The sequence below is a fragment of the Accipiter gentilis genome, chromosome 12 (genome assembly GCF_929443795.1).
Source record: "Accipiter gentilis chromosome 12, bAccGen1.1, whole genome shotgun sequence".
NCBI classification, from domain to species: domain Eukaryota; kingdom Metazoa; phylum Chordata; class Aves; order Accipitriformes; family Accipitridae; genus Astur; species Astur gentilis.
In genome coordinates, this window is record NC_064891.1 from 26832413 (window position 1) to 26904501 (window position 72089).

The 72089-nt window shown below is 42.8% G+C and overlaps 1 protein-coding gene across 1 annotated transcript; it reads right to left on the bottom strand.

The window, feature by feature from the left end:
* Positions 1-769: 769 nt before the first annotated feature.
* RASGEF1B (RasGEF domain family member 1B) lies at positions 770-27353 on the bottom strand. The gene is made up of 14 exons (XM_049815262.1): positions 27245-27353; positions 20778-20960; positions 18893-19015; positions 17763-17900; positions 13137-13349; positions 12964-13038; positions 11584-11679; positions 10875-10977; positions 10063-10142; positions 8626-8721; positions 6550-6645; positions 5195-5318; positions 4452-4524; positions 770-3237 (listed from the first exon to the last, which is right to left on the bottom strand). Exons 2-14 carry the CDS (start codon positions 20952-20954, stop codon positions 3213-3215), a joined length of 1419 nt encoding a protein of 472 aa, XP_049671219.1. The 5' UTR covers positions 20955-20960; positions 27245-27353; the 3' UTR covers positions 770-3212.
* Between the last annotated feature and the right edge of the window lie 44736 nt (positions 27354-72089).

Here is a 72089-nt window from a genome sequence, read left to right on the forward strand (position 1 = left end):
GCTGAGAGAAAAAGCAGACACTGGTGCACTACCAAAGGATTGTTCTTTTCCAGCAGACATAGTGCAAGAAGCCCACAAGGGGTCCTGCTGCACACAACTAGTACTAGGAAAGCCACCCAGGGACAGGGAGAATTCCCCAGAAGACCAGAAGTCTTGGAAAATGAGTGACATTTTGCCTGTTATCCAAAAAAGTTCTTTTTAGTGCTAGATCAAGTACCAGTTTCAGCTGTCAAGAGCAGGCTGTCCAGGAAGGCTGAAGAAAAAAAATAAAAATCCAACCCCCCCAAAAACACATGGAGGCATAGCTTCTTGCTTGCTCTTTTAGAGATGACAGTTGTAAATAGGCTTTTCCACATTATTGCATGCGACTGACTGTTCTTTTCAAGATGAGGCCATGAAGCTGTACCCAAGTAGGAGAAAAGGGAAATATTTGGATGATAAGGACAGGTATTCTTGTGGGCTTAGCCAGACATCTAGATTCTTTTGGACAAGTTGGTTCATATGGGTCCATAAGACCCAGTTTTTGTCTCTGCACCACAAGAAGAAAGTGCACCACAAAGAAATAAGTAATGTTTGAGCCATTTATACAGGAGAGTTTGATGTTGCTTCTGTCCCCATTAAGCACTGAGCATCTGTCAGCACTGAGCTGGGATTTTCAGTCCTGGCTGAACACTCAACTTGTAGAGTTAATGAGTTCTTGTCACTCCTCATTTCAGGGAGTTTGTGATGTTTCCTTCAGGAGCTGGTTAGCCATAGAAGAGTTGGTCATTTTCTCTCTCATTTGCTACAGATAGGTGTGAATGGCTGTTTCCAAGCCAACAGTTTAACAGTCTGACAGTAGGCTCAGGGTGTTCAAAATTAAAGCTCAGCACAGTGGCTGCACCGAGTGATGGAGCAGAGGGTACAGTGCACAGTGAGACTTGTATCGCTCTAACATCAAGCATCGAGTTCATTAATGCCTACAGGAGCAGCCTCTGGCTTGCCCAGGGCTAGGGAGTTTGCATTCCCCTTTCAAGCAGCAGTCACAGGCTCCTGCACCTGCTGCCCAGCTAGCGTGCCAAGGCAGCAGCCACCTCCTCCGTAGCAATCACTCTGGTATGTGCTGCCTATTCTTGGCGAGAAGCTGGCCCACAAGACAACACACGGAGCCCGCACTCTGGACCGAGGCTGCATAATGCTATTTTTCCTTTTATTTACAAAGGCTTCATTCCAACTGCATAAATAACATCCATTTCTAAACCAGGCTAGTAGTCAACCAGTGAAGGAGGGAAGGAGAGAAGTTATTTTTACAGGTAAGCTAACCCTTTGTTCAACCCTCTGGCTTTCCCTAGAACTAAAAATGTAAAAAAGCAGGTTAACAAGAATAGCAAACATTGCATCATGGAAGCTCATTTATGTACCTTATTATCATATCATCTTACTTCCAGAAGATGTGGAAGAGGAATGCACAATTCTCCCCAGCTTTTTGCATAAACTAAGTCCTGCCTATAAGCCTCAACAATGGTGGAAGGATGTAGAAGGGAAGATGGGAAAGACCTCACCTGATGAAAGCTGGGAGGTAAGTTTATGAACTGCAGAAGCAGTCTCTTCCTTTCAAAGTTAGCCTCTTCGTTCTCCTCCACCCTAACTCAGTGAATGGGAGAGGAGAGGAATCCTCCTCCACTGTCAGGGCTCAAGGCCCTGGTGCTGGTGCTCATGGAATACGTAACTTGGTGACTTCTAGCACCTTGGACCAACAAACAGGCTGTAGTTAAGGACAGTATCCCCGTTGATGAAGGTTAGTTCAGCATGTTCTTACAGAATTAAAAAATTAAATACTTCCCTGAAAAGGCACGGACAGAACATAAAAACCAGCTTACCTGAAAACTGAAAAGATGCAGTGCAACAAACAGATATATTTGTTCTTACTTCTTTTCTTTTTTAAATAACAGTGGCAGGATAATTGCAAATACCTTTTTTTGTCAGGTATGTGGTTTTGCTTAGTGATTTTGTATCCAGGGTATTCTACAGCTACAGTTTCTTTTTTTCCCCCATCAGATTCTTCCTAGGATAAATAGAGTGACTAAGTACTCAGAGCTACTACAAACTTATTAGATGTGTAACACAGTGAACTACTTTATAACCATAATCCATAAAGCAAACACACAGGGAGACTGTTTTGTTCACAGCTGTACTTGAAAAGAAGCCTCATCTTTTTTTCTTTTGGGCATCTTGCTATTTCAAAGTGGATTGTGTTCTCCATTGTTACCCTTTAAAAAAAAGCAATTATAAAAATGACTTAATAAAAACATATTTTTTGCATTTCAACACAGTTTGTACAACAGTTTCTCAAAGACTATTCTAGAAAAGTCAGCTTGATCAACCTAGTATAAGAAGGTGGTCAAGTATGGAAAATTAGAGTAACAAAACTCTATAGTAAAAATAACAGTGTCTGTAGCATGTAGTGGTTAGTTGTAAACAACTGAAAGAAAAAAACCTCCCTAGAAGTTGTAAAATAGTCCAAGCTACATAGCTACTGTATTTTTGTAGCAGGTGTGTTTGCTACCACAGCCTTGATTTTTATTATTTTACATTTTTTAAATAACTTACAATAATAGTGAGTTTGCCTACCAGCAGCCAACTCAAAAACATAATGGAAAAAGAAAAAAACCACAGCCACTGTTACAGTGGTGGGGAGAAACTTTCCCCAGCAGCCAATTTGTTGTGTCCAGTCCTTTTCCTTCTTAGTAATCCCGATCAGACAAAGTTCCTGGCTATATTCAGCTTCTTAGGAATAGAAGTTCTCCAATGCAGACTTGGGTTTCACTGAAAGGAATGGTGATGGTTTTTTCCCCCCCTCCATAATCTACTAGCAACCCTGCAAAGTCCTTGTAGCAGCAAGCTGCAGCAAAAGGAAGGGGAAAAATATTCCATCCAGGTGTGAAATGATTCATAGGCAGCATCTGAGCTCTTCAAAGGATTATGTCAGCACTGTCCTCAGTCAATACTTACGCCTGAATAACAGCCGAATGGGCTGTGTTTTTATCTCAGCTGTCAGATGTGAGAAGCTGCCTGTTTGTTCTTGAGTTAACTTTTTTCATCTTTGCTGAGACAATATCACAACTGACTGCATGGACATCACTTTGAATACCACTTGGTTTTAAGAAAAATAAACCAAGCCATGCCCCTTGGTAATCCACATAAAGTAGCAGAAACAGCAGCCATCTTGTGCACTAGACTCTGCCCAGAAGCGCTGACCTGAGAGGAAGAGGGAAACGTAAATAAGTAAAGACAATCATTAGCATGATGTAAATCTTCTCAGACAGCTTCAGAGTGCCTCAGATAAGGATCCTGTGACACTGGCGTTCACGTTATCACAGATTTTCAAGTTCAGACTCTTTGTCTGTCCATTTTGCCACCCTGTGCAATGTGGAGTGTATGTGCACTGGTGTGAGTAACTCTCCCTTTCTGTCCTCTCCCCAAAATAACTGGGATTTATCAGATGGAATTGTTATATCCCCTTGTGATATCCCAGGAAAAACTAACACGGCCTGAGGAGAGTCCTTAGGGTTGTGGTATACAGCTGTCTCTCTGCAGTGCTGCAGAGTGGATCACAAGAGCTGGGATGTTATATCCATGGGTACCTTTAGGTGTTAATGTACCAGCTGCCTGCAACAGTGACAAGAACACATAACTAATGGTCAGTTCCTTGGGATATCAGTAGTTTTAAGACTAGAGTGGATGGTGTAGGGGTGAAAACACAGGCTATTCATACACCTGCTTAATTCTGTGTCTCCATCTATGCACCTGATTAGCTTTGTCTGCTGCCATGAATCCAACTTAAAAAAACAAACCAAAAACGTTGATTGGCAAAGCACAAGCTAAAACACTGCCATAATGGTTCATGTATCCTTCCACAATTAGTAAAATGAAAGAGTTGGTGAGGCTATGTTCAACCAGCAGTAGAAGAAAAGCCAAAAATAGGATATTGCTAAAATTTGTTTTTCCCAGCCTGGACTCTAAATTGTTACCTGTTTCATGAATGTCTTTGCCCCAGAGTGATCTTCGTGCAAGCCTCATTCCTGTCTGAAAGGCTAGGTGCATAAAGGGATGCAATAGCTGCAAAAACATCTGCTTGGAAACCAGAGTGCTCTGTATGGTACTTGTGAGGAAGTAGAGATTTCTCTGAAGTTTAAAAAAATATTTTTCCTACACTGAATAACACAAGAAATTAAGACACAAAATTACTTATTCTAATTCCCATCCCCTAAGGGACAGAAGGCTTGAGGGGGGTTAAGATAAAGACTGGTTGTTTTCTTTTTTCTAAGAGTCCCAGATTGGAGGGGGGATTCACAATGATGCTGTGCCCCATCTGTTGAAATGTGTAGCATGCCATTTGATTATAGCTGTTTGATGCTTGCTCTGTATCCCATTCTCTTTATTTATTGATGTGGGTAACCTCTGACACAAACCTTAGCGTCTTCCATCTGTCCTTTTCAATGTGATTCTCGGGACCTTCACTTTCATAGGAAGCCAAGTAAAGTGCTGCAATCAGAAACAAATAGAATGTTAGGCCTACTGGCATTTTAAAATTTGCTCTCCCTGGAAAGCAGACTGAAGTTAAATGAAGCAGGTTTGTATTATCCATCCCTCAGATTAGGGTTCTAGAATCCCATTAGGAAGCATAGCGTTGCTTATAATTACATCCAGACAATACTAACAAACAGTGCATGAGAACAAAGACTACCCTGGGGCGGGGGGTGGGGGTGGGGTGGGGGATGTGGGGGGTAACAACTAGCAAAAGCACAAGAGTGGAAGAAAACACTCAAAAGAAAGAACTAAGCCCAGGGACATGGTGCTTTGTAAGCAATCAGCGAAGAACCTGTTTCCTTTCTCAGGCAGCACCCCTTAGTGTAAAGCATCCTGAAAGTCCATATAAATACACTTCAGATGATATTTACAGGGACCGCATATCCAATTAGTTTTTAATTCCATTTCAGAGAAAAGGATAATGTCAATTCTCACAGACCATGTGCACATAAAATGAAATATCTTATTTTCTCTCATTTGTAAGGGAGAAGCGTTTTTTACTTGCCAGACAGAGAAGTCTCAGGACAAAGTCTTTCTTTCCTGCGAGGAAGCAACAACTTAACATGGGAAGAGACTAAGCAGTAGCCAGCGACACCACACCTGCAGGAAGTCCAGAGCTCCTTACCATCATCACTGAAGACTGGGACAGTGAGCAAGTACTGCAGAATCTTCCGATCCCTTTCAAAAGGACACTCCACTTGCTTCCACATCATAAATTCACTGACTTGTTTTGCCAATTCCCAAAATTTCTGTCAGAATAGAAGACAAAACAGAAGAGGTGCTACATATTAACCAGTACAATTTAACCTGAACCATTTTTTCGAAAGAGAGAAGGAGCTTCGTTTCAAGTCCAAGGCTTGGATTCTCCCAGGCTTTTAAGCTAGAATTGAACATGATCCGACTCAACTCAGCTTCTAACTTTTGCATTTCTGTTTCAAACTGGGATGCCTTCCCACTCCTCCACCATGGTAAAATTGTTGTAATATATGAATATAAATAGCAGATCATGATCTGCACCTAGTTTCTTTTCAAGGAGCTGATAACTTTCCTTATGCCCAACTTTTCACTTCGATGACGCTCATGCTTGTCTGTTTCACAGTGAAATATTTAGTAATTTTCACATCAAAAGTCTGTAGATGCTTAATACTGACATTTCAAAATCCAGATAATCCATTTTAGTTAGTTAATCTGAAATGCTCAATTTTCTTGCTGGAAATTTATGCCATTCCCTAGGTAGTGTGTTGATGTCATTCATTGACAAACTCTTTCAGTTAAGGTTTAACATGCCTCAAGTGCACATGGAATCCTTAAGTAAATGGACATTCCAGGTAATCACATAGTCTAGCTTTAGAACCAGGCTAATTAAAGCCAATGACTACAAGTGAAATGCACTGTAATTTCATGCAAATGACCCAGGCTTCTTGAAAGCACCAGAAAACAAATCATTGGCTAATCCACACTTGCAGATAACAAGCGTGAAATCGGAGGCAGAAGAACTACTGAAAGACAAGGGTCTCAAAACTCCTTCACTGCTGCTCTATCATATGTTTCTTCAGAGACAATCTGTGACTTACAGGTACAAAAATACTGCATATATATCTTGACAAAGGATGAACTTGGCTTTCACATGTGGAATTCAAAAAGAAGGTCTAAACTACTAATTTGAATGATTTTGTTGTTAAGTATAATAAACCTGTGAGTTGAAATGTTTAGATGAATTTGAGCACTGGGAAAAAGTTCTGACTTTTTTCCCCACTAAAAAATTGTGAATATTGAAAGGGTTTCTATGAACATCCCATCTTCAATAAAACTGCTTTTTTTCTGACTACCTCCCAGCTCCTGTGCGAATTAAGAGATACACTCAAATTCCAGTCTAATTTTGCTCTCCCAGAATCCACTGGAAGCTGAATCATGATCTGCTTCAGTTTTATGTTACAGGGGCTGACCCTGTATCAATACCCCACTCAGTGCTCTACTTACTTCAAAATTGACATGACCATTTGGAAGACGATTGGCACAACCCTCATTGAGGAAGTAAATATCTTTGATCAAGAGGCTGAAGAAAGGTATTACAATCTAAAGAAAGAACAACATTATTCTCAGTCTGGTCCTGAATCAAAACATAAATGCTCTACAGAGAAAAATAAAAGGAAGTCAGGTGTACAAAAGGTAAGCAAAATACCAAAGGACTAAGATCTGTATAATACCTCTCTCTCTTTCATGACACAGAAACGGTGCATGCACTACATTTTAAAATACATGATGTTTCTCTATAAAGAAGTCTTCCCTTGGATGGTAAGCTAATCCCCATAGTTTTATTTCCACCTTTGTGCCAAACTGCTTCCAATAATACCTTGGGCTCTTCTTGGCATGTAGCTCCCATAATTAAAGTACCTGTTGGCACTCCACTGCTTGTCAACTGTGGCTATAAAGCATGTTTAGAACAACAATATGCCTAACTAATTTAATTTCTAAGTCACGTCCCTCTTATTTTCACTTTCTCATTCTTCCTTGTAGATTCCAGAACATAAGAGCTCAGAGGTGCCTACTTACACATAATTCCTGAAGGGTAACTCAGTGCAGCTCTCTCTTTTGACAGGGACTTGCTTGGTAAATGAGGGGAGATGCACATTAAAACACAGCATGGAAAATCTGGGGCTAGCAGCGCAAATGGCTTTTGAACTACAATTCCCTGAGCTCATGCAAGAAAATGAACCTCATCACTGACTGGCTCAAAATGAAGCATTGCCTGCCAACTAAACAAATCAAAGTATTTTTCTTTGGAGAATGCAGGATCATTCTTAAAATGATTGTATTTTAATTTGCATCTTACAAAAATTTTCACAGCTGCACATCCTTGTTGCAACTGGGGATAAGACAAATATCACTTATCACTATTTCCATGGAAGACTTCACTGCACCATTTCAATATCTGTAAGTTCTTTCTCTGAAGTCTTAAAACTCACTTTTCTCTGAAAAGAAGCATCTTACATTTAAACTTCTGGTACTTTGAATGATATGTGAACAGACCCTTAGGACTCAGGAAAAAAATCCCTGTTTTTATCTACACATGTATAACAACAATATAGACCAGCAGACTGCACATGGATTTGCTTCATCCTGCCCCATAGTTTATATGAGCACCAAGATCACGTTTATTAAACACAGCATGAAGTCCTAATAATATTATAAGCAGTTGATGAGCAGCTGCTTCTAAGCCGGGAGCAACTAGGAAGCTATTTGGTTCCTTTCCACAAGAAACACAATTGAGATTCTGCATTAAAGTGTGACGAAATCCAGTTTATTTCTCAAAAGTTATTTTATTTTAAAGAGTAAAGAAAGATGCCACCTCTGTTAATGCATAGTTCATAGCCACTCTTGAATCTGGAAGGTGGATTTCAACCCACTGCCTTACACAAATACCTGATTCATCTCACCATTTCTACTAAAAAACTCCAGGGTATATTTAAAGCTCATCTAAAGACTGTACCCAGGAAGGGGACTCCACAGAATCTAGACAGAAGCTCTGTCTAGATTTGCATTTTAGAGTACCTTTTCTGAGTAAAATTTTAAAGCTTTTTCCAGCCTAAACCATAAACCACTTAAAATTTAGCACAAGTAGCAGCTATAAGAACAAATTGCTAGCAACGTCCTTTCAGTCCTTAGCCTTTTCATCTGTATTACTGGTTTGTGAGATAAAGTTCTCTGTCAAAAAAGAAATGAGCTTAGGCAATGTACTTATTTTATTTATATAATCAAAACAATCAATTACGTTTGCAGCTTTCAGCCAGCACCAAACTGAACTGGCAGCCCTAAGATGGCCATTTTCATTGCGCCACCTGGTTCCTCAAATATTCCATTTACTTTCTTGGTAGCTTACAGGTAATATTTAGACATTCCCAGTAAAGAGGGATTCAGCTTTGAGGCTTTTTATTCTTTTTAAAAGCCCAGCAGGGGTAGAGTTGCTGAGAATCAGAATACCAAGACAAAAGCTTACTGTGCAACTTAACAAGCACATTTCATTTTTGCCCACTGCCAAGTCATTTGTAAACATACCTTCTCTCTGTTGCTATGAGCTGTCAAGGACCTTTGAGCGGCTCCACGCAGAGCAGTTCGGTAATTATAAAAATTGCTAGAAGGGTCCATCTGATGCTACAAGGCATGAAAAAAACGTAAATAATGAGCCAGTGTCATCACCACACAAAATTCTTTTTCACTTGAGCAACTGTTTTAGAAAGCAAGAGGTCTGCTGAACAGCACCACAAATATGGCCTTTCAGAGGACTGCATATCTCTTTATCTGTTCATTCGATCAGAAGAGAACCTTGTTTTAAAAAATGTTCACTCAACACAACAAGGGATCCAATACAAGTCAGGGGCACGAGAGCAAAGGCAGGCTTCGTGGACCTTCTTTCTCCCTCCACAAAGAAGCTAGCTCAGCTTCAATTCAAAAGCCAAAATCATGAAACGAAGACAACAACAGGTCTTGGCACTAACATTCTGCTCTTGCTAGTATGCGGGTTTCTCAGACCTGTTTCGGCTGGAACGGCAAAGTAAGATCAGACACCTAAAGCTGTTAGTGCCCCCACCTCATTGCTCCAAGAGTGACTGTTGCACTTCAATGACTAGGATGACCGCATGGCTCACAAAGCACATCCTTAACCAGCAAAGTCCAGCCTGCATAATAAGGTCGAATGAAATAGGGCTGTAATCTTAAGAGCAACTTCCTGAGCTGTGCAGCCACCCTTGACACAACAAAGGCTATTTCCCACCCAAGGGCGGGGGAAGGAAGTGTGAGGTGGCTACAGCCATCCAGTTTTAATCTATTGTCATAACACACGTCAAATCTCCTGATGATGTTAATAAATATTTCATGCTTGTGTCACGTACAAAACTTTACTTTTCTTTATCTTACTAGTAAATAACCTGAATCCTCCAATTACCATTTACAGCAGGATAATTAACTTGTTGGTAAATAATCTGTTGGGCAAATCACAAACTCACACACTGCTGCACCTGCATGATCTTTGACAAAGGTCTCCAGCACCTACATGATCTTTGACAAAGGTCTCCACTACCTCAGGGTAATTGGCAATCAATCTGTTCAAGACAAATTTCTCTGAAAGCGCAAGGCAGCTGCCTTACAGCTGAACTTGATTTTCAAAGGCAAAACTGCATTAGGTCAATCCACACCATCCCTCTCAAATACATTTCCCTTTCAAGAGGTTACCCACATTTTTATTTTTTTTAAAACAATTCTTAGGGGGGGGGGGGGGTGGGGTTGGAAATTCAAATAAAAATTACTTCAATTTCCTTCTTCCAAATCAAAAGAGCACAAGTCAGCTGAACAATTCTTATTACATCTTCTATAATTTCCATTAAGGCACAAGCACACTAAATTAAACATGTCACAATGAAGCCAAACTCGCATTTTAGAGTGGGTAAAAGTAAAATGCTGTTAACAGCCACATGACCAAATATTGGCCAAACTTACCTCAAGAATATAAAATTTGGCTGTCTTCACTTTTGCCCAAGTTTTCTTTAACCGAGACACAGGACTCATGTTCATGCCAGCTTGATATGAGAGACACAAATTGTTGGAGTATTTGGAAAAAAAGTCTTTAAAGTAGCCAAGGCTAATAAGTATTTCTAAAGCAAAGGAGCTATTAACAATAACAAATATTTGCAATGGAGCTACTCAGAAATCAGACTCATCATTTTCTTGAAATTCCAACATTAAAAACAACTTTGGAAACAAAATCAACATCTCTTACACAATGAAGTCTCTAAAAAAAATGCTCTGACATTATTTAATGTGGTTTTGATAAAATATGACTATACAGTAGAAAAGTGCAAATGAGTTTTCTCAACACCATCTCTTACATATTTCATTGAAAACTACACATATCTATGAAGTTTTCACATTTCACATTAAAGAAACATTCCCAATATTTTCCTATGAGATATAAAAAAGGTGTGGAATTTTTAAACCACTAGGATATTTATGGTGTGACTGAAATGATGGAAGAGTTTCTATTCCAATTTAGCACTTAAGTTGGTTTCAAAAAGTGAGGATTTAGATCTCTCAACAGTTGCAATGAAAACTTTGTTTTTCTGTAATTTACACTATGGCAGCAAATAATTTCTTACACACATAAGACTACAACAACATCGAGCAATTCTCCACCACTTCCCCTCCCAACTTGACACTGCTGAGCTGCTAAGCAGCAGACTTTTTTTATGAAGGACCACGCTTCCTTTTTCTGGATTCAAACAGGGACAAAATGTCTCACGACATATACTCACAAATAATAGCCATTAAGGAGTTAAAGTTGCCAATGTTAAAACATTCCCGTGCCACGTCAATGAAATATTCTATCACTCTTGCTCTGTGCTTCTTCTTCACAGGCTGCAAGAGATGCCATTGGAGTGTTACGCTCAGCAGGAAACAGAGCACTCCGACCCATCCCCAAAAGAAACAACACCCCCGTTAAAAGTCTTTTCTACACGTACCACAACTTCACACTATGGTTTACATATAGAGGAAGCCGCGCTATTGTGTTCAAAAACCCTCAGGACAGCAAAGACAACCCAGATACCGGGCAGGTAGAGAGCAAGGATAACAGGTAAAGAGGCTCTGCCAAGAAGAAGGGTAGGAAGAACAACAGAGGAGAGAAGGTGGTCAGCACAGAAGAGAGAAAAGATGCCTCCATTCCCAAGGGGCATTCACAGGAGAGAAGGGCAGGCCGGACGCATTCCTGTGCCAAGACGGGCTAACCCAGCATAACATCACCACTGTGTCACCTTAACAAGGCTGAGGCACGAGTACGATGCTGAAAACACGGCACTTCAGCCCTGCGCTGACTTCATACATGTGAAAAAGTACAGAGCTGAGAGAATGAAGAAGCAAAGGGCACTCTGAAGGGGCACCAAACCTGAAAAGGCTTCACAGTTTTAGACAACTAGTCTGAAAAAAACCCAAACAACCTCTTGGCAGGAAAAAGTCCTTGCTCACCATGCAGATTTCTGTTGCCACCAAGTAACTGAGCCTGTTAAACCATTCCACGTAGGCTTCCAGATTCCGGGTCTTCTTTTGATCTCTGTAGCAGCTCTGCAGACAGAAGAAAAATAACAACCTTTAGTGTCATCTTAAATCTTTTCCCTGAGACACACCTTTTGGCTTTCTGCCCTGCCATCCCCAAACACTGTCAAGTAACCAGGAATAACTCAATTACCCAAAATGACAAAAAGTGTAGAGGGAAAGCAGCAGTGATAGTATTTGAACATGTATAACTTCTTCCTGAGCTGCTGGCTCAGTAAAGCACTCAAGCAGGCATGCGGATTCCATCACCTGCTGTAAGTCCTACCAGGATGCTTTAAGAACTTAGGATAGACTTATGCAAACAATCAAAGCTAAGTAGCTGCTTAAAGCTTCCTTGAATATGAGCACTGTTTCAGTCCTCACTCCTGTCCCATTGCTATGCCCTCTGCAAGTGCAGAAGGAACACAGAGGCCAGCCCACTCCAAAGGCAGAATTGTTGATGACAAATTAACATACGGCACCCTAACTTTGGGAGACCAGCTCCACCATTTTGACTGGGTTCTCCCTTTCCTAACCAGTGCTATTTGTTCTGCAGTGTCTTGGAACGACTCCCACACCACATCTCAGGGCTGCCTAAAAAGGGGTAGACAGCAGTTTTAGTGATCTCTACCTACAAAATCATTTTCAGACACTGTCTGACTGAACATCAAATTGTAAACTTGAGTCATTCTTTCTGTTTATCAGTTTTAGGGAGGACAGTAATTCAAGTTTTAACTGCCTAACTTTAGCACAGTTTATTTACAGAGCATAAGTCATCTTGAAAGCAGCACTCAAGGAGATGACAACTCTGGCACGGTTAGCTAAAAACCAGTCTTTGCCCCTCATCCCACATGGATCTAGAGCTCACTGCTCCCTTTCTGTGATGTGTGCTCTACCTGCAAACTGCCCTACTTGCCAGTTTGCTGCAAGGAGTTCAGTTTACTAAAAAGGAAGAACAGATGTTGAAAATGAGTAATGCAAAAGTTGAAATTAAACTCAGTTTTTTCCAACTGTAGACTGCATAGGTAGCCTGGAAAGAACATTCACAGGATTAAGTTCTCCCTTAGCTTAAATCAGAAAAAACAGCAAATGTGTTAATTTAAGTCAATTTGTTGGCTGAGTTCTGGAGCTCCAGGTGTTGTCCTCCAGGAAGAAAAAGCATCAGCAAAATTTTTAAGAGGAATACTAAAGCATTTTCACCACAAAGCTTGTTTCTGCTGATATTGCTGGACCTCACTTCCAGCTCGTGGGACACCTGAGCTCCAGGATGTTAAATGCCACATTTGAGAGCCGCTCCAGATCTGGTCCAATTACCTTGTCATTATCGAAAGGATCCTTCTGCACAAACGCCTGGACAAATTCTTCTGGTCCAATATAATTGAGCCTCTCCTAAATAAAGCACACAAGCAGCCAAGTCATATCCTATGTTAACCTGCATTTCAAAAAGAGGGGAAGGATGAAATCATACTCAAAGTATAACAACTCACAAGCTCTATGTGTGTCAGCTGCTGAGCTAACACATAGGGATCATTGCAGACTGTGATTATGTCCCTCTGGATGGACTGGGGCTTGGTCTTTAGAACCGTGGGGCAGTCTGTGGACGTGGCATTAATTTTTGCAAGTACCTCCTCATACTGGCTAACAGTGGCGAGCTTCCGAATCAGGTTCTGGAGGAGCTGCTGTATGTTCTTCCAATACATCTGTCATGACATGAAACAATCGGGAGACATTTTCAAAATGTGAGAAGATAGTATTAAAGTCTGCATGACACCGAAACAGACAGACGCTGGTGCCTGTATTTGTTGTCAACTTAAGATACGGTCTACTATGCGAGTTTCTAATACTGGCATTTCATCAGACCAGAAAGAATCCAGATTTAAACACTGATTGTCTCACAGATTCACTAGTGACCCGGTTAGCTCAAGGTACAGCAGGAAACACATGCACAATCTACTCCATGAAAAGTACCACCAATCACCGGACAAAATACAAGAAATGAAAATACTCTTATCTTCTCCTGCTTAAGACCACAGAAAAAACAATATATGGTCATTCAATGATGAAAAAAGGGCCTGCTTCTCTATGGAGTAAATCAAGACCAGTTTCACTGCAATGAGAGTTAAAACTTGCAGTAAATCTGAGAAAAAGGAGAAGACACTGAAACCTTACAACCTTACCTTACAAGGCCTTTCCATGTGGCAGTTTAAGTTAACAGGAGTGACAAATTTAAGTAGGAGCAGGATTTGACTCTTAAGTAGATAGATCTATGTAACTGACCCCAAGGTGGTTGCTTTTCCAAATTCCAGATACCATCCTAAAGCCATTAAAGCAAAACCTAAGTATCTGAAAAAAGGAGCACCCAAACCCTATAGGCAGCACAGTATACTGTGATCAGTCCAAGGCAGGAATGTTTCCTGTATTCTAATGAATTTGTCATTCCCTCCAAAGCTGCCATTTGCATGGATTTCCAAATATACTCAAATAAAACAAGCACTACCTCAGGTCAGATTAATTCTTGAAGTCAGTTGTGTTCAACCAAGGCTGAATTTGTCTTGTAACTTGGTAAAGAACTGCTTTCTGCTTAGATGTATTTTGATTTTCTAGACAAATACACACAGCATAATTTTTCACCTAGGTAGGTGGGCAAAGAACAGGGAGATCCTAAGCTTTTAAAGAAAAGGATCTACATTTTCCTCGGGAAGATGCAGAAGTATTACTTCAAGTGCTGCACTTCCATAAACAGGTGTTAGGTGACACACAGACACACAGACTTGCATCACTGACCCATTCTCTTCCAAATTCACTGAAATTTCATGTAAGAGAGCTTTAGGAAGCATTTTCTTGCCCAGCTGGTAATCAACTGAGAATGAAAAAACATCAAAAGTACACAGGATGAATTCTGGCTACTTATGGAAATCACATAATAATCAGTGGCTTACGCTTCAAAGCAAAAAAATAAACCCTGCCTGAATTTCTGGTTCATGTCAACCCAGAACTGACAACAAAAATCAGGGAGAAAATGGGTGAAGATACAAAGCTGAAAGACCTAATTCTGGTCAGTCTGCTTCTGTAGCTGGAAAACCCCAGAGAAAAGCAAGCTGGCACAGATACCTTCCAAACCAGAACAAGAAATCAGGGTTATTAGCCCACATCTGATCTAACAGCAGTTCAACATAACAAACATCCCTCTGTCCAGTGATGAGGTAAAACCCTCCCAGCACAAAAGGCAGAAGGAAATGCCAGTTTCCTCTCACACCTCCTAGAGGTACCTGAGCCCAAAAAAACCAAAATCCCTCTGCTCTTTTGAGCCTCAGTCTCCCCTTGAGCAAAGAGGCAGTCACCTCGAGGCATTCTGTGCGAGGATAAGTACGTACTGCACTTTGCACCCACGCCAGGTATTTGCTGCTGGATCATTACTTAATCTCATGCATTTTTTTCATATCACATATAGAGATAGATATATATATTTAACAACACACCAATGAACTCACAGAATAAGTCTTTTATCAATTAGCTATTAATTTGATTGTAGTATAGCTACCAGTCAGCCTAAACATATGGTCTTCCTCTAAATTAAGTTTACCCTTTCCACTTTGTCCCACAGTCTCATTTTTGATTCTATATTCACACTGACAATGCTAATATTTATTTCTATGGAAAAACCTCTGAGGATTGGACAGCATGGGAGCAAGTGATGGGACACTTCACCTCAAGTTCACCCCTTTGTGTCTGTCCTGCATGGATAGTGACTGGAAATACCATTACTACCTGCTAGATATGGAATATTGTATGTTAAATGAGTTTCCACAGTCAATCTCACTGTATGATATCATGGTGGGAAAAAAAAAAAAAGAGGGGTGAGTGCCACACATGAAAAGACATCAGGATATAGGACGTGGCTTTGGTCTGACTGCGTACACTCATCAAGTGTTTCACAGAAAAAGCCACTGATAAATGTTTATAGGGAACTAATCGGGAAATGGGAGGCAATGGCTGATGTGGAAGGTTTCAGAAGATATACCTTGAAACAAAGGTCACTTAAGTGGTAAAATGGACTAGAACAATCTAGAAATATCTCACGAGCATGATGACCTCTCAGGACACAGAGATGGAAAAAATGGAAGGCATGGAATTAAATTGAGGGAGAAGAGGAAACAAAATAAACCCACGAAGGTTTTTCCAAAGATGGAGCAAAATGTTAGCATGGTGAATGGTTTTACTTGAACTCATACTGATAGATCTTAACAGTACTGGAGCACAATAATTCAGGAAGTGGAATAAGAAGCTACAAGTAGAAGAGCTGTAGTGAACAGGAATGGGAAACACTGCTTCATTTATATCCTTCAAGGTAATGACTCACACAAATCCAAGCAATCTGTAGAAAAGCAAGGTCAAGGAATTTGCCATTTACTGTTCCAAGCAGTTCACAATAATTCAGATCAATTTACTACAGTGCTTGCTTTCCCTTTGTCTTTCTAAAGGAAGCCTCAGAGTAAAAAAAAGCTCAAAGCTAGAACTAGAAAAGATCTATAGCTCACTGCCAAAGATTGCTCCCTAGCACTCATTTTCTAGCAGTTTATACATATGCCTTTCCTCTCAATAGACTATTTCAGAAACTATTTCCATTGAATTTCCAGAAACTTCACTGTAGACAACCCTTCCCTGTCGCTATTTCACTCTTGTATCCACCAGCTCAACTTCCCCCAGGCTAAACAGCATGCTCTCTCCTTTTGTGCCAGTAGATATGTTTCAAGTAGGTATGAGTCCTCAATCTTTTTACTTTTCCTTGAACTGAACTTCAGTTCCCTATCTTCCTATTAAGAGTACCCAGAAACAAGGCAACAGTGCAGAAGCACTGTACAGGGAAAGGTGCCTCCAGGCACCCCCCCGCAGTGAAGACAAACCTATTGCCTCTCTACAGTCCAAAGCCCTCTGTAGCTATCTTGCTGCGACTCTAAGCTTGCCCATCAAATTTGGTATCTTTTTCATCTGTATTCCATACTGCATCTCACCCTCTTGTCCCATCTTTTGGCCCTCCCCACTTTCACAACATCAAAATGTATTTCAGCTTCCAAATTCAGTTTAGGTTTGTTCTCTTCCATCCTTGTTTACAGACTCTCAAGATCTTTCCAGGCCTTTGGCAGCACTTGAAATTCCTCCCAGTAGAGCTTACCTACATGACTGTTAACATGCCATTTGCTGCCTCGGCCATATCATTATTCAAAAGCTTACATAAGGAACACCAGCCCCTGAGGAACACTAGAAACGCAATGCCATTTAGCGACCGCGCTTTGCGTTTATAGTTCTTCTAAATGCCAGTCCAGTGGCTTTTGTGATCTTAGCATGATGCCAGTTACACATGATTTGAGTACTGAAACCTTGTTAACTGCCTTTCCCCTAAGTGAATACAAGGCTTGGCTTCTGGCTGGGTTTATTTCGGTACTTAGAAGACAAGCATCAGTTAAGCATCAAAACATTTCGTAATACCTCCATGAAACTTCAATTCCATCTGAGAACTGGGACTTAGAAAAAGGTCAAATGATTTCCTTGTGCACTCCATCCAGAACAGATGAATGAATATGACAGAATTCCTCTGAGTCCATTTCCAATGCTTTAAGCTCAAGACAGTTCTTCCTGGTCCACTTTTCCTTTAGAAACTTTTACCCACACCTGCTATAACTCTTCCATTGACCTACAGGTCAGAGGCCCAATTCCAACACACCTTACTCGCACAAATCGAAGAAATTATCAACATTGGCAGGGATTTCTCAGATATGCAAGGCTTCCCAGTGTCTTCTCTAGCTTCTTTCAAGCAGAATCACTAAAATCAAAAATACTAACACCCACCAAGTTGTGTCTGTCTGCACAATATGCAATTATATTATGGATTTTTAGGGATGGACTGAACCTTGCCTGTGCTTTGAAAAGGATCTGCTTATGCTGTGTGGTTTCTTCCTAGGCCTAGGTACCAGACAGAACTTTTTGCCTACCAGCACCTTTATAATAAGTTAGCTTAGCCACCTAGAGCCATACCATGTTGTTAACAAACCTGCAATATCAAAGCATTAAAGGAATGCCTTTCTATCCAATAACTTTGTGCACAGACAACTTACCTCATCACCACTGGCTATTCTTTGCGCCAACTCCTTTAAGTTCCTCATCATTCTTTCATCTCGGAAATCATAAGGAAACGTCTCCGTCCATTCAGTCAACAACTGTAGGATTTTGGGTGCAATTTTTCGTATCCGGTTCTGTTTGAAAATGGTAAGGAAGAATGTTACATGTAACAGCAATACAGCGCATATCTAACCCAAAGGAAATAGAATTCCCTTCTGTAGGATACTGTGGAGCATAAGGGTACGAAGCTCAGTTAAATTTTTAAGCTTAATTTAATTCAGCATTGCATTATGAGGCCAGAGCCACTACCCATTGAAGCCAATGAAGAGACTCTTACTGGCTTAACTGACCTGGAAGTTAGGCCCCAGGTAGCTGGAAATCTTAGAATGATTCCCCTCATTATCAGGAGTGTCTCAGTGCAAGACATTTATTAGTGTTTCCATAACTTATGGCTAACTATCAACAATGAAAGTGACAAGCTCCAGTTCTGCCAAGACTTGTGCATGCACTGTACCTTATAATGAGAAAGCAGTGGAATTATTCAACTATCCTAATTTAATTTGTGTCATTTTCTGCCAGGATGGAGGTTCTATCCAAATGTCCACATCCTGCCCCCTTTCAACTCTAGACATGACACACAAAACCCCGTGCATTCCCAAGCAAAGGGGCCGGCAATCTAAGCCACTCTGCAAAGACTGTAGCAGGAGCATAGCTTAAGCATGTGAGACAGGTCAGTGTAATTCCCATTGAAGTGCTTAATTCATCGTTACATCTTTCCAACGTTTTGGCATTATACATCAAGATGTTCAGAACCCTGAAACAAAAGCAACCACTGCAGGGCTGGTGCAGGATATGTTATTAACAGCAAGCTCTTTTGTTTCAGGCCCATGTATTGGTAAAACAAACAGTGCAGCAGCAGCAACAGTCTTCATGGAGGACAGGCTGAGCAGTCGGGCAATTTCCCATGAATGTCAGTGAATAAAGGGTCAAATTCTAGTTGCCTGTATCAGGTTTTCCATCTGTTTAATCCTACTGAGGACTCTCTCGAGTAGGAACATTTTGCTGTGGGCAGGGCAGAGACATTTGACTGGAATTAACAGGAATCCCTGACAGTGAGGAATCTTACCTTGTCCAAGCCAGGCTCACTTAGTCTCTGCTGCTCGATGCACAGATGGCAGACTTTGGCCATGAGCTCATACGGATGCATGAACAGGCGTGAACTGAGAAGGAAGGTGAAGATGTATGTCCTCTGCAAACAAGGGGAAGACAGAGAAAGGGAAAAATTACCACCAGTTTTATATTTTCTCAAAATCCGCTCCTGACAAATCAGTTCCTAATACTTTACTATCCACACAAGAAAACTGCATGTGGCTATACCAAGAGCTATGACTACAGCAGTAAGCATTTGATTTAACACTTGTCATTGCTCCAGAATCAGTGTTATAAATTTGTGCTTAAGCCAAGTTATGCAAGATTTAACCAAGACAAAGCAGGGCAGGGCTGGTTTAGCTCTCCTATTGCACATAGCCTTATTATAAGCTCAGTACCTGAAATTACTCAGAATAAAATTTCAGCTCATCTTCTCTTGCTCTACAGTAAACCTTTGCGTGAGCCATTAGCAGATTACATAACTCTTTCTAGCCCAGCAATGGAATAAAATTCATGCTGCAAGTCCAAGCTACTTAGAATACAAGAGAGAAGTCTTGTCTGCTTCCACATTGCTAGTGAAAGTAAATAGTCTTCAGAAAAAGAACAAAAAAAAGATGCCAGTTGACCAGATTGTTGAGCCGACTCAATTTTGTCACATACACCACCTTTACTACACTGGGTTTGCCTGTCTGACCTCAGTAAACTGCACAGTATGACCTGTACTTCCTTTAAGTATCCCCAAATACTGTTCATTTCTTACAGTATTGCTCGTCTCCTGGGTGAAAGTGGAGGGAACTACATAGCTTAATTTTACAGAATAAAAATTAGTAACTCATTCTGAGGTTACAAGAAGAGACTCCTTATTTTGCTTTAATTTTCCATATATCATGATTTGAACTCATTGTGAGATAGATACTCAAAATATCCACCCCACTGCCCACATTGCCAGTAAAGTATCTATGGCACCCACAAGAAAGATTCTACAATGTTCTGGTTTCGGGGGCTTGGAATAAATCATCATGTTTGACCAATCGCTGTCTAAATTGCTACATGTTTAAAATTTTACATTAAGCATTAATGGATAAGCACTAGCTTAAACACAGTCCTGTGCTGCTGTTAAATCTGACCCAAGTTAAAAAACATCCTCTCTTGGAAATGTGACTAGATCTACGACAATAACAGAAACTGAATATAAGTGGAGTTATGTCTTCAGCAGGAGCCTTTCAGCAAGCAGAGATGCAGTTTCATCATCCCTCGGTCATCCCCAAATGCCCCCCTGACCTTTTGATATCATTCTTCTTTTCTAAGAACTATATAAAATGTCTCAATGCACGAATGTGTTTAGACAGTCCAAAAATTCTCAGATGACAAATGTCCTGTTCTTACATCCAGCCTCTGCTGATTCCCAACAGTATAGTAGTAGCTCAACACTTCCATTGCTAATTGCAAGACACATCTGGACCTCACATGGACAATGGGAACTATGCATTAAAAAATATATTCATCCTGTCACGCTGGTGGTCATGCCTTTCTCCTCAGCTTGCCTGACAGATTTTTAAGGATCAATGGTACATACAATCCATCAAACAGTAAGCCACACTAGGTACTTACTTTATAAATGAGTCACCAGGGTTGCGCACGTCACAACAGGAGTAATAAAGAATTAGACTTCCTAGGTTAAGTGAGTTACTGCATGCTGCACTCACATGAAGCATGTTTATCCTATCATTGCTAATTAGTCACTTGTACCCCTTCCTTAGCAATTGCATGTGACACATTCTGCTTTTGCTGCACATACGAAAGTTCCCCTTTACGAGATGCATAAGGCCTAGCCATATAATTTGCCGAGTGTATAGACTTACATCAGGATAGTAATCTACATTGGGTACCAAGTGCTGGATCAGAGCTTCCAGAGACCCAGACAGGAGGTTGTTCTCATGGTAATAGAGCCCTCCACAGTTGTCCTCTTTTGACTGATACAGGTTCCTGTTGTAGCCACTGCTGTCAAACACAGCTGCAAAGGGAGGCGTCTGTGGCATCCTTTCCTGAGGAGACACACAAGAGAGATATGGAATAATTACCAGAAGGTGCAACGTAAGAGACTTTCTGTGCTCCAGAGATAGTACTGCACTAGGAAGAAAACCCAGTGTCACACCCCGGGTTGCTTGCACGCAGCAGTAAAGATTGTAATGTCTTCCAGCCCGTGCAGATTTTTCAGGCAAGGGCCAACGCAGGCTCTCATCACTGCCTGCCTATCCCAGTTGCCAGGTGCTTCTTTTATATCTTGCTGTTTCTTCACTAAATGATGGTAAGAGGTCAACGTTAAGAGTTAGAAGGAGCGTACGAGAATCCTGAAAGCTTCTGGGGACACGGCGTAATGTTCGTTGACAACTTTGGGCAAATCCTGACAGTAGCTACCCAAGAGCAGCACGCTGATGGCGAAGCGTGTTCAGGCTGTCACGGGCCGACCCGGCCCCAGTCAGTGCAGAGGAAGAGACTGAAGTGAAGCCCTGAAGATGTTATGTGTGAGGACAGTCTCCTTATGTGACACGACAGCCAGGTAACTGCAATCAAAAGCTCCAATTTCCCAGCTCCACCCTGGTAAGTCGGTGCTGGGTTTTTCCAATTACACTGTGACAGGTGTGACCCAGGCTAAAGCCTGACACTTCAGTGCATCTGTCTCCACCTACTCTCTGAGTGGCTCCACAGAAATTTGGAAAAATATGCCTGTGTCTAGGTGCTTAACAATGTTGTCCAAGCTCACCAATGATAACAAAGATGCGAGCAGTGCCAGAGATCTGTTAAACCCTCTCTCCAAATTCTGCGACAATGTGAAAAATCCAGCCCTGTGTTTTCCAGCTTCAGATTTTCTTAATACTTAAGGAGTAACAAAGCAATTGGTCATCGGTCTGCATCTCAGTGCCTGTGGAATAAAAATGTCTTGCCAAGGAAGTGCCAGTGCTGCAGGCTGTTCCAGAGTAGTGGGTGGGCAGTGAGGGGGCTATGACTACCCAAGAGCTCTTTCCGTGACACAGTATGTGAAAAGGCCAAAAGATAAAAATCTCTCTAATTACTTGAGAGTTGAATTATACCCTCCTTCCCTCTCCTCCCCCCTCCTCTGCCTTCTGGGAGCAGCAGTTCTCATCAGTTTAAGGAACCTGGGTTTTATAGCCTTGACTGTGAGCTAAGTTTGTGCCTGATTTAACCACAAATACATGCTCGTTTTAACTCTACTACAGCAGTTACTGGGCTGTAAGTGCTAATGGGGCAGCCACATTCAGGGAGCAGACAGATCAAATGCAAAAAGGTATCCCACACTGCTTCCCATCCTTCCCAAAACTGGGAGGCAAGGGAGATCAAATTGAGAAGATAATATCCACAGGCTGTTGTGCTCATGTGTGACAGAGCACGTGTGTGTGCCTGAGAAAAGCATTAATGCCTCTGAGCCATCACTGTAAGTGCAGATGCCATTGCTTTTCTTTTCATTGTATCAAATCCTGTTTGGGAAAAGGCTCTTTAAAGCCACAGACCTCAGCGAACACCAGTCTGTGAAGGCACCCCATTTTGAGAACAACTAGTGATGCGACAGCCTGGAGATAAATAGCGTGCTGCCATCTGTGTGTCCTGCAATTCACAATAAAGCACTTTTCAGAGTGACCTCAGTGGAGATGAGAAGCTATTAAGTTACTAGCCAGATTCCTGGGGACCTGAAGCACCACGCAGACAGCCACAGGCTTGCTGCTGCTGGCAGCATGTCCGGACCATGGAGGCATTCAAACCAGTGCAAGACTGAGGGATTCAGTAAGTAAACAGTAAGAGAAAGCCAAAAACTGTTGCAAAGACAGAGAGGGATGGTGAAGAGAGCCTCCTGGCCTACATGACTTGTCCTAATCCCGCTTTGCAAGATGCCAAAATGTATCTGCATCAAAATGTTCCTTCAGACAAAATTAAATCTGAGACACACAGAGCCTCCTAGCGCCTCATCAAGAGGAAAGAAAAAAGTCATCAGGTCATTAATAGATACACTGATTCAAAACAATAAAATAAAATTCCCAAAAGTCTGGCCCTGAAATGTACATATTGGGTCATGTGTTCTAACCATTTCTGGAAGCTGCTTGACAGAGATGGTTCAGTTCTGCTTCAGTTGTTGAGACATCAAGTTGTACTAGCTAAGAGATGTCCTGCATGCTCCGCATTCAGACACTGAGGATTTCACTTGTAAGTGAACAAGACACAGGACACGTTCTCTGTGTGATGAAAAGGGATGATATCAAAGTGTGACAGAGATAAATATAGCATAGCCAACAGGATGATTCATACAACACATGTGCTTTTCCAGCAGGACTCCTTTATTGCCTTGACCTTGACTCTTCTGCTGTATTTTATATGGAGGTGGAGACACAAAGCAGCATGTTTAGTTCTAATTAGCTGAGGAGCTAAATAACACCAAACCCTGCCTTCAGAATAACTTGAGTGGAACTGAAATTTGGTCACAAGCAGAATCTGGTCCACAAAGCCTTGGCATATAGAGCAGAGGTATCTTGAGACCTAAAAATATTGATAAACCACAGCAATACATCTGACAAGCAGGAGTTAGAAAAAGAGACAGGAAATATGATTCTAGTGAAAAACATCCCGAGAGTTAAAAGTGGAACTTTTTAACTGGGCTTTGGAATCATTTGGCTATCATTAACATGGAAAACATTTCCCTCTCCTCTTTTTCTTTTTTTTTTTTTTTTCATAAGAAGGAAAAGAGTGGGGTTTTTTTGTTGTTTTTTGTTAAAGATCTAACTTGAAGGAAAGAGCAATGAAATAATTTCCTGGCTCTGTCAGTGATGTTCTCCTGAGACAGAGAGAAGAAGTTGATAACTCTCTGCATTGTGGAAAGAGGAATAAAACATTTTTTCTGCATTTAGTATGATTACGGAGAACATGAGATCTTGGGCATTAAGGTCCAAATTCTGACTCTGAGTAGCCTCTGACAAGAAAGAAGTCTCAACCTTCCCAGTAACAGTAGTGTAAATAAAAAGCCAGAACCAAAGACAACGTGCTCAAAACCTCACCATTTCCTGCAAGAGCTGAACTCCAGTTTGGCAAAACTAAAGGAATCAGACGTAGCTTCCAGGCTGCAAAGTGCTTGTCCAAACCATTATGTTCAGTAACAGAAAAAACCCACCCGTTTTCTACTAGCAGCTGTGGAAGGTTGCATTGTTGTTTGGTTTTCTCCTTTTCATTTACATTAAAGAGCTCAGTCTGCACATCAGGTGTATAAAACAAAACCAACAGTATGGATGGCTTGTATCCTTTATAGAAGCACCCACTGAGGGGTTCAGTAGTAGCCACAAAAGGTGCCTTTAAAGCCACTGCCAAACATTTTCAGCTCTTCTGTGATGTACAGGTATCTCCCATACTACATCCCTCAACCAGAGGAATGGTGACTGAATTTGTTATGAGTCCCAAGGCACACCTCTTCATAGAAGATGCAAACCTCAGGTGTGCAACTACATCCCCTCAGAGGTACCTCACATACAGTCAGAAATCCCAAACCACATTTAGCAGGTAATTACCATCCCCCATTGTTCTTAAAGATGCCATTATAAAATTGAGGTATGGCAAAACAAGACTGCTGGGGAAAGGACTATGAATCTTAACAGCTTGCACCAACCTGGGAAAGTCTGAGCAAGTCAGAATGAGCCTCGACTTTAAGGAAATAAGGACTAGGTGCTTGCCAGCAACATCCAGCTTTCTCTTAAGTGTTTCTGAAAAGCGTGGAGTATTTTAGACAATGATACATGCTACCCAAAACAAAAGCATACCACACACAGAAGCTGCTGGTTGCATTCCATACAGCTGGGTGTGTTTGCTTTGCTTACAAAGCATTTGTTTTTCGCACTGAAAGGAAAAGTGAAATTCTACAGCTCAAGCTATTGAGCGGGTAAGAAACCTTAAAAACTCCCAGACTAGTGTTTCATATGCCTTACTTGCAGAAACTAAGATCACAGAACTACCCCAGCTCAAGCCTTCTTGCTTCCATTCTTCCACGAAGAATTTGCCATACAATTCTGGCAGTGCGACTTCAGCATGAACTTTGACTGGCAGTTCCTTCCTACATATTGTCCTTCCTAGAAATACTTCTTATGAACTGTATCCTGTAAGAGGCAGAGTACAGAATGGTACTTCATACTCACATAGCAGATGGAAAGGGGAGTGACATGGACTTTTTCCTGGCTTAAACAGAGAGCAAAACTAAGAGCAACTCGGAAGGAATCCACCACAGAGTAACAGGAGGACTAAAATTATCCACAGGTGATACTGCTGGACATAACAGTATAAATACATCTTGCACACAGCAAAGACCAGTGAATTGCAGTCTGTGGCAGGGCAAGCAAAGACCTGAGGCATAACAAACCTGACTGAGCCCTGAGATACTTCTTCATTTTCACTAAAACAGCAGAGGATGAACAATTTTGTAAAGTTCTCAAAATATTACTCAGGCAAGAATAGACTGCAAAGGAAAAAGAAAAACCCCAGTAAGCAAAGAACAGATCAGGAACTGAATTTCAATGAAAGGCATTTGCCTCCTGAATGTGCAAAGAAACTCTTTCTTGGATCTATAAATAGATTCAGCTGATGACGTGGGAAGGTCAGATGCAGCACTGCTGACTGATCACTCAGGTATGAGAACTTTGGCACAGTAATTAAGCAGATCCTGAATCACTCGAAACTAAAGTCCTTGGTTCTGCAAAAGCGAGATGGATATGAATGCATTTGTGTGTATGCTTGGGAGCATTAGGAAAAGTGCAGGGGGGTTAAGAATGCCTTGAATTTCTAAAAAGCTGCAAGGGTGGAAAAAGGGAAGAAACCAAACAAGTTCCTCTTGATGCCAATGTGCTGTAAATTCATGTCCCTTGCTTAAGACCCAAGAACCAACCCCCCTTCTACCCTTTTCCCATGCTTTTCTTTTGTGGGGCAGGAAGAGTGGTGCGGATCTAATGATGCTGACGACGGCCATAGCCACAGCATTGCTGCTGTGCCAGACAAACACATGCAGGCAAACTACATCACGGCAAAAATCCCAATTGCAGGAAAATTAGCCAAGCCAAGGGAGAGAGAGGACAGGACATATGTTCCTCCCAACCAAAAGGCATGAAACAATTTGTCTGTATTGCTGGACACACAAAAGCAGCAGCCTTGAGACACAGAACGTGAAAAGAAGACCACACATATAACATATTAGCTTTCTCAACACACTTGTATCTTACCATGATCAAAACACAATTGAGATTTCTATCTGTAGGTTAAAACTGAGGACGCCACAATTATTAAAAAAGACGCTATACGAAGAGTGCTCCATCACTGACTGATTAATCTTTTTATTAAGTTCATTTGTAAGTTATTTTTTAATTTATGGACAAGTTCTTCATCTGGATGATGTCCTTTTAATGTTTTAATTCAATTTTTAGTTCAAAATAAGTCTGTCCTCCCATAAATGCATTTTTTTTAACCTTGTAAATCTCTTTGATAATGCCACATCTTCTTTTTTTTTCCGGTTTCAGAGGAGAAGTTTAAAACATGAGCCATACAAGATAAATACTTAAGTGACACGATGTATTAGCACAGCAGTGATTATATGTCACAAGCCACCAGAGATTCTAGAAAAGTTCAGTCCATTGCAGGCTCCATAGTGATTCCTGTAAAGCTGGAGTGATTTACAGAATGAAATGGAAAAGGAGGCACAAAGGTCTCAGACTAGGCAAAGCACGCAATGAAATACCATCTATTTGAAACAACAAACAGCACTCTTTTCTACCAAAATTTAGGAGCAGACAGCTGAACTGCAAACCAAGAAGTTTTGATAGCTAATACTGGGATCATATTAAGAAACAACTTCCCCCCTCCAGGATCTTATTTCCTTTAGAAAAATTCATAAATGGACTGTCCTCCAAGCACTTTGTTCAAAACCAAACCAATGCACAAGCTGCGCATCATTTTCTCTGTCCTACATGTTAAATTTTGTCCAAAATCAAATACCATCAGGAAAGGCAGACAGCCTACTGGCTGGCCAGCACAAAGAGTTAAATTGGCTGGAACTGCTGATGGCAAAATCGAAAGCTTTGAAATAAGAGTACAAGTATATTAAATTCAAAGAAAGCACAAGCACACTACTAAACCCTTATGCTTTTTTAACTTACTGAAGCAGGGTGGGGTTTTTAGAAGTACACGGCATTCCCCTAATTGCACCCAGTGAAGTACAGAAGAGTTTTGCCATTGGTTCTATTGGGAACAGAGGGGTCTTAAATATTAGAGTCATAAAAGGCTAAAATCCCACCTTTCTATTCAGTCAGCTGCAGACTGGCTCGGTCAGGGCTCCCACCCACCAGCAAGATGCAGAGCTCTACAGACCCGAGAAGGCTACCGTCCCCGACTTCTGCGCTACTGAGCAGACGGCTGAGCTGCTGCTCATCAATCAGCTGATGAATTGCTGCAGTCTGCAATCAGGAGTTTTAAGGCAAGTGAACAGCAGCGATGATTTACTTCAAAACATCACGCTGTAAAGCGAGTGATTCAGCAGCTGATTCACAGTGGCTCAGCTGTCCAGGAACGGGGTGTGGGGTGGGCGGACAGCTGGGACCTGCGATGTCATCCACGCTATGCCATCCCCACGAGTGAATCAGAACCCTGGCACCCTATCATTTCCGTAGCACGCTTTGTGCCTCCTGCGTACTTCATACTGAAGAAACAGAAAATTTATGTTGTCAGTAGAGACAGGAGTGTAGTTTCCCCTGCCCTATCATCAGAAGAGTATTACTGATTTCAATGTGGTATTAGACTTCCACTAACCTGGGGGAATATCATCCATTTTATGTGACCTCTGTAATCCTAACCCACCTCAGGTGACCGAGGCCAAAAGATACACCTTCTCTATCTGCACAGTTAGTAGCTAAGCGTAGGTTGGAACTAGTTCACAGTGATAACCAGCTTCATCAAGAACTGTTCACACATCCATCCACAGTCAACAGAAAAAGCATCATTTCAGTGCTTAGACCTGGCAGCTGGGAGCTTGGATCTGCTTCTGACTCCGCTACAAGCTCCTCACATGGCTTTAGTCAAGTCACTCAGTTTCTCATTACTGCATTCCTCTGCTTGACAGTACGTAGAGGCATTAGTGTGGGGTTATTTCACTAAGTTCCAAGATATTTCTTTGAACGGGGTACAGAAGGTGTATCATACCATATTAATGCCAGAAGCACAGTACTAGCCTTAAGCATGAAGCTCTCTTGACATGGTTCCTTCTTCAACCTCATCAAAGCAAGACATCTGCCAAATCCAAAAGCTGTTGCTCTTTGCAGACATCCATGCTTGGCCTTTTGGTGAAACCTACAATATGCTTCAGAAGAAAGCACCATTCCCTTTTATAATCGGATAGTCAAGTTACAATTTACAACAGCAAGCTGTAATAGTGTTAAAGAACAGGACTTAATTTCATTTAACTGGTTCTACCTAAAACCTCATCACCAAATGTTTCTTTTCCATTTAGATGATGCAGAAAAAATGCTGGTTTAAGGCAAACAGTTCACATAATCTGTTTTTCCATTTACTAAGACCTTATGTTTCCATGAACAGTACAGAATTTTCCCTGACACAGACATGCAGCAGGTTGAAAGTATATTTAGAGTTTCTGCAGTAGAAATACTTCAGTTAAAAAACCCACAAATAAACCATCTTCCAATGTTTAGGTTGAAGATAAAAAGGGATGGTCCCACTTTGACAATTAAGAAAGCAAATACAGCTCTGTATCCAGATCAGTTATACTTGCCTTGTACCCATTTACACCTGGGCTGAATATCAGCCAGTGGTTTCTAGACCAGAGCTGGGTCTGAGGTATAGGGGACTTGTAAAACAGTTGGCTCCAATCAGCTTGCCTGGCTCCTTGGGAAATCAAGAAGAACAGTCTAACCAAACTGACTGAAAAGTTTTTTTCCCTTCTCTAGGCAGGGCCATAGCAGAAATCTCCTCCACTCACACGCTGCACCTGCTGGTTTGTGTCAGCCTTTAAGACCCCGCAGCAGTTCCCAAGCTTGACTGAAGGTGGACCCTTGGGCTCTGCAATCGATAGGTCGATCTCCTTGCCTTGAAACAATTACACCTATTAAGTCAACACACAGTAGGTATGGTATTGAGCAAACGTATAGCAGCTTGGGTTGTGAAAAGATCATTGTAAACACGGGCTAATAGTGTCTGAGTCCCTGCAGGATGTTTCAAGGAGGATCAACTCGCAGCCCTGATGGGCAGGTACTGTCAGGTCAGAACGCTGCTTTCATGCGGGAAGCACCTGGCCTTGTATCAATGAGAGCAATTATCTCAGAAAACATCCCACTCCCCAATCTGACTCAAGCATATTTATCCTCTGTCTTATTGCTTATGAACCTAAACGTCTCATTGTGCTGGCTGATGCAGACTCACAGCTTCCCAGATTCATCTCTCTACTGGCGCGTAACCTGGTATTTCTGGTCCTATTTCCAGATGTGACAAGATGCAAGCAGAGTACCTGACCCCCCCTGGGAGGGGCAGGTGACCTGGGGAACATTTTACTCTGGCGAGAAGATGCATTTTAATGAATCAAAACCAAAATAGTCAGAATATGTGGATCTGAGTCATACGGTGCTATTCTAGAGCCACCTAGGAAGACTGAGCTGTATTGTTTCCACGATCCTGCTCATTTTCTAATTAAAAATACAGCCATACTGAATACCATCCGTTCACATTCCTCACTGTAGTGATTTAGGTTTTTTAATACTACTTCTCACAGCTTCTATAATAGAGGAGAAATTAGCAATAGCTTTCAGCTAGAGGTAGAGGCTTTGCCTCCTGTTTGTAAATTATGTATTGTCCTTGCTGTAGCTGCAAAAAGCACTCTGGAAATTTTGTTTGCAAGCTCATTTTCTAGCAAAGTGTTTATTAGATGATGTGACTCGGTCCCACAAACCCACGCCAAGCAAAAGGCACTAGTCAGTGCTTGCAGTGTATACCTGTGTATCTACTACCATCTGGGAAAAGATGTATGAAAGGAAAAAAAAAAAAAAAAAAAAAAAATAGAGTATGAGCAATCAGAAATTCTGCCTCTTTCATTGAAACACAGGCATCCTATTCCAACTGACAGCTTCTTCCTGTACTGCCCAACGATCTACTGAACAGTAGAACAGTGCTGAAATGACTGAAGAAAAGGAAGACACATTGAGACAAAGGCAAAATTAGCTTTTCATTTAGAAACACTGCATACAGAGACAAGGAAATAAATGGTTAGGATCACCTCTATCTCCAAAAGTCGAGGGCTGTCTTCTGAAGACTATGCTTTAAATTAAATCTCCCATAACAGCTACCCTGCTCAGCGTTGGAGCTTTGACACTAATCTCTCCGAATGGGTGAGAAGGATCACAGTTAATGGAAGGAGTTCTACAAACTGAGCCGGGACACAGTTGCAAAGAACGACACACCCACATCAAGGATGTGCAAGAGTGAAGTGAGCACCACAAGCTTGACCTTTGCCAAGTCATTTGACTGAGCTCCCACCACGTTTTCTAAGCATAATGACACTCCAGTTAAAATCAGTACGAGCTGGCTGACTGCACTGTGTAGAAAGAAATGTTTCTAAACCCTCTGATTTAGACAGGAAATCTTTGGAGCGTGAACCATCCAATACTTCTTATACCTGCTCTCTTTGTACAAGACACCTAGAGCTTGATATTCAGAAAAAGCTGAGAGCCACAATGCATCCCTGTCATCAGGATCATTCAGCATCTTTGGCCCCAAACATCACCTAACCCTTTCAGAGATGATAATTTCAGAAGCACTTGAGAGTACCAGTTCTACTAGGTTTTAATCATTTAGCTTTGTAGCACTTTTCCAAGGGTAACACCAATGCCCAAGTAGTCATGTAGTCAAAGGGAGCCAAGAAAGATCCCACCCACACAATTCCATCGGCTCTAGTAGGTGTCATAATGCCAGACCCTTACAGCAATGTAGCACAAACTGACAATATGATCCACACACAGCTCCTTCCTATCTTAACCCCAAGAAAAACTCACTTTCTAACCACTCTGAGTTACAAAAATAAACTCCCATGTTTTCAGTTCACATTCCTTCACTGATGGGGTTCCAGTGTTGAACTATGCCTGTCACTTCTGACACTGTGTGACAGCAGCTCACCCTGCAGACCGCAAACAGGTACAGTGACTCACAGGATTCCCCAAGGACTGTTTAGGTAACTCATACAACTGGAGCACAGTGTCCCCAAAGAACTCAACAGAAAGAAACTATGAAGAATGTGAACCACTGGGGATTCATTGTACCATATAAAAAAGCACTTTACTCATTGTGTGGCACCACTGTGAGCTTAACCCCTGATAAACCAGTACATTTTTTTCCTCTTTTACAAAGAATTAACAAAACCTACAGTGGCTTGTTTCAGTCCTGCCTGTTTAAAAGAGTGATATCCCCATCACTAATCCAAATTCAGATTTGGATTTTACCTATTAGGTCTATTGGGTTTTACCTATTAGGTCTCTCCAGCACAGCTCACCAGTTAGCTACTTGTCTTGAGTATATTTAGCATTGATTTTCAGCTGATTACCAGCTTTTCTCCAAGACTTCTGATTTGGAAGCTGTAAGATAAGCCTGAGGGACCCATCCCTCAAACGCTGTTCTCAACTTTCAAAATAAACAGACAGACTAGAGATCCAGTCCTGCCTGCCCAAGTCCCCATTTCCCACAGATGGCACATTATCTCAGCTCACAGCGGCTGTAATCTCACTGAGAACAACCCCCTCAACACGCTTTGCTTAGACAGATAGCTGTCTGTCTGAGGTACAGAGCACCTCTTTGTTCACAGCTCTTGATTTTTCAGTCTATTCTTCCCCTTTGAGAGGAGTCAGCCCTCCTCTGCTCTATTCAGGGAACTCCTCTGAAAGTTTTCCTCATCCCTCAGCGCTGTATTTTAGCTTTACACACATACAGACTGGGAGGCACTGCTTGCTGTTAGGGATGCCTTAGTTTATAGCCTGGCCTAAGCACAACACAGTACACCTAGCTGATGAGCAACACATTGGTCCCGGGTCATTTAACAGCCGCTTCTCTCCTTCTGCCCCTGAAACTGCTCCCACCTCACTCAGCACAGGGGCCTGAAGTTTTACCACAGTCACACACAGCAGATGCCCAGCCAAAGAGAAGCCAGCCCATAAGCACGCTTCAGTGACACTACACACCCCCCCCTGTCCTGCCCACACACCCATTTTATGCAGCCCTACAACCACAGTCTGGCAAATTAGTACTTCTTCATCCCTCCCATCCGAAAAAGCAGCCATCAATTGAACCGATGGGCTTAAGGAAAGAAGTGGAAAGCTTCTCCGAGGATTATAGCCACCAAAATATCCCATCGTGCGGTTTTAGGACTCTGTTCCGTCTTAATACAGGGAAGGGTACAAGGAGAAGGACCCAACGACCGCACCGCCAAGTGCTTTTTCTGCTGGGTTAAAGTCTACCTCCCCTCCCCAGTATCCTGATGCCCCAGAAACGAGCAGCTCTGCCCGTACAGAACTGGGTAGCTAACAAGGAGATAAACACCAGGAGGAAAGAGACCATCCTGACGGGGCTAGCAAGACGACGGACGGATGGACAAGATAGACGGACGGACGCACACTCGAGCACCGCAGGCACCCCGGACCGTACCTGGAAGTGGCCGCAGGCGCTCACCGGCCCCAGCCGCTGCTTTACCGCCCGCAGGCCGTACGCATCGCGGACGGGATGGCACGGCACGGCACGGCTCCGCTCCCCGCACAGCCGCTTCTCTCGCCAGGACTTCCCGGGCGGGAGGTGGTGGTGGTGGTGGTGGTGGTGGTGGTGGTGATGATGCTGATGGTGGTGGTGGTGGTGGTGGTGGTGGTGCTGCTCCTGCTGCTCCTGCTCCGGCTGCTGCTGCTCCGGCTGCTCCTGCTCCGGCTGCCGCTGCTCCGACTGCCGCCGCTGCTGCTGCTCCCCCGCCCCGCCCCGCCCCGCCCCGCCCCGCCCCCTCCCTCGGGCCTCGGGAAGGGCGGGGCCGCCCGCGCTGCGGCGCTGGTGCTGGCGGAGGCGGAGCGTTGGGCACGACCACGGCCGCGGGCGCGGAGCCGGCTCCCGGGATGCCCGTTGGAGCGGCTTGGCCAAGCCCGCTGCCACCGGCGGGCGGAGGTCGCGGGCGCTGGTTTCGACCCTGGGACTGAGCCCGCGTGTGGCTCGACTGGGCTGAGATGGCCCGAGAGCAGCCGCTGCCCAGCCGGCCTCGCGTCTGGCCGCTGGCAGCGGTCGCTTACGGATGGGCAAGAACGGGACGCGCACACGCAGTATTTCCTCCAAGCAGTCTCCCAGCTTGTATTTTCAGCTGGGAAATTCAGGGGGTTTCCTGAGCCCGGTGCTGTTTGTTTGTTCGGTGACCCCCCGCACACCTCTCTTTTCAGTACTGTCCAGTTCCCCCTGCAGCCCATCCACAACAGTCTTCGAAAAGGACTTGCACAGATCCACTACAACTCGTCGGAGAGCCAACAACTTTCATTTCTCTTGAACTCAGCAGCTGACTAGCTTCCATCTGATGTCCCCTTGGTCTTGCATGGAGTGACAAACACTTTGCTCTTACTCACTCTCTGCAGAGCACTCGGAGTTTTCTCCATTTCTTGTACAGCATTCTCAGTCAGCGCTTTTCCGGGCTGAAAAGTCCAAGTCTACCCACTCACTCCACAAACAGGATCCAAATCTCTGATGATCCTTGTTATCCTTCACCAACCTTTTTGCAGTACCTCTAAACTTTCTGAGATGAGGGAAACAGAGCTGCACACGCACAATTCAAGGTGCAGCTGAACCTCGGATTTGGGGAGCAGTATGCCAACTTTCCCCGCTTTCCATCCCCTCCTAGCAATTCCCAATCTATGCTCAATTTCCTATTTTGGCTGTGACCGGGCACCAAGCTGGAGCCACCCCTCAGAACACCCAACCAAGATCTTCCAACCAAGTGGCAGCAGCCAGGTCAGAGTCCATACTTTACACATGAAGCTAGCTACATGCATCAGATCTTTCACTAATTGAAGAAAAACTGTCCCCGGTAGTTAAATGCGCCTCTGGCAACTATTTCTGCACAACAAGCATAAAAGGAGCATGTAAACCTGAGTTCCTTTGGCCAGGATGATTTTGGAGGCAGTCACACAATCCTGCCTACCTGCATTTCAATTTCTTTAAATTCAGCCTCTTTGAAATAAATACTTTAAAAAGCTATTTTTAAAATAATTGAGCTGGTGAGATAACTAACAGTAAAGGGACCCCAGCACAAAGGGCCTTTGCCTGCAAAACTCCCTTCTGGAACTGGGATTTACAGGTGCATGTGATCTCACTGTGGATTCTAGAAATTACTTGCAAGTCTTCGAGTTCTGGATTCACACAAAAGCCCGCTCTGTCCCTTTGCACAGTGTCACGTATAATGTGAAGTATAATGAAATGACATTGCAATGCTATTTCTGAAGGAAGATGACACAATGTCAAGTCAGAGGTCACAGCACCTACACACATATCCTGGTCCTTTTCCCACTTTGGTGTGTCAGAGGTTGGTGCTACCTATCTTCCTCAGGCTCTGCTCTGCGATGTTTCTACCTCTGTTTCCTCTCTGTGACAGGTTTGCAATAAACTATTTAACTTTCTTGATTCCTGTTTACCTCTACAGTTCTCTTCATCAGACAGCTCTTGTTGCCATACCTATTAGAAATCTACTAGAAAAGAATTTAGACTTGTCCTGGGTTTGGCTGGGATCGAGTTAATTTTCATAAGAAGCTGGGAGGGGGCAGAGCCAGGACAGCTTACCTGAACTAGCTAAGGGGATATTCAATACTACGGTAAAAAGCAATGCTTGGTATGGAGCTGGGGGAGCTTGGGCAGGGAAAGGAGTGAGGGAGGAGCTGCGTGGTGCTTAGTTACCAGCTGGGCCGAAACCATGACAGTCCTTTTTGGTGCCCAGCATTGAGATAGTGACAGATCTGACTAGACCGTGTTAAAACAAATTTGTTACACACATTTCTTATATTAAATAGTTGCCGGTCACAATGTTGGTTCATTTGTTCATATGGTGGTGTTATGTAAGTTCTTATATGCACTATGTATTCCCTGCAGTGATGTTTATCACCTCTGGGAGAGGGATCAAGACTATCAGTTTGCTGTATTGGGTAATGTCAACTTATGATATGATTACATCACTGGTCATGAGGTTAAGCTGGTAGTTGTATGTGGCACTGTTATCATGCCTTTGCCTCAGGCGCCTTCTCTCCAAATTTGTTAGTAATTGCACCCTATCTATGGGGGAGATGGGGGGGATACTTTCTCCAGCTCTTTCACCTCCCCTTTCTCCTTCAGGCTAATTACAACAGCTTTTGAGAATTTTGAATATCCTTGGGCTGTTCAAGACAGCATGCTCTTATTGCTCTGTCTGCTGAACGTGTTTCAGGTCTTGTTTAGGGTTATACATAATTTTTTTAAGAATACCACCCGGAGATCTGCCCCAAGGCTGGGTAGTCCTGGGTGTCATGGCATGTGGGAGAATATGGACAGATATCTATAGAACTTCTCACCTCCAGTGGTTTGGAACTTCACTCCCGAACAACTGCAGGACCCTGATGAAGTGATAGAATATTTGAAAGGAAAATGCTGTGGCTATTCCGAAGAGGCACAACTTACCACACTGTGCTGGGCCCTGGCCAGTATCTACCAAACACTGCTTGATATTAGGCAGCACCCTCAGGGGGAAGGGAGGGAAAACAGGCCTACAGGCAATTCAACTATTCCAACCCTCATGACAAGCACTGCAGCTACCCCAACCCCGGTGACAGGCACTGCAGCTGAACCAGAAAACCAACCTGTGCCATTATCAGTCACCCCTATACAGAAGAAGAAATACACAAAAAATCAGTTTGCTTAGTGAGGGATGAAGGCGAACCAGGGTCATCATGAGAACAGGAGAAAGAGGCAGAACCAGAGATAATCACCCGATCCCTATCCCGGAGTGAGCTGCAAGATAAGCAAAAGGATTTCAGCTGCCGTCCATGCGAGCACATTATCACCTGGCTGCTCTGATGCTGGGATAACAGGGCCAGTAGTTCGGAATTAGAGGGTAGGGAAGCCAAAGAGCTGGGATCCCTGTTGAGGGAAGTGGGTATTGACAAAGCGATTTGAAGAAAGACACAAGCCCTCAGCCTCTGGAGGCAACTCCTGTCAGGCATGAAGCACAGTTACCCCTTCAAGGAAGATGTTAACATGTCACCCAGGCAAGTGGACCACCATGGAGAGATCTACCCAGTGCCTGAAGGAATTAGCCATGCTGGAGGTGATTTACAATGATCTGGGTAACGAGCAGTTACCCACAGATCCAGATGAAGTCCAATGCATGCAACCCATGTGGCAGACATTTCTATGAAGTGCACCAGCATTGTATGCCAACTCATTGGCAGTAATGTCCTGGAAAGAAGGCAAGGAACAAACGGCGGATGAAGTGGCTGGCCAACTCTGGCAATATGAAGGAAGTCTCTCTTCTTCCCTACAGGTCTGAGTCTCAGCTGTGGAGAAACTGCCAGACGTGCTAGCTGAGAAACTGTGCCAAGAGTTCCAGTGATTCAAGGATAAGTTATGCCCCACACCTGTATGGGCCTGTATCTCAGCTATTAGGAGTAACCGTTCCCCTGCTCAAGAGAAAGGAGATAGAAGGTACACACCACATGAGGAAGTGGGATGGAAAACCTACCTTGACCCTAGAGGCATGGGTACGTGAGTTGCAAGGAAAAACAATCACAGAAGAGGATTCCTCCAGGAAAATTGCTGCTCCAGTTTCCAGCGGGCAGCCCCCTAGACAGAGTAGAAGGGCTGATCTCACTTCTGATCCTCTTGAAGGGACTTGTGATTCACGTTTGTGAAAAGTGAGTAACAAATACTATGACCAGGATTAGAGGGGCCCTGCCTCCGGCCAGTTGAAGGAGAGGGACAACTGGGTTTATTGGACTGTGTGGATTCGATGGCCTGGCACATCAGACCCACGGGAGTATAAGGCTGTAGTAGACACCAGTGCACAGTGTACCCTAATGCCATCAAGCTATAAAGGGGCAGAACCCATCTGTATTTCTGGTGTGACAGGGGCATCCCAACAGCTAATTGTATTGGAGGCTGAAATAAGCCCAACTGGGGATGAATGGCAAGAATGCCCCACTGTGACTGCCCCAGGGGCTCTGTGCACCCTTGGCATAGGTTACCTCAGGAAAGGATATTTCAAGGGCCCAAAAGGGTACTGGTGGGCTTTTGGTATAGCTGTCTTGGAGATGGAGGAAATTAAACAGCTGTCCACCTTGCCCGGTCTCTTGGAGGACCCTTCTGTTGTGGGGTTGCTGTGGGTTGAAAACAAACAGGTGCCAATTGCTACCACAACAGTGCATCAGCAGCAATATCACACCAACCGAGACTCGCTCACCTTTTAATAGTCCTGTATGGCCAGAGCAGAAGTCTAATGGAGAGTGGAGACTAACAGTTGACTATCGTGGCCTGAACGAAGTCATGCCACCACTGAGTGCTGCCATGCCGGACATGCTAGAACTTCAATATGAACTGGAGTCAAAGGCAGCCAAGTGATACACCACGACTTACATTGCTAATGCATTTTTCTCAATCCCTTTGGCAGCTGAGTGCCACCTACAGTTTGCTTTCACTTGAAGGGGTGTCCAGTACACCTGGAATCAACTGCCCCAGGGGTGGAAACACAGCCCCACCATTTGCCATGGACTAATCCAGACTCCTCTGGAACAGGGTGAAGCTCTGGAACACCTGCAATACGTTGATGACATCATCGTATAGGGCAACACAGCAGAAGAAGATTCTGAGAAAGGGAAGAAAATAATCAAGTTCTTCTGAAGGCCAGTTTTGCCATAAACCAAAGTAAGGTCAAGGGACCTGCACAGGAGATCCAGTTTTTAGGAATGAAAAGGCAAGATGGATGTTGTCAGATCCCAATGGATGTGATCAACAAAATAGCAGCTATGTCTCCAACGACTAGCAAAAAGGAAGCACAAGCTTTCTTAGGCATCATGGGTTTTTGAGGGATGCATATTCCAAATTACAGTCTGATTGTAAGCCCTCTCTATCAAGTGACTCAGAAGAAGAAGGATTTTAAATGGGGCCCTGAGCAAAGACAAGCCTTTGAACAAATTAAATGGGATATTGTTCATGCAGTAGCCCTTGGGCCAGTCCGGGCAGGACAAGATATTAAAAATGTGCTGTACACCACAGCCAGGGAGCATGGCCCTACCTGGAGTCTCTGGCAGAAAGCACCAGGGGAGACCCGACGTCGACCATGAGGGTTTTGAAGTCAGGGATACAGAGGATCTGAGGCCTGCTATACTCCAGCTGAAAAAGACATATTGGCAGCATATTGGCAGTTGCCTCAGAAGTGGTTGGTACTGAAGCACAGCTCCTCTTAGCACCCGGACTGCTGGTGCTAGGCTGGATGTTCAAAGGGATGGTCTCCTCTACACCTCATGCAACTGATGCTACATGGAGTAAGTGTGTCGCACTGATCAGACAATGGGCTCACACAGGAAATGCCAGATGCCCAGGAATTTTGGAAGTGATTATGGACTGGCCAGAAGACAAAGATTTCAGAATATCACCAGAGGAGGAGGTGACACGTGCTAAAGAGGCCCCACTGGACAATAAACTGCCACAAAATGGGAAGCAATGTACTCTGTTCACTGATGGGTGCTGCCACATTGTAGGAAACCATCGGAGGTGGAAGGCTGCTGTATGGAGTCCTATACGACAAGTCACAGAAACCGCTGAAGGTGAAGGGGAGTCGAGTCAGTTTGCAGAGGTGAAAGCCATCCAACTGGCTTTAGACATTCCTAAATGAGAAAAACAGCCAATACTTTATCTCTATACTGATTCATGGATGGTGGCAAACGCTCTGTGGGGGTGGTTGCAGCAGTCAAAGCAGAGCAACTGGCAGCACAGAGGTAAACCCATCTGCGCTGCCCAGCTAGAGAAGCTGGTTGTAAAAGTATGTCATGTAGACACCCATCTACCTAAGAGTCAGGCCACTGAAGAACATCAAAACAACCAGAAGGTGGATCAGGCTGCTAAGATTGAAGTGACTCAGGTGGATTTGGATCAGCAATGTAAGGGTGAATAATTTATAGCTCAGTGGGCCCATGATACCTCAGGCCATCAGGGAAGAGATGCAACATATAATATAGATGGACTTGTGATTGAGGGGTGGACCTGACCATGGTCAGTATCGCACAGGTTATCCCTGAATGTGAAACATGCACTGCAATCAAGCAAGCCAAGCGGTTAAAGCTTCTCTGGTATGGAGGATGATGGCTGAAATATAAATATGGGAGAGCCCGGCAGATTGACTATATCACACTCCCACAAATCTGCCAAGGCAAGCACCATGTGCTTACAATGGTGGAAGCAACCACCGGATGGCTGGAAATGTATCCCGTGCCCCATGCCACCACCCAGAACACTGTCCTGGGCCTTGAAAAGCAAGTCTTATGGCAACATGGCACTCTAGAAAAAATTTATTCAGACAATGGGACTAATTTCTGAAACAACCTCATAGACACCTGGGCCAAAAAGCATGGCATTAAGTGGGTATATCACATTCTCTATCATGCACCAGCCTCTGGGAAAATCGAACAATACAATGGACTGCTAAATACTACATTGAGAGCAATGGGTGGTGGGACCTTTAAACATTGGGATACACATTTAGCAAAAGCCACCTGGTTAGTTAACACTAGAGGATCTGTCAATCAAGGTGGCCCTGCCCAATCAGAACTTCCATGTACTGTAGAAGGGGATAAAGTCCCCACAGTGCACATGAAGAATATGTTAGCGAGGACAGCCTGGGTTAGTCCTGCCTTAGGCAAAGGCAAGCCCATCCACGGGATTGCTTTTGCTCAGGGACCTGGGTGCACTTGGTGAGCGATGAAGAAGGATGGGAAGGTTCAGTGTGTACCTCAAGGGGATTTGATTTTTGGTGAGAATAGCCAGTGAATTAAATTGTATGATGTTAATTGCTAAATAATCCTGCCACTGTGTGTCATCACTACTATAGTTGCTATATGCCATATCAATGGTATTACAGTAAGAGTCACCCAAATCAATGAAGGATGGACTTTGAGGAAACCGAGTGAAGTGCAGTGGTGATGGAACTTGAACTGGCTTCAGCAACTGGCGCCCAGCAACCTTCTCAAGTTCAACATCGTCAGCCCACAGACTGTGGGCATGGGCCATGACAAATATACCAGCCATAAGTTCCGGATGCGGCATGCAACAATCCAACACCACACACCATCTCTCCTGCCCTGAGAGACTGTTACAACAGATGGAGCCCCAAAGTCATGGATTAAATGACCTCAACAGACATGTTAGAGGTTAGAGGGATGGTCTATAAACTAAGGGAATGATATCTCTGTGTGTGTATATATATATATGTATCTATATCTATACCAAAGACAGGGAAAGTGGTGGTGATTAATTGAAAAGCGTAGGATCTGGGCATGTCCTGGGTGTGGCTGGGATAGTTAATTTTCACAAGAAGCTGGGAGGGGGTCACAGACAGGACAGCTGACCCGAACTAGCCAGGGGGGATATTTGATACCATATGACATCATGCTCAGTATATAACTGGGGGAGCTGGCTGGCGGGGAGGAGCGAGTGAGCAGCCATGTGATGCTTAGTTGCCAGCTGGGTTTAAACCATGACAAGACTTCATCCAGTAAAGGGTTTTCCTTTTGCCCCTCTCAGATTTGAGGACAAACATTTGTTTTTCCCTCCCCTAGTCTCCTTTATGCTCAGACACGATCTTTGATTAAAGGAGAAATATTTTACTGAAGTAACTGCATGTACAGACACATTTATCCTGGTTTGTTTTGGTGCACGCTGACGAGAGTGAAGGCAGCCTGGATGCTCCCTGGCAGAGAGGACTACCCTAGAGGAGTGATGGGTGGTGCAGCAAATGACACATTGTGCATGAATCAGCAGCACTGCGCTGCTGCAAGACTGGCAAATGCTACAGCTCAGTGGGCTGTAGTCAAGTATTGTGCTACGCAAGGAAGGTCATTTGTCTGCTGTGCTTGGCATTGCTCAGGCCTCATTTGCAGTAGTGCAAGCAGTTATGAATAACTGGGCAAGAGTTGAGAGGAGATCAAAAATTGTAAGGAGATAAGAAGTACAGTTACGAGTCAACATTTCAAATGCAGAACATGCCCAGTCTGTATTGCTCAGACGCTTTGCTTATTTATTCTTCCCATTTTTGATACGGTAGTGCTCACAACAACAATGCAGATTAAGAGAATTAAGCACAAACAAAACCAAAGAAAACTAGATGGGGGCTGATTAAACCAGTTAGACCGGTGCTTGCTAAAAAAGTTCTGTGCAGGCAATGCTCTCCTAAAATCTAGGCCTGGGTCCCATGGCTGGATTTGCTGGCATGAAACCCAGCATCTAGGCTGGGCTTTAACATGTTACCCTCCACCATGGTAGAAATACAGACTACAGACTTGGACTGCAGACTGGGCCTCTGCTTTGCCTGGGTATTTGAGTTATGGAGAATTCCATCCACAGCCCCACCTTGTCTCCATTATTAGTAGAAAACCATATTTTTCATCTAAATGTGAAAACCGAATGTGTTACTTCAAAACAAACTGGATTTTAGAAGAGAAGAGATTTTGGTATCTAATAGACACTGGAAAACTCTGGGCCCATGTACGCAAACAAACTACAGTTCTGGCTAATTTTAATGGGGCTCCTGGGCTTTCATACCCACTCCAGAAAAGCCAAGCCAAAACAGCAATGCCAATATAAACTGCTGAAGAAGCAGGAGTTTAACTCCCAAAATTTCAATGCTTACATAGAATGAAAATGTATTTTTTTCAATATATTTCTGTTTAGTTTCCTGGTGACTAGTAGCTGAGCTGATAAGCGTCAAATCAAGATATTCACACTATCCAGTGTTCCTCCGAGACATAAGAATTAGAAGTTATAAAGAATGGGGGGGAAAAGCATATTTAATGGCATCAGATGACTTGATGAAATGAGGCTTTAGAAAAATCACCAAGCCTGGGAATACTGAGAATAGAGTTGTTAACTCTATGCAACTTCCGTTGTGGACTAACTTCCGTTATGTGGTTGAAAATCTGTCTATCGATAAAACAACCTACCCCCCTGCCCATCTCTGGGTTTACCGTGATGCCATGGCTGTGCTATGTGCTTCAGCCAAATAGTCATCATTTCCAAGTGATAAACCAGAAACCACTTCCCTCAGTTTACCCAGTAATCTTGTACTGGTTATATCATGCAAGCACGGTCTGTAACACAGTTAAGTGATGCTGAATTTTTAGCATAAAGAGAGAACATTCTCTGCTGTTTCAGCAAGTAACTGTCTGGACAGTTCTCTGTCACAGTAATGTGAAACTAATTGGCTAAACTAGCTGCTCTCTGCCTCCCCTAACTCCAAAGCATCATCAAAGAAGAATAATTAAGAGAAAACAGCCAATACTTCTTGCTGTGCAAATACATCAAAACCCTTACCCTGTAGTTTGTAGCACTTCCCTGCACAAAGCAGAAAGACATCAGGTTTCATTTAAGCCCTATGTTTATTAATTTTGAACTTGAACTAGGATCATATTAAAAACAGATTACAAATCACTTAAGAACTATTAATGCTTGCCAAAACTAACCTGTGGTTTTAAATAAGAGGAAAGTCACAGTAAATGAAAAGTAGCATTTGACTCACTGTGGAGAAGTCATGTTACGTAAAAAGTGCACGATGTATTTGGCATTTCAAAAAGTACTCAGCAGAATCCCATACGCAAAGAGTACTCTTGATATAAGTGGATGGAAGGAAAGGATTTAGAGTTTGAAGTCAATTGTCTGAAATTCAAAAGTAAGCATTAGTCTGGCAATATTAGCACACATTTAAACCTGTGCACAGAACCCCTGCTGAAATCATTGAGGCAGCTGCACAGGTAGAATTATTTGGAGAACCAGATACTAAAACTATTGACCACTTCGAATTTTTAAAAAACTGCTTCAAATTCAAGTCACACTGTAAACATTTAGATTAGAGCGAGCAGTCCAGCAGATCACTTAAACCTTGTCTTGGCTTCAAGTTTGAATTAAGTGCATACTTCAGTGATTTGACAGAGGGATTCAAGCACAGTCTTCAATGTTTAGATGGAGTGGTGTGACAGTGCAACTGTTGTGTGTGGAGATTAAGAGATGTACAAGCACTCAGGGCACTTGACTGGTAAGCAGACAGTGCTTCCTGTAACAGGTATTTTGTAATGAGACTTTGATTTTAGCTGTTTACAACTTTGTCAGAATTTAAGCAATTGGAGCTAAAAGTGCTGATGGCAGGTGTCTGCTTCAGGTTAGGGCAAAATTCAGATAAAATTATTTATGCTTTTCTGAAAAGGTGGTGGACAAAAATCTACTGTTATTGCTCATGTTCCTGTGTTGGCAACAGCTTTTTTATTTGTTACTGAAAGGAAAACATTCTGTGACAAAGCCTTGGACAGGGACTGGAAAACTGAAAGAATCCTTACAGTCCCTGTAATTTGCCTTTAATGTTTTGCCTTTATTGGAAGAACTGCCCAAATTCAGACAAGCTCTTAATTTCTGAAAGCTCTCTGTCTGTCCTACACGCACATGTGAAGAATTTGTCAGCATAATTCTTACAGACCTTGTTGTGACCGCCAACATCAGTCCCAGGCTTCAGGAGCTGAGCTGGACTTGCACCAAAGTGACCCTGTTCTGTGCAGTGGGCACCAGAGCTGAGAAGATGGAGAGAGTCTTCTGTATTCTCAGTGCCCTCCATGTTAACACCAAGACAGTGTGAAAAGGAGGAAGAAAATTGACAAAAAAGTGGAAGGATCAAATACTATATTTTGGGGAGAAACAAGATGGGGTAAGGACATCGAGTATTGGGATGGTATTGTTAGGGAGGAATCTTACAGAGGAATTAAAACTGCAGGTGACATCTCCCAAATGGAGGTATCTCCACTGGAGCTCAATGCCATTTGCAAAGGGGGTAAGCACTGCCCAGATGCAAAAGAATCAAATTCTATATCATCTGGCTGGCCAGTGGGAGGAACATGCGACTCCTGAATCCAACTCCATGAACCAGTGCTTCAAAGACAGAGAAGTCTGAGAGGAGGACTCCGTTCAGTCATTTCACATACCTGAGCTTGACATGGTACTTCTGTCATTTAAGAGGGTGACGATCAATGTGTAAAAACGGACATCAAATCTTTAAAGCCGTTGACCCTTGAGAATGACAAGGCTAAGTGCTGACATTGGTGGGGAACGGAAGGAAAAGACAGTCATCCTTGAAGAGTATTATTTTCTCTCCCAAATGACAAAGAAAGCCAATGTGAAGCATTGCTCACATGTCCTGAGGCTGTCCCTTGTAAGGTATCACACAGGCGTGCTTTCTTTCCTGTGAAACCTGTGTGAGGCAAGCAGTGAAGATGAAAATACCAATGGCTTGTCACAGCGTTGGTCTAAAGAGGACAACCAGCTTCACTTTCTCTTTCATTGAATCCAACCGTGGATTATCTTGACCTTTCCCCAGGTCTGGCCAGTGTGAGAGTGAGGTATCTGTTAATTAAACCAGATAAGGCTGTCATTGTGTTGCAAAAGCATCTTCAAGCTCTTAAAGACAAGCAGCAACTCTTTCATTTAGGACAGTTAATAGGTTGCTTCTTATTTGAGAGTCTCACCGAAACCTTCAGTGTTAATGCAGTGTGGAACTAATAGCCATGATGAAAAGTGTCAGGATTTGGTCTACCTTAAAAATTTATTTATGCAAGGAGCAAATGGCTCTGTCTCCTTTTGAGTGAACGTAACTTTGCCAGTTCTATTGGGGTGCTTTACAAGTTCAAAACCATCAAAAGAAGTGCAGGTCAATGCATGATGTTTCACTAGTTCCTGATGTCCCTTATGAGCTGGAAGATAGAGGAAGTGGGTAAAGTCAGTCCCAACTCAGTATGGCATAATCCCGATTTTTATCTCTAAAAGTTGTTGATGCACTGCAACCACTTGCATTATTGATGGCCTCTATTTAACTGTCCCCAAAGGAATAAACTGTCTAGAGTGAAATAATTGTTTCCTGTTTATTTACGTAAAACTTCCCCAAAGCGTCTTAACTAATAAATCTTCACAGCTACCTGCAAATCTGAAAAATATTCTGCCTTGTCTTAAAGACAAAGAAACGGAGGCATTTTCAAAGGCAGATGATGTAGCACATGAACAGCTATCACCAAGAACAGAACCAAATCCTGATCCCCAAGTCCTCTGCGGCTTGGGAGGTCAGAACCTTGTGGATTGGGAAGTATGCCTAACCACAAAGCAGACTATCCAGACATACCTTGCACAATTACTATCTTTAACTATGGGTGAAAGCTTTCATTTAGGACCTTGTCTGATGATATACACGTGACGTAGGAATATAGGAGAAACGGAGGTACTGATGAATGTGATCTGGCTTCTGCTCCTGGTGGATAACTGCAAACGCTTCAGACTATGTCAATGCCACATGCCTTAAGCTTTAAAAGTACCAAACCTCTCGTTTAGCAGCATTATTCCAAAGCTGGGCGTTGGGATCTTTATTTCTGTTTAGTTATTGATTTACTGTTGCTGTTGCTGGAGGCTTCTCCCTCAGCCCCTCAAGAAAAAGAAACATTTACAACTTGTCCTGCCTCCCCACCCTTTCTTCTTTCAGCCTGCCATCCTCTCAAATGCTACCTGACTGACTGCAGCAATCATCCTGTGAATGGTAAGTAATTTCCCTATTGACAGTCTCCCATTTACTCTGACATCTGCCAGCACTCCCTGACACTTGAATAAGCATTAAGACATTAACAGTCTGGCACAGGTTTAAGGGTTTGAATAATAATGTTCTGTGGACTCACTACACTCACGCAGGCAGCCAAAAAACCCCTTGTGCACTAAACGTTGCCATCCTTGGGGCTGGGAAAGGCTGCTGGAGGGGTGACTGCAGTGACAGATTACCTTCGCGGATGAACTGCCACCTTTTGCTATTCCAGACAACAAGGCCTGATCTCTGGCCAGTGAAGCTTTTAACATCTTTCCCTGTACCGCAGTTGGGATCTGGGCTACAAGAAACAGACTCACTGGTCTGGGAAAATAACAGGAAAGAGCGAACAGAAACAAAGGGAGTCTTCAGAAAAAAAAAGAAAACCCACAAACCCAAACGCAAAGCCCCACATTAAAACAAATAAACCACCTCCTCCCAAAGCCAAAACCAATCCTTCTGAATTCTGTAATGTTCATAAACCCTCCCTGAACTGCTGAACTGGAATTGGAGAGCTTTGAACTGTCTTTGGAGCGGAGAGTCTTGTACTGCAAGTATCACGAGGACAAAACAGTCTCCATTTTAATGGATTACCAAAATGAGAAAATGATCCTCCTACATTTGCTTAAGTTTATACAAGCACTTGGTTTATTTCTCTTGCCAGTCTGGGACTCTGGTATAATGAGTGATCTGTACCTTGAAAGACATTCTCTTCTGTTACTTCCAACCATACCAGCCACGTCAGACCACGGCATTGAGGAAATTCATCCTTTTAACCTGCAGCAGTGGTGGCTCTTAGACAAACCTCAAAGCACTGGTTATAGTAAGAAGCTTCTGTACCAGATGACTTGCAGGAAACCTGGTATGCCTCCCAGATGTTTAATAAACTCAAAATCTTTGGCTAGAGTTCTGTCATCTCTGCCTGCAACCAGTGCACACAGGATTCAAAGACTTCACAAACCACAGCTTTTGTTTTGAAGTATGGATAGAGCATGCACACACATTTCTCTGTGCTTGCTATTTTCTGAAGGAAGCGGGTGTATTTTCCACCAGTATGTGCTGCAAAATAGGCTTATAGTTCAACAGAAAAGAGAAGGAAAATGAAGACATGTCATGAAAACTAAGAGAATAATACCTTTAGTACTTTTAATGTGTTAGTTCAGTTGCAGGTCAGTGAAGAAAAAGGAAGATTCATTACAAATGAAAGTAGTTTGACAGCCTCTGTGAAAGGAATTTGGTGAGTGACCTCTGTCACGTTCCAAGAAATGGACCCACATTTTCAAAACTGTCACCACAACATCCAGCAGCTGCATGGGGACTGGCTTTCCTATTCGGCAAGTATTTGTAAGATGTCAAAAATCCCTCCCAAACCAGAACGCAAATTTAGAATCACCCCCAAAAATGCATGTTCATGAAACAACAATTCCAAACATATTTCAGACTGAAAATTTTATTTATATTAGTTTTTAAAAGCTTAAATTTCGAATTAAAATTTTATATTACTTAAAACCTCATTTAATAAATTAACCAAGGTGTGAAAACAAAGATTGGCTTGAAAGAATTTTTTTTTTTAATTCAGAAACAGCTAAATAGAAAATCGCAAATCTTTTTCAATTCTTCCCCCAGAATAAGATTATCAGACTATTTTTGCAAAACTACCCCTTTTCCTAACAGTTTTCAGCTTTGCAAATTTGTCTAGTCAAGAGGGGATAAAAGTGTCACTGGAAAATTTCCTACTCTCTCCATTTAACCGAAAGGTTGCCTGCTGTGTCCCCAGCAGCACCCATTCCAGTTTCCACCGGAGAGGAGGATTACAAAACTCTGCAGAATAAAAACTTCCTGGAGCCGCAACCCACCCCTCCAATGAAGGAGCTACTACACCCGAAGCAAGAAAAATAGCTGGCGCTCAGCCTTCAACCCCTTTTTTAGCATGGTGTATGTGTCCCAGAAAGCTTGGAACAACAGTTCCTGAGCTCATAGACTGCAGAAGGTACTGTCCACCAGGCAGGACATACAAGGCAGAAAACAAATTAAGGAAAACAAACCTTCCCCAGCTACAGGTAGAAGCCCTGGCTATGTATCTGTCTATTTGGATAGGCATCTCTCCCTGCACAAATCTGCTAAAACTTTCCTTCCCTGAAAAAAAATAATGGCGGGGTAGAGGATAGAAACTGTTACTATTGATGTTTTTTTCTGCTGTTATTCTCTGTAACTGCAAAGACTTGCCATTGAGTCAATACTTTTGATGGGCAGAAATTGAACACACAAGAGTCTCAAAGGAAACACTGCAGGCTTAGTAGCTTATATTGACACCATTTCCCTCTTCAGCGTTTCATTCTATTAAGCAAGTAACCTTCATTTGAAAACTGTTGAAACGTTACTTCATGCAACATAAACGGCTTCAAAACAGCCATTTTTGAAACAGAATAAATAGTGAACACTTCGACTCTTGCCTAAATATGGTTTGGCAGATGTACTTTTACACCCATGATAGACTGCAATTCTTGTCTGCTGTGTCAGTTCACTGGCTTTCAATGGCAGTTTGCTTCCCCGCCCCCCCCCCCCCCCCCCCCTTATAGCATAACAGAAAGGAAAGGCACTCTGCCAGAAACCAAGATTCAGAATCTGCAAACCGTTACACACACACTCAACATTTTAGGAGCTGACCTGAGAGAGGCTCATTAAACATTTACACAGGACTTCAGAAGGAACGTGTGAGTACAGGTATGTAGGACACAGGCTGAAAGGAAGGATGTTTACGCTAAAGAGTGCAATTTTTTCCTCAGATTTACAATAGTGTTTAAATATTATTGCTTTATTGTCATCTACTTAGCAGAGCTGTACTACTTTATCAGAGCATAACCGCAGCCAACTAAGATGTTTCTCATCATCTCTGACTTTAATGTTGGGATTAACACTACTGCACGACAGGCAATTAGAAGAAATCCATCAGAAGATTCATATTAAAAAAACGAGAGGCTTTGAATCTAATTTTGGGGTTTTTTGTTTGTTTGTTTTTAAAATTAATTCCTGCCTCTTTCTTGTACCTAAACAATGATGCAGCCACAGTATCAGAATTCAGAAACAGAGCAATAGTTAAATGCAGAAGTTATTTGAAAGGATCTGAAAACAAGTCTCTGGAAATCAGCATTGCCACTATTTCCAGTCTTCTGGATTGTTGGGGTAACACTGTACTCACCTTACATACTGCAACAAAAGCCAGAATTGTCCTGTCATTTTTCAGAAATTCATTTCAATTAGCTACAAAGATTTTCTCAGAAATGTTATAGTATGAAAATATTTACTTCCTTGCATCAAAATAAAATTTATAAAGCAAAAAATCTAAGGTTTCCTTCGTTTGGTTTTACCTAAGTTTCATGGCTATAGGAAGGAGCATGTATATATGACCAAAATGTACTTTTAAGGCTCAAAAAGGCATGTAAAAGTAACCCTATTTTTACATCAAGGTATTTCAGCTCATCTGTCAATTGTTTGGGAGAAAGAAGAGGCAGAGGGGGAGGTTCGAGATATTATCCCTGGCACCCTCAAAACTATCACAACCTATGTAGTAGGTCTTGTTTCAGGCACAGGAAAGCACAGCTGGCAAAACACATTTACTCTGGTTTGTTTTGGATCACGTGGGTGATGTCTATTTCATATTTCAAAGTAAATGAAATATTTTCACAAAATAATTTCCATTTTCTTCCAGCTAGAGAATTTCAATATAACATTGACTTTTACCCATTAGCCAAGTAGTCAACTACATATCAGCATAGCTCTCATTTCTGAAGAATGAGTATGAATTATTGTATTGATCAAGAGCCTGGCCTATACCTTCCTTATTCCAGCACAGAGGAGAATTTCCCTAGATTCAGATTAAGAAATATGTACAGATCGCTGAGGATAATCTATGTAAGAAAGTACTTCCTCCTGCAAAATTAATAACCATTCTTTGAGGACAGGATTAATTTAACAGTAGGCTTAGATGCAATTCACAATGCCAAATGAGCAGGTGGCATTCTACATAGTCATGCAGAAGTTTCTGCCTCTCTTGGCAAACACAAGTGTTTGATGTGATCAAAGCCAAAAGGGTTTTTGCTTTTGCTGAGCAGTCAACACTGGCTCCCATATCCAAGGTCTCCTTCCCTTTTCTTCTTCTGCGTACAGGCAGGCACATACGAGCCTTGTTTTGTGTTACTTGCTCACACGGATAGAGGTTATCCTTAAAAGCATTCTGACTAAGGTAGCACAAAGCTCTAAGAAGGTTCTGACTTCTTAAGAAATACCCTCAAATATGCTTTGGGTAAGAGAAGGATGGAGGGCATTTGGATAAACAAGGGTGGACTGGCTAAAAAAGAAGTCCAACCACAAAAGCAACAACAAAACTCCAGGCTGCAGAAGATAATTATGGGGGACTGCAGTTCCTAAGAGGAAATCAGAGGTCATTATGTATAGTTTTCACTAAACCATTTTATTGCAGTTTAAGCTTTGTACAGCTGTGCTATAATCAAACAGGGAGACTGCCAGCAAGGAACAGTGTGAAATCCATGTGCGTGAAAGTCTGCTAAAAGTCTCTGGGTTGCCCCCATAGAAAAACCCCAAGCCTGTACTAAGCAGCTTCAAAAGCAAAGGCAGGTAGGTGATTACATACTGTTTTCCTAGAGTATATGACAGATTAGTGGATTCCAGTTTTATGTCACAGGCCTTGTCCACCATGCAGAGGATATAAATCAGAACTGCAGAAAACCACAACTGAATGGTGTGTGTCTGTCAGGAAACATGGACATAGGAAAAGACGTTTCATGAAACCCTGGAGATAATGTTGCCAATGGGTATTGATAGCTCTAAAGAACTAGAGAGCAAAGTTCTTTTCCTGGTTCTGTCACCAATGCTTTCTGTAGCTGTACATGCATCATTTCCCTTCTACGCCAATTTCCCTTGTTTTGTTTCCTGCAGGATAAGCCCTTCAGTGCAAAACCAGCTTATTTCTATGTAATTGTCAAACCATCTACATCTCCAATTAAGGGCATAATCATGCCAAGTAAGGGCACCATCAGTTCAGTGTGCTTTCAAAAAAAGAGCCAGAAATGAAAACCACTTCCCAAACCAGTTTCTAACAGTTAGGAGAACATTTATGAGCATCCTTTAGAACTGCAATCACCAGACTTCACAGCATCAAGATGAGCTGCAGACAACCAGTAGGACACAGCTTCTTAAAGTGAAAACAATGCTAGCAAAGTGGGGTGGTGGTTATACCATCAGTGAACGATCACCCCAATAGTTTTAATTATTTAACTTGATTAGAGAAGGAATTTACTCTGGATTTTGGTATTCTACAATGCCATGGAATTTGAGATGAAAACCATGGAATTCATATTTCAGTAAACATCATGGAGAAGAATATAGCATGACTAATAAAATGAACCTACTGGCTTGACCCCTGTGGGATTTCTTCCCAGAGCTGTTTACCACCAGACCTCTCCTGCACTCTACAGAATAGATTCTGCTTTCATTTACCTGAACACAACCTCTGCTACAACGCTTACAGCTTTCCCATTGTGAGTCTTGAAGGCATGCAGGTGATGCACATAAACAGAATTTGTCCTTCTGTATTGCTGATAACATAATATGGGCCTATTTGGACTGAGATATCAGTCACTGAAGGGTGAACTCTTGGTGACACTCATTTTTAGAGGCCATTTCAAAGAAGCCATAGGTGTGAAGAATTCTGATAGCCTGGAAGCTAGAACCAGTAGTAAGATGTAAAGAAATTCAGCTGGTGTTAAAACTTATAACTGAGTCCTGGGGGGTGAAAGAACATTCCCTCCTCCTCTCCCTTCCATAATTCTTCTATGTACCAGCATTACCCTGAGCAGAAGAGAAACTGCAAAGTTGAAAACATTGACAAGTAGAAGAGCCTTTTGTTGTAGGAGCCCGTGACTTCAAATGGCAGCCAGTGCTGCAACAAATCACAGTGTTGCAGCGTATCTGCAGTGTTGATACAAAAACTACTTCAGAGACCTGATATGTGGACTAAAGGCATTATTTAATGTGGCTGCCAGAAAGCCCTTCATTAAAAATTCATTACTCCAACAGCTGGTCCTAGCTGCCATGAGACTTGTGTGTTCTTCTCTGGAAGACAGAAAAACCAAAACCGTACTCCATGTCTCATCAAAAGAGCTGTGCCTTGATTTTAAATAAAGGCTCCCATCACCACCCATTACAGAGATGGCTTTTCCATTCACCTATGGCTTAGGAGCATCATTCTGATCTGCCCTACTCTCCATAGGATCAGGCAGCAATGGGATTTAAACATTATGATCAGACCCAGCAGAAGCAACCCAGAAAGCTTTAGGGGTTTTGCTTCATTCATCCAAAGGAACAAAAACCTGAAAAGGGGCACTGCTACTGGTATTGATGCCTTAAAATTGTTCAAAATTTTTTACTCAACAGCAAGCATAAATCTTTACTGGGGAATTTAAAAATCATGACAATATGCTGGTAGGCAAATAGTTTCTTCCTCTTCAAGGCCTTACAAACATTTCTTTTATATCCCTCTGAAGCTGTCAAACTGATCTGCTTTAAAGGGGATATAAAAATACCCAGGTGAAGCAGAGGGACATAATGTCCCAAATTGCCCTACTCAAACAATGAGAAATAGGTGATAAAGTTTAATTAAAGTTTAATACAGCACATTAACCAGCCCACCTCTCCAAACACTCTTAAGAGATTACAACTCACTGTTAACACAGTCAGAAACTAATAATCCATAGGGTGAATGAAGCCCATGGCCCCCACACCCTTCTCCTTCGGGGGTGGATGTCTGGGTCCTGGCAGCAGCAGTCACTGAGGATGCCCAGTTGCTTCCTCAGAAACACACTGCTCGAGATCATTGCTCAGTTAAGACAATCCCTTAGCTGGAGCTCTCAATTAGGTATCTGTATCAGGAAAACACCTCCCCGTGAATCATTTAAGCATTTTTAAGCTCTGGTCTTCTAATGCTGAGGCTGACTTGCTAATGGCAAGGTCATCTTACTTTCCAGAGACAAAGAGGGTCACAGACCACAAAATGCTGAACGCGATAGCCCAGCTGAAGGCAAGGACCATGAGTTTCTACACCACCACGTGCCAATGGGTAACTTATTACTCACAGAAGGCAGGCAAAACTCCTAGGGGTTTTCCTTCTGCCTTGTGCGCATTTTCAAATCTGGCTTGCGCCCAGCATGCGAGTTTACCACACTGCCTTGGATAACATGATTCTCTCCATACACTTCCCCGTCCCTCCTTCCCTCACCACCATGTGTTATTAATGCACATCTGTGGAATAGCTACCAGTGCATTTCTGCAAATCGCTTTCCTGGCATTTCATTGTTTTATTGGAAAGTGTGACTGAAGCAGAAAGAAAAATGATGCAACACAATGGGAAAGCTCCTCGTTTTCAATTCAGTAGCTGTCAGGCCAAAAAAGTTGCTCAGATCAGAAGGGGTTTCCTAGCTGAGAACTGGCTTCTGCCTGGAAGCTGTGTTGCTGGAGTAGAGAAGGTTTGGAAGACCAGAATGGTTTTTGTTTTGCCCTCCCAAACTGCCCTTTCCTCTGAGGTTCTCATGTGCATTTTTAATAGGAGAGATCTGTAACCTATGGAGAACAATTTACTCCTGTTTATGGCAGCATGAAAATTCAAGAAGACAGACACTTTCAGAGAAGACTTGCTATACTTATGAGATTGCTTTCTCCCCCTCTAGTTTGCGGCGTTGCTGTAGCAATGACTATTACTTTTAATACTAGATACCGAACAATATATGTGTAAGTTTCCCATCTCTCAAAGTGCTTTCAATAGTCAGAATGCACTAATTTAAAGAATTTACCATGCTGGGATTTAGAAAACAACACGGGGAAAGAAAACATCCTTTTAATTGACAGTTTACCATTTGTTAAGTCTAGAATAGCTATACTGATGAGACATTCAGCATAACATTAATTATTATTTTACTAATGTCAGTGTTTCTGATTTTTAGGACATTAGTGGTCATTCAGCTACTGTTTCAGAAACAAGAACAATCTTGTTATTCTGAAGAAAATATACGGAACTACATGTGGTGGACTTCCTATGGAGTAATTTTCATTGAAATACAATAGCTTATTCAAAAGTAATTTTTTTAAAAATAATCTGCTGGCTGGGATTTTTCAAAGCTTTCTTCAATTGACTGTACTTACAAACATTTTCATTTGCCATAATTTTTTTTTGGTGAAAATGGTAATAAGGACAATGAAATTTCAAGTTATTTAGATGTTTCTGAGTTTAAAAATCATGCAGCACATGAAAGAATGATACAATTCAAATTGTTCAAGAATGATAGAAGCAACTTCAAAAATTGCAATCTTGTCCTGTGTGGTACTTTTCAGTAGCTCTAAATGGTGCTAACAGGTTTTCTGTGGCATATACAACTAGGCAAAGAGAGGTGCAGGGGCTTGTAAAATGCAGTATTCTTTGGGATATATTTTTCATTAAGATACCCTAACAGCATAAAATTTGGCCGCTATTCCACCAAGTATCAGCAAAGTGTGTTAGGCAGCATTTTTCTGTGAAAGCTCCACAGTGAAACTGAAGTCTCAACCCTCCTCTGCCTTATGCCTTGCAAAGTCATTACTGCCTTTGCAAAGCAGACTAACAAACCATTCTTTAAGCACAAAAAATTGGGGATGAGGGTTCTGAAATTACCACAAAAAGCTACATCACCTTATAAAACTATAGGGTACGCCGCAACAGAATGCCAAGTCCTTCATATACAACTCTCTCTGATGTACAAGAAGGGAACTCTGGAATTCCTAGCTAAAGTTGTACCATGGAACAGAAAAAGTGGTTTCTCTGCTTCTAATGGGATCGTGCTCTCCAGGCATTTCCTGAGACCATGTGTGGCCCTGCAGAAGTAATGAGAGAGAAAAAGCAAGGAAAGGCAACAGTAGGAAGGAGCCGAATCCTGACTAGAAGTGAGGTGTTTACATTCTGTGGCAATCAGTTGTCTTCCCCCAACAAAAATGGCCTCTAGTCTGCAGAACACACTAGGGAAGGCTTCTGGCTAAGGGATTATATGAAAGCTTCAGAGCAGTTAGAGGGAGCTCCTAGAGAGATGGAGCTGAATTCCTGCTTCTGAAGGATGAGGATCTGTGTGAAAGACATGCTGGGTCTCCCTAATGCCGCAGCTCAATCTGCCCACATTTAAGCAGATTTCTTTCTCTTACTCTTTGTTGTGACATGTGGATCCAATCAGTGTCCTGATCCCTTCCGTATATCACATACTTGCTTTGCTCAAGTTTTACCATCCCACCACACGCTTCCTTTGAAAGCCTGCCTCCCTCTCCATCGCTCACTTCCTTCAGTTTAATAGCTCCCAAACTCTGTGTTCTGAGCACAAAGGGTAAGTTTTATTCCTGCAACCCAGATCCACACTGAACAGCATAGTCTCTTTTCCACCGTGATGCTGCCAGATTGGTTGGTGCCCAGGATGCAAGATACAGTGGAGCTTAATGGCTCCAAGTCAAGTCCCCTCATTAATGCTTTACAGACTTTACACTCAACCTCAGGCATGAACACTGTCCTTTAGCTAAGGCTGGCTTCTTCAGTAATGCCAAACGGCCAATCTGGACATGCAGGAAATGGAACAACACCTGGGAGATGAACCTGCTTTTATAGTAGTCGTTCCCAGAGCTGTGAGCTCTGAGGGGGTTCTGTTTTGCTCAGTCTCAACACCTTCCAGCCCTGCTTGGGGCTGGACATGGCAAGGTGCTTTGTTAGTGACAGTGCACATATGTCAGCACCAAGGTGAACTGTGCTTTCCCCTGAGGTACCAGCTCAGTTTCTCTCCAGTCTTCAATAAGCAATTGCCTCCCAATAACCCCGGTAAGTACCACGCCAGCTGCCTTCACCACAATTAACTGCCACTGCTATTTACAGCAGAAGGAGGAACTGATGAAATAGCACACTGGTTACAAAATACACTTACTCCCTAGAAAACAATGGAAAAAATTGCTAGACAGCACAAAGGCAACTTTCAAAATTTTACTGGGCAAAGAACCTCCCCCACCCAACAACCTCATTTCCCCCCGCGAGCTTAAAGCTACATCTGCCAACATGGGCTGGATACAGATTTATCACGTGTAGGCTTAAGGTGCTTTAGCGAGTTCTCCAACTAGGAACAGGTGCTTCTTTCTAATGCCCTTTCAAGTAACATATGGGCTTCAAAGAAAATTCGGTGGGGTTTGCAGACCTCATTCTTGTAGCTGTGTCTAGTTGGGCACTATAGGGAAACCTGCTTGTGCCGGCTCCTAAATTCCCTTTGTTTTGTACTGCAACTGCCATCTGACAGTAACTACTGCAGTTCAGACTAGAGCGCCTATTTTGAAGTTGATGTAGGCTCCATCTATCCCAAGGACTCTTAAGATGTAATAAGGCTTCCAGAAATTTAAAGAGTAAATTCAGGAGTTAACTGCTTTGCGTACATCCAAAACTCTCCAATGCTGTTTAGGACTGAAGTACAACAACTTCTTGCACTCTTTACTCCTCACCTTATTTTTCAGAGTTCGACTATGACAGCTAACTGGATTTAGCAAAAGTACACATAAGTGTCTGAGGAGACTTCATAAATCTTGGCATGATGTGTGAGCTGATGGCAATTGGATAGTGGATCTGCACCTTCTGAGGAAGGGTTTCAAACTGGGAAAGCTCAACGTGAGGAATGAAACTCAGACCTACAGACTATCTGATCCTGTTGGATCCATCTGGCTCACAGGCATGTAAATCCAGTGATCAAATAAAAAATACCCAGCCTAGAAAGAATAGTCTTTATTTCTCATTCCTGCTGTACTTAGTGGTTCCCAGGCTCTCCTTCCTAGCACACCTGCTGGGCAGGTAGGTTTTTTCATGTACGTATTATTCCAAAGGCAGCTACCTCTTTTCCTGCCTTTGGAAGGAAAAGAGATGAGAGGTTTGCTTTTCTTGCCTCCAAGCAGAGACCACTAAACAGATTGTAAATAATACGAAGTTTATCCGAAAATTAAATTTAATCAAAATTGACTGGTCTAAACTCCCAAATCAATTAAATTATATAACTCAAAAAACTACATTCTGCATCCTTACCACAGGGATATTTTTGTCTTTTTCCCATCACTTGCATGCTGACATTCATTGCATTACCACTATCATCAGAGAGCTTCTCTATCTATACAGTCCCTCGCTGTCCGTATTTGACTTCTCGAGTAGACCTAGGTCACTCCAGCAATCATGAAGTTCATCGGAGTGAGTTCACTCCCATAATTTCAGGGGCAAAAGTCCTGGATGAGTCTTCTCACCAGGAAATCTTTCTTCATTTTATGTCGGCTGCTGTGTATTGAACAACCACATAAAAGACGGTACTGAAAGGCCTTTATCTCTGTAGCTCGTATCACCAGTTACAAATTGGGATGAAAACATCTTACTCATGAGGGTAAATGAACTGTAAGTCACAAGAAGAAATTCCCAAGAAAAGAACTGCTGGCAAACAGAGCTACTGTGGGCCTGTGCTCACGTTACAGGCGGCAGGCAAACCCCCTCCGTGCCTGTCTTGCCTTCCCACGTGCCTCTCTACAACAGGCGTGAGGCTCTGGATGTGGAAGGCCAGTCAACGGGTGATGTGGCTGATAGTCCATCCACACCAGATGTGTTGTCAAGGTCAGAAAGGCCTACCACCTGCACCAAGACCACCTCCACGAAGAAGAAAAGACAGGTTGTAGTTGTAGGTGACTTCCTTCTGAGGGGAACAGAAAGTCCCATATGTCGGAGAGACCCTCTTCTTAGGAAAGTCTGCTGCCTCCCTGGGGCCTGGGTTAAGAACATCACTAGGAAACTTCCTAGCCTGGTACAGCCCTTGGACTATGATCCATTAGTGCACTTCCATGTGGGTGGTGATGAAGCTGCAAAGCGTAGCCCAAGGGCAATCAAAAGAGGCTTCAGGGCCTTGGGATGGTTGGTAAGGAAATCTGGAGCATGGGCAATTTTTTCCTCTATTCTTCCAGTTGTGGGAAGTGACATTGGAAGAAACAGATAGACCCAGTCTATTAATACATGGCTTGGTGGCTGGTGTCACCACCACAATTTCTTTTTTTTTTTTGAAAATGGGATGGTCTATACAGCACCAGGCTTGCTGGCATCAGATGGGATTCATCTTTCTCAAAGGGAGAAGAGGGTCTTTGCTCACGAGTTAGTGGGGCTCATTGACAGAGCTTTAAACTAGACTTGCAGTGGGAAGGGGATAATATTAGGCTTGTCTGTGACAAGCTCTGGAATGACATGCCAAGATTAGAGGGATGGTGTGCTAGCAAGGGCCCTCAGCCTGTTGCTTTGAGATGTGCTGGGTGCACGGGAGCACACTTGAAGTCTTACAGAGATAAGCCAGGGGCTCCTGAGCTAGTAGGAGCCAACAGGGAAACACCAGTGAAATACCTCAAAGGAATTAAGGTGTGTCCTTCTGAGAAGGTGACATGGCCAACAGCCCAGATGAAGTGCCTCTACACCAATGCGTATAGCATGGGCAACAAACAGGAGGAGTTGGAAGCCACCATGCTGTTAGAAAGCTACAGGCTAGTTGCCATTACTGAAACTTGGTGGGATGAATCCCATGACTGGAGTGCGGCTATTGATGGCTACAGGCTATTCAGAAGGGACGGGTGAGGAAGGAGGGGCAGAGGGGTTGCCCTCTACATCAAGAAATGGATAGATTGTGAAGAGCTGTCTCTGAAGAATAGCCAAGAGCAGGTTGAAAGTGTATGGGTAAGAACTAGAGACCAAGACAGCAAAGGGAACCTTGTGGTTGGTGTTTACTACAGGCTGCCCAATCAAAGGGAGCCTATTGACGAAGCCTTCTTACTCCAGCTACAGCAGGCATCACGCTTTCACGCTCTCATCGTGCTAGGGGACTTCAACCACTCTGACATCTGCTGGAAAAGTAGCATGGTGAGCTGTAGGCAATCCAGGAGACTCCTGGAGTGCATTGAGGATAACTTTTTAAGCCAGGTAATAGACAGCCCTACCAGAGGCGATGTGATACTCGACCTGATGGTCACCAATGCAAGTGAGCTAATCGATGACGTCAAGATTAGAGGTAGCCTGGGCTGCAGTGGTCATGCACACATGGAGTTTGCAGTCCTGAGGGATATGTGTCAGGCAAAGAGTAAAGTCAGGACCCTGAATTTTAGGAGAGCAAAATTCCAGCTGTTCAAGCAGTTAGTCGATAGGACCCCCTGGGAAACTGCCCTCAGGGACAAGGGAGCAGAACAGAGCTGGCAGATCTTTAAGGACACTTTCCATAGAGCACAAGAGCTCTCAAACCCCAGGTGTAAGAAATCAGGAAAGGAAGACAAGAGACCAGCATAGATGAGTGGAGACTTGTTGGTCAAACTAAAGAGCAAGAAGGAAATGCACAGGCAGTGGAGGCAGGGACAGGTATCGTTTGAAGAGTATGAGGACACTGCCCAGTTGTGTAGGGATGGGGTCAGGAAGATCAAGAAGAGGCTGGAGCTGAACTGGGCAAGGGATGCAAAGAATAAGGGCTTCTGTAGGTATGTCAGCCAGAAAAGGAAAGTCAAAGAAAGTGTACCCCCCCAGAAGAATACAACTAGCCAACTGGTAACAATGGACAAAGAGAAAGTTGAGGTACTCAACAACTTTTTTGCCCTAGTCTTCACCAGCAACCTCTCTTCCTACACCTCTTGAGTGGATGGACCACAAGACAGGGACTAGGGGAGTAAAGTCTCTCCCACTGTAAGAGAAGATCAGGTTCATGACTACCTGAGGAACCTGAACATACATAAGTCTATGGGACCTGACGAGGTGCATCCCAGAGTCCTGAGGGAATTGGCTGATGTAGTTGCCAAGCCATGCTCCATGACACTTGAAAAATCACAGCAGTCAGGTGAAGTCCCCAGTGACTGGAAAAAGGGAAACATTGCACCTGTTTTTAAAAAGGGTAGAAAGGAGGACCCTGGGAACTACTGATCTGTCAGCCTCACCTCTGTGCCTGGGAAGATCACAGAACAGAAGCTATGGTAAGGCACATGGAGGACAGGGAGGTGATTCGAGACAGCCAGCATGGTGTCACCAAGGGCAAGTCCTGCCTTATCAACCTAGTGGTCTTCTATAGTGGAATGACTACACCAACGGACAAGGGAAGAGCCACAAATGTTGTCTATCTGAACTAGTCAAGGGGATATTTGATACCATATGATGTCATGCTCAGTATATAAACTGGGTGAGCTGTCAGGGCAGAGGGACGGGTCATGGTTTGGGAACAGGCTGAGCTTTGGGTTCCAGGTGATAAGAAATTGCATTGTGTATCACTCACTTTATATATCCTTTTATTAGTATTATTGTTGTTATTATTTCTTCTCTCCTTGTATTGTCCTATTAAACTGTCCTTATCTCAGCCCACAAGTTTTTACCTTTTTCTTCTGATTCTCCTCCCCATCCCACTGTGGGGGGATGAGTGAGCAGGTGGCCACGTGGTTCTTAGTTGCCAGCTGGGCCTAAATCACAACACTGATATTGGTTGCACTAACTCCCGATGCTTCCTTTTCTGGGGATATCAGTTTATTTTGCATTGATTCAGATCATAAGTTCCCTAGGGCAAGAACTATGCTCTTGTTATAGGTTCATACCATGCTGACCACCATCGTGTCACAAACCATGATGTAAAGAAATGCAGAATATAAGTTTCTGATTAACAACAGTAACAACAGCTCTACCTGCAGAAATCTGATGCACTACAAGAAATCCCAGAAGTAGCGAGGGTTTTTCCAGGCTGGCAATATTTAGCACCATTCATATTCACAATACAGTAGAAACATTCATTCTTACAGGGGAGCTCTCAAGAAAAGTAGTGCCATTTTGGTCTACACTAGGTGAAAAATGAAGGCTTCCATGCGGCTCTTGGGCTGCCTTAATTTAGCTCTGCAGCTAAAAGTTTCTAAAATTGGATGTCAGGCTATACTTAGGTATTACCTATATCACAGGCAATTCTGTCTTGTAGCAAAGACAAAATCTAAATGGTTTCTGACATATTGCTTCAGCCATCAAACTTTTATTTGCTGTTTCATTCTGTATTTTACTACAGCAGCTTTCTAAGCATCCAAACAGTACTAATTTTTCATTTTATAGGACAGTAAAGTTATGAATTTGCCCTATGTTAGGGAAAACACTAATAAAAGGCTATTGAACTACTGCTGAAATACTTGATGGATCTCAAGTGCCCTGCTCATTCCACTGAAGGGCTGCTGCGATGGAATGGAGTAATTTTGTCTTCCTAGGGGAAGAAAACCCTTGCTTGTCTCACTGATTCTATCGTGAGGTATTAAAAAAGTCCCTCTGATTAGGTCATACTGATAAGAACCGTTGCAATCATTGCTCATAATCTTGAATTTGTGCAGATGCCTCCCATATTAGCAGCATAACATTCTAGAGGCCTTTTCCCCACTAAATAACTGCCCTGGCTTAGGAAACAGAGGTGAGGCTACATGCTACCCAAGTAACACATTTTAGTCTCCCCTTGTAACTTCATGGTATTACTATGCAAGGCAGGACAACTTCACCAAAGCCAGTGAGGTGGATCACAAATAGTGGAGAACAGACTCAATTTAGCTCTGGCTGGCTAACAATGCACTTAATATAGAAGTACTTTGTAGCCAACTGTGCCCTTACGCTGTGCATATTGAGGCTATTCACTTGTTGCAGTCACTGGCTTAAATAAGAGCAATCTTCAGGTTGCTTTACCTTATGTTCTAAGTCCAAAACTGGAGGATTAGAATGCATTATCTCTTTTCCCCTAATCCACAAGCCAGAAGCTTCATCAAGGACAGCACACACAAACATACAAGACACAGGACACTAAAGCCATCTGCTGTTCTAAGAAAAGTGCAATTACAAAATTTCATGAGAGTTCTTGAATGGACGGGATTTTTAGCCAAAGAAGATGCCATGAATTTCATACACGATTGGACCAGAAAGGTCTTCAGGAACATGTTGTCTGTTCCCAAACAGGTCCCACTTTATGTCAGGTATGGCTTGAATGAAATCTTTTTGAGAACTCAAAGTAAAACAAAACAACAAGACACCAAACCAAAAAACCCCCACGAAAACAAAAAAATACCCCAAACAATAACAAACACCAAAACCCAAATAGCTAATGCAACAGATGAAAGTACAAGAGCTACTTTCAGCAGTTGATCTCCTAGCTAAATAGGCTGAATTTTGTTCTCCAGCTGTTGAGCCAAGTCGTCAGCTAGTATAAATTTGCATAACTTTGTGGAAGCCAATGGAAAGGCTCTAATCACTACCCCATGCATAAGAATTACCAAAATGAAAGTATTCAGCAAGATTATTCATAAATCAAAACATGACTGCTCCAGCCCTGCCCTGCATCTCAACTACCCAGCCAATGCCCCTGCCACCTTCCCCTGGCCACACAAACACGCTTGTCCCTCAGAATCTCCTATCAAAACCTAATAATCCTGCACTCGTCAAAGTGTTTTGGGGAGGGAATTCTTTCAGCTGATTTCCTAATTATTTCTGCAAGCAAGTAAGACTGTGTTCTGAGGAATCCCCAATGAGTTAAAACAAAGCTTGGAGGAAGAGGAACTGAACAAAAAAGCACATTCTGAGAAATGCAAAAGTACCGCAGGCTGAAACTTAAGACAAACTGTGAAACAACAATGCCAACTGCCTCTCTAAGAAAGAGAGCTAAAACCAGCCAAAATGTTCAGTACAAGAAAGCTAGAACTAAAACAACATTTCTACCTTTAATAAGTCAAAAAGAATAAGGAAGATTCCCAAGAAGCAGAAGCTAGAGCCTGATTAAAAAACCCATAAATCCTATTTATTTTCTTTACTATTCCTTTTTTTTTTTAAAAATATATCTAGTCACCCTTGTGTTTTTGAGGCTTTCTGGCTAACAGTTTGGGGACTTTTAATGCCTTTGCTGCTTCAGAAAAACAAAAGTATAAACTAAGATTCTCATGTAAGTTTATGATTCCAGGACCTAAGATTTCACAAAAAATACTAAGTTACCAGGTGTGGCGGGTTGACCCTGGCTGGGTGCCAGGTGCCCACCAAAGCCGTTCTATCACTCCCCCTCCTCAGCTGGACAGGGGAGAGAAAATATAACAAAAGACTTGTGGGTCAAGATAAGGACAGTTTAATGAAGTGAAAGCAAAGGTCGTAGGTGAAAGCAAAGAAAAACAAGTGATGTTATTCTCTACTTCCCATCAGCAGGCGATGTCTGGGCACTTCCCGGAAAGCAGGGCTTCAGTACACATAGTGGTTGCTCCGGGAGATGAAAATGCTCCCCCTTCCTCCTCCCTTTACTTAGCTTTTATATCTGAGCTGACGTCATATGGCATGGAATGTCTGTTTGGTTAGTTTAGGTCAGCTGTACTGGTTATGTCCCCTCCCAAGATGTTGCCCAGCCTCAGCCTGCCGTTGGGGGGGGGCAAAAATGTTGGAGAGCCAGCCTTGATGCTGTGCCAGCACTGCTCAGCAGTAGCCAAAACACTGGTGTGTTACCAACACCTTTCTAGCTACCGATGCAGAGCACAGCACTACGAGGGCTGCTGTGGGGAGAATTAACTCCATCTTAGACAGACCCAATACACTGGTCAATTCAAGTTGAAGTCAACAGAGCCTGCATTGTCTCAACATCAAGGCAAAGAATTGAGGCCAGGAGCTGTCTATCTTGTCTTTTAAAGTGGAATCCCAGAGGACCAGAACCTGTTTTTCTCTCTTATCCCCTCAATTATTTGACAAAGAAACTCTTGACTTCAGCTGGACTGAATGAAAATGTATAGGCTGCTTTGCTAACCCTCACAGGTGACACCTTGCTAGCCCTACAAATTACCTTCTACAGATAGAGGTACAAGGGGAGAACTAAGCTATGCAGAGGTTTTCTCTGAAAACAACTCCATCTGACAGTCTTAAGTTGCCCTGTCATTCCTGCAGCAGCAGAAGCTCTTTCCCTTCATTCTGCCAGGCTGCTTGCTCTGTAGGAGACTGCACCCTTGACATCTCCCCCAATCATCTTTTCAGCAGACGCAGAAGGAAGACCTTCCTTCTGTATGTCTGCCCATTACTACTTTTCTGGTGTTGGAATGAACACGTAGTGAGTAGTCAGCACTGGTGAAAAGACCAGAAACACTTCTTGCCTGACCCTCAAGTGGGTGACGCTTACAAAGATTAATCCACTGCTGCTACCTGACAGGGGTTCATCCCTAATAACACCACCAGAATTTGGGCAGGAAAGTATCAGCTAGGCAGGAGTTAACTCAGGATCACACTGCCCCTTAAACTCTGTGGCCTTAGTCTGAATCAGTCCAGACCCTACTACCTTGCCAATTTTCAGTAAGCATGTGTGGGTTTTGGAGAAAGGTATTGGAGTTTTTCTGCTTTTGTCCAGAAAAAAACAACATATAAACACGTTCTTCGTACTAGAGTGGGAAAAAATGCACATCTCTGCTCCGTATCCTTCTCTGGTTATTTTCAACAGTAAAAATTATCTTTCTTCTTGGCAGCCATGCTATTTTTGTGTTTTGAAGTCTGTCTGTATTTCAAAGGGAAGAATTTTCTTTGACAACATACAAGAGAAGCAAACAGACTGACAGGGAAAACACATGGGTCACTAGGACCAATACTGACATAAGCCTTCAAATGAACTTCGTCTTAGGGTTGTTATTCTTTATACAGGAAATTTAGTTCTATTTTTCGAAAAGTGTCTTTAGGCAACTACACAAATCCCATTTCTTTAGTGTAATTGTACTAGTTTTAATTACAAGCAGCTTGTAATCACCAAAATACCTTCTGACTAAAACTATTAAAGCATTTGACAGTGATGCATGCAAAACAACATCCTGTGATTAGGTTGTATCATTAGTGGGAGATGTTTCACCTCATATGATGATTACATCTTCTTGACAGTTGGTATTACATTTACCATGGCTGTTTGATCATGTACTCACAGACATGACAGCAAATCTGGACTCATTCAGACAAGGTCAGTGGTAGTCAGCACAGAAATTCTGTAAACAGTGTAACAAGCAGCCTTGTATTTGTGTGTGTGGAGCAGGTACAGAGAAAAAGAACCTGTCTCAAAGCGCATGAAAAGAGCCAAGAGGCTTGCTGCTGTGGCTATTTCTCTCAGTGTAAGCACCGGCTTAAAGAGTATCTGCCCCTAACAGCTCATTCCCAGCTCATCCCTGGCCTCCAGTTGTACCAATACAGCTTGTCTGGGAAGCCGCAGTAGGAACGGTGCTTGGACATGGAAGAGAACTGACAAGGAAACTTCTGGGTCAGCCTCCCAATCCATTTCACCCTTTTGTCTCAGCTAGCCTGAATCCACTTAAGCCGGCAGAGCCACTGAGAGGTCCAGAACGACATGCCTTTTGGCAGCAGTGTATACATCTAGACTAATTTAAGATGGTCATGAAAGCACATCCTTACTTAAAGTGATGGCACAGATGTGGGGACAATTTGTTCTGAGCATGTTCTCTCTGATGTCCAATAAGCTGCAAACTGCCATTTACGTCTCCCTCATGTCTGGCCAGAATCCTGGTACAGCTGGCTATTCTTCACATCTCTGCCAGTACAGCCCAATTACCAAGGCTGTGTGGTGGTGACATCCTCACCCAGCCAGAGAAAAACCTTTATTTAGGCGCAGTTATACTGGCAGAAGATGTGTTTCAGCAGCACAGACTGCACTGCCAGAGGATGGAGTGAGTGGAATTTGTTCAAAGCCCAGATTTGCTTTTCTCTGAGTGTACCAGTCTTGTCAAAGCACTTTTGTTAAATTCCCACTGCATATGTGGCATGCAACTCCAGGAGGAGCAGGATTTTCCCCTCAAAACCATAATATGTGCCACAAGGAACTGCTAAGTTCATTCTCACTGGGAAGCAACTGTGATTTAAGAAGCCTTTTGTACCATCAATTTCTTTTGAGGAAGTAACACACAGCCAAAATTCTTTACAGGCAGCTCCACTGCATGTACTATCCCAAGACTGAAGAGCTGTAATTCTGGATGATGCAAAGCTGTTACCAACAGGTAGATCACAGATATATTCTGTTTATTTGTACTCAGGGTAAGCTTTCAGCTGTATGTATCACCCAAGAAACTTTTTTTTTTCCCCTCTCCATAAGTAATAACTTAGCAGAAGCATGCAACTGACAGTGAAGACAAATTTTCATCTTGTGGGTCTGATGTGAAGTGAAAAGTAACATGACCACAGCAAGCATCCCTGAATTAAAGGTATATCAAGATCCTGAGAAGACCTCTATCAGCAGGTCAGTCTCCTCAAACCCTTTCCAAGCACAGAAATGTTAGTTAAATTTTCAACTTAAGTATCCAGGAGGTAGACTGGGAACTTAACCAGACAGGTGTTTTCCACTATACGCTGTGGTTCCATTGTAACTCTGAAATTCAGTCCAGACTCAATGAAATCACATCAAAATCTGAGCTCAATTCCACATGAATTTTTACTGAGTTTCAGATGAACCTTAGATTAATGTTTTTGGCTAGAAACCATAGGAAATATGTTAATTTCATATGATCAAACCACAAAAAGGATGAAAATGAGCAGTTTAATCTGAGTTTTATTTTGAAAGATTTGGTTTAATTCAAATGCAAAGCAAAGCCCAGCTACTGGGAGTTCACATGATGCAAAACCAGTAATAAAACCTACACAAGGTCCCTGAGAAATGAAACAGTAGTATTTTAAACAGTGCTCCTACTTCCCTTTAAGTAAGTGGAAATTAGTCTGGTGTACTCTGTTTTCTATGTTGCTTTTTCCAAGTTTATACATGAAAACTGAGACCTACCTCAAACATCTACCCCTCTACTGAGAGGTGATGGTGAACAAGTGTTGGTTTGGGTTTGTGTATTTTTTGCTTGTGTGTTTTGTTTGTTTGTTTGAATGTGAAAAAGAAAACACTACAAGTGTTCATTTTGCAATCGATTGCTTGTTTTTGGCAATTTTAAGTTAAAAATTGAATACAGGGACTCACCAAGCCAATCTTATCATAACCAATATTCCTGATCATAAGACAGGAAACAGTTACCTGGTTCCCAGCACTTGTACACACAATCTGCAACACAAGCAAAACAACATTGATACTCATGTTATATGCCATGCTACGTATCCTACACCCATGACATAGCAAAGTGCCACATTTAGAGGGGGGATAGACTTCTGCATTTAAAAGAGTAGCCCTCCAAGACAGACTGTGAGGGGGTCCCTTGCTCAAGCTATCAATCCGGTGGAAATTTGATCATTATCATGTTTGACCACATCCAAGTCTCAGGAATGATCTGTATTAATTCATTCTTGCTTCTGGCATTTAGTCTTATAGCTGATATAAATACTGATACAAACAGGAAGATCAGTTCAAGAGATAGGACACACTGTTTGTATATTCCCGAGAGTAGGTGAGTGGGGTAAAATAAGGGAGAGAGAGTTTAATCCCTTGCTGAGTCAGAAAGTTATTAACACACGCAGAACATCATAGATGACATTCCAGTGAAATATCTAGATTTCCCAGGAAGTGTCACAGTCATCAGCTGCCAGAAGTGAACAAGGTCTGCAGAAAAAGGACTGAAGGTGAATGGAACCTCTGGAAAATTTCTGAAAGACGAAGGACTACAAAGCAAATATGCTGCACCAGGAAACAGTCTTCTCTGAGAAATCTAACTAGACTACAGCTAGGCCATCAGCTTCCAGGGATGTAGGACCAGAAAGCACCTGTAACAGAACAGCCAAATCCAGGAGGGACACTTTTTGGGTGTTACCCTGGTATAAATAGATAAAACTTGCTTTTTATTTCCTTGCTTTTTTTTTTTTTTTTTTTTTTTATTCTGGTGGGCTTTGTACACTTTAATTAAACACCTTTAATTTGTATTTGATCTAGTTTGAGTTAAGATCACTGCAAGGTCACTTGTAACATCAAAACGTTACTCGAAGGTAAGGCCTTGAACTCCATCTGTGAGCTAGGCTGGCTGAAAGTTGCTGAAATGCTGCACTTCAGAACAGCCAAGGAATAACAGGACATGCCATCATGCCAACGGCACAGCCCTGGTGGGTAGCTAGTATTGCTGGAGTTGAACTAAGAAGAAATGCTTCCACAGAGGCCAGAGACCTCTGGCATGCAACCAAGTCTTTGGGGATAGCTGAAAACCTGAGGCCCAAAGGAATTTTTGACAGTATACGATCTACTGTATGGAGAGTGCCTCAGGAGCTAAACATCTCCTTGGCTGTGATTCCTGTGCAAGTCAGGCTGTCCCTGCCTGTTTGCAGCATTTCAAATATTTCTTCAACGCTATGTGATGTACCTATCTATAGCAGAGATCATCTTAAAATTTAGATGCCAAGCGCGCCTTGGGACTCTTACAATTTCCTACAGAGATCCAGGCTGAGACCCAGAGGTCTGTAATGGAACAAACCGGCACTCAGCATCTCATCTCCTCCTCAAACACAACCATTCCACTTTGTGCATCTTCTCAGTCATTTCAATGCACTGAGTGCAGTGTGCCCTGAAATCCTGTTACAATGAGGTTTACTGAAAAGGCACATTTCAAATGCACATCCATTAGGAGTTATGCTTGATGTCTCCTTTGCGACATATTTACTTGGCTCTGTAAATATCCAAGAGTAACCCTCGGCTAATAATAAATCTGACTGATAGAGTCAGTACACTCAAGTTCGCTGACAAGAGGCTGGAACAGTCTGATGCTGTGGAAAAACAGAAACGAGGCGCCGGCTATGCCAGTACTTCTTCCTGCCTCAGAGCCACTTGCTGCCACACAGTATCTTTCACTCAGCAATCACCCAAGGGGAGATATTATAAACACAATTCGTCAGAAAGACCCAGTGCTCCTTTTATCCCTTAAGGAATTATTTAGGGACGCATTATGCTTCAGATCTCCAAGTCAAAATCTGCATAGACCTTTCAGACAGAATGACATATGCTAGAAGTCAATTTAAATGGTGTTACTAAAATCTGAGGAGTTAAAAGCCCATCCTGACATTGAATAATTTTTAAAGCACTCAGGAGACTGCAGCTCCTTCTGACTGTGTCATTAAATAGAATCATTTCTGAACTAGCAAAGAATTCAGGAAGCTCTGTCCTTCAGAGTTTTAGTTTTGGTCAAATTGCTGTTTGTTTACTGTAAATCAGCTCTCCTTACTAGGAAGTTCCCAGACAGGTTAAATAAACTCCCAATAACAACTGGAAGCCTATAAAGGGCTAAATCATCCCCTTAACAACTCCCACAGGATCTGGCCCCAAATTAGTGTGATAAAAGTGTGTGTGCCCCCTGTGCCATGGGAAGGTTGGAGACAAGCTAGGTTGTGCAGGACGCTTCCAGGGCTAGAAGGACCCTGCCAGGCCACCCAGGCACATCCCCAGGGCGGCTCAGGAGGGGATGCTTTCTCCAGGCTGGCAAAGCACCACTCCTGAGGCCAAGGCTGCAGCCTACCAGCAGAAAGGTTCGTTAAATGTGAGGGGAGCACCTAAGGGTCATTATGGCCCAGGTGCTTTGCAGACAGACACCAGAAAAATGCAGCAAAGGGATGAAAAAAAAAAAAAATGAGCAGCAGGGGAGCGTTCATCATCAAACCAGGCATGGTTTTGCCTGAGCCAGTCAGGTACGTGGTCTGCTGGTTCATGGCCCTACTCACATGAAAACTCTTCACACCAAACTGAGGCTTTGGAGTTGGCACCTGTTATCAGTGGTAAGAGGTGCTGGTATCTATGAAAATCAGACTCACTCAATTCTGGGGGGACTATGGTTACAGAACAGCTTGCTCTTTGCCAGTAAGTCTACCACAGTGCTGAGATCTTACTTTGCACCGCAAGTAACTAATTTTAAAATGCTAGCAAGAAACTACAAGTGATAAAAAGAACTGTGTTTTCGAATGCGAATTTCTAAAGAAGCTAGAGGCTCTGTCTCAGCTCTCTCATAAAGCAGGCTGGAGCTTTGCAACTCACTTCAATAGAAGCCAAACTGAGTTCTTTGTAAATTCCCTGAAAACCACAGTAGTAAGCTGATAAAAATTATGGCAGGGGGATTTCCACAGACGAAATGAGAGTAGTATCCTTTCTCCAGAAGTGCCTACAAACAGAAGAAAGAAAAAAAAAAGAAAATCCCAGAAACTTAATTCTGTTCTGATAGACATGTTGTAAATACTGTATAACTCACCAACTTAATCACCCAAGTAGCTGTGCCCCCTCAACCCAGAAAACAAAACCAAACCTAACACTTCTGTGCTGGGGGTCTTCACATTCCCTTGTGTCAGGGGAATTTTGACGCAATCCCAACTTTACCTAACAACACACACAGACAGAAACCAAGAACCTGTGCGAGCAATCCAAAAGCTTGTGTAAACAGCTGAACTAGCAGCAGTCCAAATTAATTTTTTCTTATTTTACTCCTATATTTTGGCTCTGTTTTGATATTTGCCAGTGCTCCAAAGAACAAGGTTGGCTCATTGTCAATGATCAGTAATGCTAAAGACACTTCTACCAGTAACACTGGACTGGTCCGAGCACAAGATCTGCCAGCCTGGTGCAAGAACATCCAGACCTTTATGCCCTTCCAAAGGGATGACATGGCTTTTCCCAGGTGGCTGCTCAGGACCTCTTGTGTCTATTTCTCAAGCAGCTCCATTTCTGCTGCGTACCACCTGCTTCATGTGTATAATACCATTAAGGCAAGCAGTATTGTTGGGGATATGCTTTGATTTGAGAGAGTGCAAGCATTTCTCTGTGCTTCTAAATCAGTGGGAAGGGAAACAACAGCTTGTTTTCACCTATCACGAAAACTTTCAGAAGCTGGGCAAAGAGAGCTGGAAGAGTGCTTCTATTCCAGCTCATTGATGTGAAGTCTCACAAAAGTAACATCAAGTCCCTTCAGCCCATAAATATCCCACTCAATGTCTGAATTAGCTGGAAAAAATATGAGAAGTGGACTCACTGGCTTTATACTTCTTAGCACAGAACAACAACATGATAATGAAGACTGAGAGATTAATACTCAAAGGCAGCACCACCAAGAGCCACTTTTGCCATCGGGAAAACTGAAGTTTTTCTATTCTCTCTCACTGAGAATTTAAAGCAAGTTCATCGTAAATGGAGTCAAACAGGATCTATGTGCAAACCATGCTCAGCTGTTAGCTTGCTTGCAGAAAATTCAAAATCAAGAAATTGATGCTCAAAATGAAACTAGTGCTAACAGTCCCATTTGGGATGCATCCTGAGAACTTTGTACCATATTTTCATATTTTGTTTTTCAGTTTTGGTTTTTGGGGGTTTTTTTGAGTCAGCTAATCTTATGTTATCCTGTTGTGTTCTTCTTCCATCCTGCAGTGACAGAGCTTCCTGCCAGTGGGGTGAAATGAAGAGACTTCTCTGAAGGATCTGGTAGTTTTGGGGCGCCTTTTTTTTTTTTTTTTTTTTTTTTGCCTAAGGTGGATCTGAGGGAATCCTAGGAAGATTGGCCTTGCAGTCACCAATCTGCATGAGAAATGAGAGCACCTGCAGGCAATTATCAGCAAATTTAACCCTACTAACATAGCTCCTGATAAACAAAACAGGAAGAATAACACAGATTTCCCATTCTTTGTCTCATCTTGTCTACCAAAAATACTATTTTGTTGAAGCACACCATCTTCTCCTCCATCCTCAAAGAGCTTTGACCGTGGTGGGGGTGCCCAGGACCAGGCACTGCACAACAGAAATTCTGAACGATGCCACCACCCCCACCAAATCTGAAGGACACAGAGGTGAAAAAAGAGAAGAAGCATCTCTAGAGAAGTCTAAGGCTACTACTGAGGGTAATGACAGACGTGGAACCATGCAAAACTGATAAAAGGAAATGGAATCTCCAAAAATTACTAATAACTATGTTTTCTTTTGAGATTAATCAGCCATTGGAAGCAACAGACATCACAGGAAAATGGGTTTGGACCCCCCCCAGTAAGGAGAAAGCCACCATGTTTCTATGGCAATGGGCAGACTGCGCTCTTCTGTTTCAGCCCCTAGGGTGACATAGTTCTGCTTCACAATTTTCCCCCATTTTCCTATGGATGGAGGCAAATTTCTTCACACTGTTTAGTTGTCTAAGTGACCTTCTGCTGCATGCAGATGGCTTTTTTTATGGAGAAACAAAGGAAAAATAACTCTTCATGTGT

Excerpts from the sequence above, each read along its gene's own strand:
- RASGEF1B (XM_049815262.1), bottom strand. The coding sequence starts at position 20,954 with ATGCCACAGACGCCTCCCTTTGCAGCTGTGTTTGACAGCAGTGGCTAC. Across the intron at positions 10,978-11,583 it reads TGGCAACAGAAATCTGCATG|CCTGTGAAGAAGAAGCACAG; the intron begins GTGAGCAAGGAC and ends CATCTCTTGCAG. Across the intron at positions 10,143-10,874 it reads CTCCTTAATGGCTATTATTT|CTGGCATGAACATGAGTCCT; the intron begins GTGAGTATATGT and ends TCTCATATCAAG.